This window comes from Rhinolophus ferrumequinum, chromosome 13 (genome assembly GCF_004115265.2).
Source record: "Rhinolophus ferrumequinum isolate MPI-CBG mRhiFer1 chromosome 13, mRhiFer1_v1.p, whole genome shotgun sequence".
Taxonomy (NCBI): domain Eukaryota; kingdom Metazoa; phylum Chordata; class Mammalia; order Chiroptera; family Rhinolophidae; genus Rhinolophus; species Rhinolophus ferrumequinum.
The window spans coordinates 44,267,029-44,334,548 of NC_046296.1; the positions used below are offsets into that span (position 1 = coordinate 44,267,029).

Genomic DNA, 67,520 nt, shown 5'->3' on the forward strand with positions numbered 1-67,520 from the left:
TTTATGGTACAAAACCAATCCCCAACATGTCCCCTGACTGCAATATCCCCGAAGAAAGAGTTAGTTATGTGGAAGAACAGGGTGCCAGGGGTTTCTGTTTCACTACTGAGTGCCAAAAAGTAGGCTCTCCTCCAATCTCTTTGGGTGGTTCAGAGGACTGAATTGGACTGAACCAGGTAGGTGTCAGCTGACTGGGCCTGTGAGGTTCTAAGTGAGCTATGAGCCAGGGCTAGAACTTACATGGCAGAAAATAGCTAGGAGGTCAGAGACACAAAACTCTAAGCCTGACCAAAGCCATAGGTACAGAAGAACCACTGTCACTGGAGGCCTCTATCTTTTTTCGTAAGGTTCTGCATGCTGACTGGGATTGAAACATAGGCTAGTCAGGGAGGTCTGCCTTTCTCTTCCTTTGTCCATAATTTTCCTGTAGAGACCTCTGGTGTCTATTTCTAACCTACCTTGTATGTCTTTTGAATCAGTTGCATCTTCTTCTACTTAACCTGCTTGAGAAAAGAGAAATGAAATATGAGAAGGGTAGATAGACCAGTTCATCTAGTTTGTGACTTAAAACGTTATAAATGGCCACGAAAACACCCCCAATTATTCCATAAACTATGACCAAGTGCTGGAGGGTTGTAAGAGACGGATTAGTGGATGTAGTAATTAAAATTTGTCCATCTGCCCTGGAAGTAAGATGGGCTTTTCACCTCACCACTTTCCTGTGATTGTACAGGTTAACAGCATTTCTCTCTCTCTCTCTCTCTCTCTCTCTCTCTCTCTCTCTCTCTCTCTCTCCCTCTCTCCCTCCCTCCCTCCCTCTCTCTCTCTCCCTCCCTCCCTCCCTCCCTCCCTCCCTCTCTCATTTTTCTCTCTCAATCACATATAAACACACACACAAACTTAATATGTGATAAAGATGGAATTAATTGCTTAGTAGTGGATATTGGGGAAAGTGGTTCACAATGAAGGAAAAAAAGACTGGATCACCCTCTGCCATCATATATAAATGTGGATACCAGATGAATTAAAGACTTAATATGAAAGGAAAAAGCATATAGATAATGGGGAGTGGGGAGAGAGGAATAGAATGTCTTTGTGACTAAGAGGTAACAGACTATAAGGAAAGATTATCATTCAACCCTTTATAACATAGACAAAACTAACAGACGAGTGACAGAATGGAGTGCGATAACTGTAATTTCTAATACCAATAAAAGATTAATAGCTAGACTCTGAAAGGAACTACTGCTAATCAATTGGAACAAAGAGAGTAACTTTCAAAAAAAATGGGAAAGGATATGAACAGGCAATTTAGAGAAGAAAAAAGATGACAAACATAAAAAAATTTTAAATGCATTAGTATTTACGGAAATGCAAATGAACACAATTGTGAAATATATTAAATTAATTGGAAAAAGAAGAAAGTTAGACCATGCCAAACATTGGCAGAGGTGTGGCTACATGTGGAGCCCCATGTACTGCTGGTGGAATAGAAAGCAGCGGCCATTCTAAACAGCAACCTTGCAGTACTTACTTAAATTCCTACATGCATAATGCATGGCCCAGCAACTTTGCTCCTGGTTATATGTACCCAAAAAAGTTCTCACACTAGCCTATAAGAGGACACCTAAAAGGCTATTCACTGAGCCTTATCTGATGGTGGGAAGTGTTGGGGGTATCTAAGAGAATGGATGGGCAAAAGGTGGTGGATGCATGCCATGGATGCATCCTATGATGAAACCAGGCCCAAAGGACTCTGTGTACATCCAGAAACATACATCGATTTGGAAAGTAAGGTATTGAGGCAAAAGCTTTAAAAATTGAGTGAGATATAGAATACAAAATCATTTGTGTACATGAAAAATAAATGTATATTAAACAACAAAACACAACTTGCTAGAACATAGATAAACAACTACACTTTAGTTGGTTGCCTATAGGGTGAGGAGGGGAATGGAGTTGAGAATGGTGATAAAAGAGAGTGAATGAGTCATAAACAAGCAAACAAATGAGAAAAGGGGTCTTGCAAGGACGATGTGCCATCAGCTGAGGGATGAGAGTAACTTAACCTTCTGTACCTGAATCTCACATGTACTCATAATATTCAAGGAAGTCCTCAACCTGTCAGCGTGAGCTTTCAAACATTCTTCAAACCTTACATCATCATGTTCCATCCTCAGTTACATTGCCTTCTTCTAGCTGGTTCTTCTCCACATTTCACTCTCCCCCGCTCCTTCTCCAGCATTCTCTCTCTAACCTCTATTTCATCTCCCTCATCCTCTTTCTTTTCTCCCTTTCTATTCTTCATTATTTTGTCTTCTTCCTTAATCTCTTTCTTTCCCTTCATTTCCAAAGTTTCCTTGTTTTCTCCCACAATAACTTTTAAAATGTATATAACACAACTACTACCATAATAATAATAACAATAGCTAGCATTTATTGACTGTTTACTATATGCCAAGCACCATTCCAAGCTCTTTATATACATAAATTGATCCCCACACCAACTCAAGTGTAAACTATCCTTAGGCTTATCAGACAAGGAGAAAAGTAAAGCATAGAGAGGTTAAATAACTTGCCCAAGGTCACATAACTACTAAGGAGCAAATAATGAATTCAAACTTCAGGCAATCTGGCACCAGAATTCATGCTATTAATCACTATGCTACACTGCCTTCTCTAATCTGCAGATAGACTCTCAGAAGTATATTTTATAGACCTATGTGAGAATCCTAATAAGAATGTTATAGACCTATGTGAGAATCCTAATTGTAGCCTTGTATAAACTAGTAAAAAAACAAAACAAAACCTGGTCTTAATCTAACTGTCCACTAATAGTTTTCCATATGCCCAGATGTTCAATGTCCATAAAGAAGGAGCTAGATCTTGCATAAGTGCATAAACCTAAAGACATAAGTGAAATACATAAGAAATAAAATATTGTGTATAACATGATTTATTTTGTGTAATTTCTTTTTTAAAAGAGATGAGTGTTTGTGTATATGCATACATGCGTGCAAAAGTGTGAGTATGTACATCTGAAAAACTATTTTTGGAGAAATTATACCTAGGAATTTATTTATAGCAGTTTTAGTTGGAAAAAGGATCTAGGGTAGAAAGAAAGAAAAATTTTACTTTTCATTTCATTCCTTTTTGGATTGAGTAAATCTTCTAACCACACATGTATTACTTTGTTTATTAAAAAAGATTTACCAGAATTGTGAGATCGTGAGTCATTTTTACTTTGTTCTTTACATTTATGTACCAAAAAAAAAAGAAGCCTAATAAACATTATTTGAACAAATACATATACTTCTACTTTAAATCCACTGATGGCATGACTCACTGATGCTTTCATAATTGAAATTTTCACTTAATGTTTGACATTGTTAATGAAGCACATGTTGACAGAGAATACAATTTCACCAAGAAAAAACGTCAAACAGCTTGTAGTCTTGGCTTAATGAAGTAGCAGGATAAAGATGGCATACCTCCAATATAAAAGACAGCATGTGGCCTTTCAAATGGATTTACATTAGAGCCGAAAAACACCCTATCCTAATGATAATATGAAAGGGAGGGTAGAAGGGAAAGGCTCTAGATTAAGAATTCTTTGCAAACCCATTTAATGGTATTGAACATTTTACTTACCACTCCTCAAGAAAATTAAATGTAAAGTATGAATATTAGTTACTAAATGACCTGGATGATATCCAAAGTCCACATAGTTTAAATGGTCAACACAGTAACCGTCAATGTTTCCCAAGTAGGAGTGTTATGAACATTACACTCAGGCACAACATTATTAAACATGAATTCGGGTATTGGAGTAGCAAGGACATCTAAATTTGTTCACTACCCAAACAGAGACCCAGAGAAATGCACTATTGCCTTACTATTATTGCATATTTTTCATGGCACCAATAAAACATTGTTTTCCTCTAAGAAATTTGGAAGGTTTTCCTGTTGGTAACTAAGCTTTTTTTATAGTCTTGAACAACTTTTAAATTAACATAATATACTCTTTTTTAATTTCACCCACACTAGGTTTGGAGGTGCCTGAGGAGGCAAAACTGTGAACTATGGCTGGCTGCCTCTAATGCCAGGATTGGGAGCTGCTCAGCAAGAGGTATGGGGTATGGTGAGGCTTGTTTGGGGTTTGTGAACTTTTGAGAGATTTTAGCAAAGTCCAAAATATGAGCTAAGACAAGCTATTTGTCTGGGGAAAAACCACTAGAAGTGGTTTGGGTGGGCCCACAATTGGGGTGGGGTGGGGTTCAGGGAATCATCAGGGTAGGGCGAATGGTGTCCGCTAGGTTGATAGAGACTCAGATATGGCACTAAGTCTGCATGCTGGGAGGCGGTAGCGCTAAACAAAGGAACAATGCTTTCTGCCTGAGCTTCTGTTTGGAAGAAAGCTGTCCCTCCATCCCTCACCCTAAACTCAGATCCTCCCCATATGTCCCTGGTGTCTTTCTAGCTGTTGCCCCAGTACTGGAGCCCAGAGCGAGTGAGTCTATTAACGAGTAAGTCCATGTGCAGGCCCCTTAAGAGGAGTATCTGGGACTCCCGTGCCCTTTGTCTCACTGAGCCACAAACTCCACTGGTTTTCACAGCCAGAAGTTGTGGAGACTTCTCTTCCCGGCACTGGAACCCTAGGCTGGGAGGCCAGGTGCGGGGCTAGAACCCCTTGTTCCTCAGGGGGGGAACTCCACAGCCGAGATATCCCTCCCAATTTTTAACTACACCCAGGTGTGGGACCAGCCCATTCTGTGACTCCACCTCTCCTACCAGTCTCAAGGTGGCTTCTTCCGTATGTCCTTAGTTGTAGAACTTCTGTTCATCTAGACTTCAGGAGATTCTCAATGAGAGTTGTTCTGTAGTTTAGTTGTAATTTTGTGGTCATGAGAGGAGGCAAGCACCATGTTTACCTACGCTACCATCTTGGCTGAAAAACCATCTGATGCACACTTTTTTCAATGAAGTTTGAAAAAGACTGATTTGAAGCAAGTAAGAATTGCCTGTATTAACTTCAACCATTCAGAAGTTGTACTAGAAGAAAAAAACTGCTTTCAATAGCAACAAAAAAGATAAATATAGTATGCAATATATATTAAGGAAAAGCCTACTCCTAAAAGAACTAAAAGTTAATTGAAAATATAAAAAATCAACATTAGTAATGATGGTAATTCATCCCCCAAGTTAACCTATAAATCTGAGACAAACTCCAACAACAACAAAAACCAACCACATCTTTGGAAGCTGTTTAGGAAGATCTATCAAATATTAAAAGCACATGTAAATCTTACTTCTAGTAATTTATCCTACAAATCAACTTGCCCCATGATCCATGTTCAAGGTCATTCACTGTAGCATTGTTTATAAAAGCAAAAGATTGCAAATAACCTAAGTGATCATCAATAGACCAGTTAAATAAATTATTGCATATTTATCCAGTGAAATACTATGTAGTTGATTAAAAACAAAATATTACAAAGTTCTCAAACAATGATATGTTATCTTATCGGTTATAATATTAATTTTAAACGGAGCTCACTTTCACTTATCGATAGAATTCTATTATACATCACTCTTGTGCACACCGAAAAAGGACAACGTAAGTAAAATCATTTGGTTAAGGGATTCCTAAATCTTCTTCACATCCAGAGTCCAACTTCTCAGAATCATTTTTAGACTGAGAGTTAGGCATAGGAGGGTGTCTAGCTTATTTTAGGATTATGTAAGGAGACGTTAAGAGCTGACACTCAGACTGAATCCTAAAGGCTCTTAACTTTGAAGCAAATAAATTCAGTGGCAAATGTGTTCAAAACCTAGTCAGAGGATCCATATTTTGCCATGGAATATCATCCTCTGTGCTCCACTTTTATCTCCAAGATCATCAAAAATATTGCCACTCATTAGTTTTGATGCTGGAACCTTGTTAATTTTTACTAGAAGAGAAATTGGAAGGCTTAAACTGGGACTCATATTTCTCCCAAAGTGGTCTTTCAATGGTCTGTTGCCTGAAACATCAAGGAGTTGCAGCTCCATCCCATGAAAGCACAAACAGTAATGATCGCACCATGACTGTTGCTATTGACTATGGTTGTAAGATGCCATGGAATGTAAGCCTCACCTTAATTTCAGGTGCTAAAATGTGAAAAAAAAAAAAGTGTCATTATTGACATACATCATTTAGAGAGCAAGGTACAGTACAATGTGTAAAGCAAGCCACCGTTTGTGGGAAAATGGGGATAAGGAATAATATATATGATTGTGACGCATAAAATATCTCTAGAAGAATATACACAAACACACAACTGTTGTCTGAAGGATGGGTGGCTGGAGATGGGGTAGGAAGGATAACTTCATTGTATAGACATTGTGTCTCTTGAATTTTAAACAATGGGAATATTTAATTCAAAAAATACATTTAAAAATTTATAGATTTGCTTTTATTGTTTTAACAATAAATTGGAAGTAAGGTACCATTTTATTCTTATCACAAACAACAGTTTTCAATGCTAGATAAAATGTGTTCGCATAAGAAGTAGCTACATTTATGGCTTTATGTATGCAGTTATTTCAGAGCAAAGAGACCCCAAAGGATCCATTACCATAAGTAAAATCTAAATGAAAGTACAAATCAGTTGATAAATCACTCCTGGGTTGCCATTTATGTCCTTGCTAGCTGACTCCAAAAGACATTTAAAAGCTTTGAACCACAGAGAAATTTAAAAATGCCATTTCTAATCCATCCATTTGAGTTGTGTATACAAACACAAAAGGGATGGCAGTCATTCACTCAATAAACTACTGAGTGGCTATTGTTAGGGGACTACAAAGACAACAGTCCTGACTTCAAAGACCTCACATTCTAGTAAGGGGAAAAGATTCCATACACCAATGATAGGACTCAATGGGGAATGTACACGTGGTACAATGGAAACAAAGAAGGGTGTCTACCTTATTGTAGGATTATATAGGGAAACTTACTCCAAGAATTGACACTCTGACTGAATCCTAAAGGCTCTTAATTCTGAAGCTAACAAACTGTAGAAAATCTGTTCAAAATCTGATCGGAGGATCAATTTATCTCTACTCTTGAGCCCATCACCATCCGATAATTGATGAACTTAATAATTCTATCAGTTATCTCTCATCTCCTCAACTTTGCCTTTCATATCAGCTTTTTCTTCTCAGCATAGAAATTCATCTTTACATCATCTTTTGCTTCAATGACCCCTTTCAACTATTGCCCAACTTCTTTCCTTTATAATCACTTGATAAATCATGCCACATTTACTGTCTCTGCTCCTTTAGCTCCCATTCATCCTTCTGGCCACCTCACTAATAATTACACTTGTCGGGGTAGCCAATAATCTCCTGCCTGCCAAATTCAATTAATATCTTACCGTATCTTACTTGACCTCTTTTTCTCATTCCTTGGCTTCTCAAATCTTTTAGTTTGTAATCCAGCCTCCCATCATCCGAATGTCCAGTAATCTCAAGCCTTGAATAAAGATTAAGGAGGTCCCAGCATGGTAACACTCCCACCTAGCAGAACCAAATGAAAGTCCTCTCTGAGAGAAGACGCCATAATCCTAGGCATCAAAACACTGTCCAGATTTCTTTTAAATACAATGTCCAGCACAGACTTAAAGATAACCAAGCACACAAGAAAACAAACACCCTAAACAAAAAAACAATATAAACAATAAGTAACAGAAATGATCCCAAAATAGGATGTATTGAAACCATTAGACACAGATGACTAAAAAGAGCAAAACAACAACAAAACTGTATTTATGATGTTTAAAGAAAAAAAGCCAATATTAGAATTTTAAGCAGAAAATTGGAAAGTATAAAAAACAACAAAGAAGACAAGCAAAAGTCTAGAATTGAAAAATATAATGCCTAAAGTTAAGAATGAAACAGATGATTTGAACAATATATTAGACACAGATTGAAAAAATTCGTCAACTGAAAAACAAATCAATATAAACTATCAAGAAGATAGCACAGAAAATTTAGAAAATAAGAAAAAATATTTAGAAAATACATCAAGATGGTATTTAATGCTGTAAATTTTGCATCATGGAGAAGCAGAACAAAATGCATTCTTCCACTGGGCAATGGGGTCCCAAGAGAAAAGGAGAATGGAAAGGTCTGGGCCCTGCATGCTCACTTCCTATTCCCAATTTTACCAGGCAAATAATTCCTTTTTCCCCTAAAAGGAGTGTGTGAAGAGGCAGAGAGCTATCAAGAATATCACAATGACTGATAAAGCTAGGGAAAATTCAGGCCACCCTCATAGAAATATTTATTATTCTAATCTAGGACACTGTGACATATTTGTTTGCGGGGTATGGGAAGGAGAGATTAGGGAAGGAGAAAGTGAATGTACATATAAGGCAAGTCTTAAGAAAGCTATAAAACCTACAATCAGGCTAGAAAGGAATAAAAAAGATGCCTGAGATATTTCCAGAAGCAAAGTTATTAAGACAAAAATAGAGTAGTAGAGGAGCAGATACAAACGATTGGGGAAAATAGGGAAGAAGAATTGGTTACTACAAAATTCAGATGAAATATAATTTCTTTTAGTATGTCTCTGTTTATCTTTAAAAACATCCCCTTTAAAAATATCAGTTGCACAAAAGCACTTTTTAAAGGCCTGCATTTTTGAGCTAAAATTGGAGAGCAGTTTCAATCAAAGGATCATATAGAGTTAGAAAAGATATCGTCTCAATCCTTCCATCTTTAAAAATACCCCTAAGCTAGCCATCTCAGACAGATAAAAGTATATCCTATATTTAAAGACCTCCAGAGTAGGATTTTACAGGTCATCCCAGTAACTAATTTCAGCACTTAGCACGAACTGTGTGTTTACCAATGAAATTAACTTATCATTTAGAACCTTAATTTGAATTTCATTAAAGAAAACTAAATTAATTTGACCTACAGCTTAAATCTAATTTTTTTCCCCTCCAGGAAGATAAATATTATATGAGCTCCATAAGACTGGTCATAAGATACCCTGTTGAACTCTCAAGCAAACCTCCCCACAAAAAGTGGGAAGTTGCATGAGAATGAAAAGCTCAGAAAAAGGATAGCTCTTCATCACCATGCTTGATGGATCTGGTATAGGTGCAGGTGCAGGATTTATGGTGCTGAGGTGAATTCTTGGACTTTGTGGAAATCAATGAAAGTAAAACTCAATTTAAACTTTTTATTAAAATAACATAAATTTTAAGATGTGACTTTCCTGTCATAGTAAATCATCAAGACTGGTAAGGATTACTAGAGGCAGAACCACAGAACATCATTCAAGTGCATGAATTATACCCTTGAAGGTAGAGTATTGCCCCTTTTGAGGTCATCAGGAAAAGAAAAGTTGAGTCAAGTCTATATACTACAGGCACACTATTCTATTCATTTCAGCGGTCTGCAGAAATAGTGATTGGTATGACCAGGTCAGTTACACAGTAATATGCGTGATTGTTAAAATTACTGAAATTTGGAAAGGAGCCATGATATACATTGCCCTTTCAAACACAGTGATACAGCTTGAGAACTGGCAATATTATTAAAAAGAAAAAAAAAAAAGTACACTGTGGCATGACCTTGAATTAGCCCAGACTGTTAGCTCCCTCTCTTGAACCCAACCCTAAAGAAGCAAAACCAAAACAAAGCAAACACAAGCAAAACAAAACAAAAACCAACCAAGAGGGAATCACGAGCATTTAAAAAGCTAATATAAAACTTGTAAAAGACCCCTGAGGATCCAGGAGGTGGTTATAACCTTGAGAGGAGAGGAAATGGCAGTTTCACCAAGAGGTTTACAAACTGGGACCTGAGTTTCAGACTACACTCTCTGGATACTCATTAAAAGTCAAGGTAACAAACAAACAAAAACAAAAACAAAAAAAAGGTCAAGGTAACAAATACCCTCAGGGGAATTTTTTTTCAATTTATTTTTTAATTGGGGAATATTGGGGAACAGTTTGTTTTTCCAGGACCCATCAGCTCCAAGTCAAGTCTTTGTTTTCAATCTAGTTGTGGAGGGTGCAGCTCACTGGCCCATGTGGGAATCAAACTGGCAACCTTGGTGTTACGAGCACTGCTCTCTAATCAATTGAGCCAACCAGCCGCCCCCCTCAGGGGAATTTAAACTCAGAAGGAAAAAAGGCATTTGAAGAGTTTAAGTGCTATAAAACAAAAGATAACATATAGCAAACAAAGCTGAATTAATGGGAAAAAATACATTAAGAATTTAAAGTAAGCATAAGACCAAGTATTGGTTACATGATGCAGAAACAAGAATTTTAAAGAAGAACCAATGAAGAACCATGAAAGGTAGTATAGATACAGTGAAAACTAATTTAATGAGCTGGAAAACTAAGTCAAAGAACCACCTCAGAAGGAGTCAGAGATTGATTAACAGGTGGAATATATATGCGATATTATAAATATATGATAAAGATATGAAAATAGAGTGTTACCATCTGCATAAGTAGTATAATGGGAGAGTAAACAAAAAGAAATTTTTTGAAGAATTAATAACTGACAGTTTCTGAAAGACCTCAGATTAAAAAGGCACATATGGTACTACGAGCCAAAAAGAAGAGTGAGAAGGAAAAGAAAACCCCAAAATCTAGATATCAATGGGGGAAACTAAAGGATTTCAAAGTCTAAGAGAAAATTCTAAAAGCTTCCAGAAAGCAAGAGCAATTCAACTACAAAGAATAAAATTCAGATTATTAGCCTTCTCAACAGCTACACTCTTAAAGACCATGGGGAAATATTTTTAAAGTGTTTAAAGGAAAGAACAATTGAACTTAAAATTTTATGTCCAGTAAAGCTATTGCTTAAATATGAGAAGGCGATAAGAATATCCTTTGTATGCAAAGCCTCAGAACATTTACCACACAAAGACCTGCTATGAAAACTATTTAGAAAAAAAAGTAGCCTAACAGGAAGAAAAAAAAAATAAAGCCAGCTATAAGGGAAGTTAGAGTGAGTGAATAATTCAGTAAAGTTTATTTTGTCTAAAAAAGCAAAGGTGAAAAAATAAGTATTCATAATATTGCAAAAGTAACATGGGATGATACTAAAGGGCTTTTCTTCAGGGAAAAGGGAAGTAAAACTAGATTCAGAGAGAAGTGAGACTCCATTTTACAGATGAGGAAACTAGGCACAGAGAGGTTAAGAAACTTATACAAAGACACACAACCAGTAAGAAGCAATTCCAAGATTCAAAGTCAAGCAGTCTGACTCAGAGTCCACTCTTCATGGGGAAGATACAGATATTGATAAAATCAAGAACTGTGAAAGGGAAAATAAACATTAGAGTATGTCTTAATAAGTTGTAGGTGATCACCAGGTAAATAAAAATAAAAAATGTATAACTGTCTAACTGGCATAAGAATATTTTATTTTTTCATTGTAAGGAAGGAGAAGAGAAATAAATAATCAAATGAAAGTGTGATAAAGAGATAATATGAATTAGGTGGTCTCAATAACTCTAATGTGACAATAACTAAAATAAACATAAATGATTAATCAACAAAAAGAAATAGGGTATCAGATTGGCTTAAAAATAAGATGCAAAAATAAGTATGTTTCCACAGAAACATACTTAAATACAGAAAAGTAGACAATGAAGGGAAGGAAAAAGATATAATAGGCAAGTATAAACTAAAAGAAAGCCAGAGAAACAATCATAATGTCAGATGCAAGTGAATTCAAGGCCAAAAATATAAATATTATATAAAATTAAAAGAATATAAATAAAAAAGGTATAATGAATATATCCCTAAATGTACCTAACAACATCTCAGATAATAATAATAATAGTTCACCTATATTGAGTGCTTATCATATTCTAAGCATTGTTCTAAGAGTGTTACAGATGTTAACTCATGTAATCCTCAACTACCCAAACAGGTAAATATTATTATCCCCATTTTACAGGGGAGGGAACTGAGACACAGAGGATTAAGAGATTTACACAAGAACACATTCAGACTGTCTGACTCAGAATTCACATGCTAAACCTCTATTTTCTGCTACTATGCTAAATTATAAAGTAACTACTGACAGGTTTTTAAGGATACAAATCAGGAATAAACCATCAATTTATTTGGAAAATTTAACACACCCTACAGAAACTAATAGATCAGGTAGATAACAAATAAAGAAAGTAATAAAATATGGGTCAGAAAATTATGGCTTTCAGGCTGGCTGCCCATTTTTGTAAATAAAATTTTATAGGAACACAGCTAGACTCATTCATTTATATATTGTCTATGGCTGCTTTTGTATTATAACAGCAGAGTTGAGTAGTCATGACAGAGACTGTAGGGCATGCTAAGCCTAAAGTATTTACTATCTGTCCTTTAAGGAAAGTTTCCCAACAACGGCTATAGAAGATTTAAACAACAAAATTAACCAGCTCAACCATTGACATATAGATCATTTTTACACCCAGAGAAGAGAGTCTACACATCTTCCAAACAGTGCATTGAATTCATTACTGTAAAGCTCGAATTCCAGCCTCTTTGCACAATAACACAGCTGTCCAAAATATAACCCTAATTACAATATTAGAGAACAAAACCAACATTAAGGACCAGGTAAATAAGAAGAAAATCAATGCCTTAAAAATGGCATTTGAATGTGACAGTCAAATGCACAGATCTTTAGTGCTAATTTAAATTAATGTAGATTAGTAAAATGTCTCAATGCAACTATGATTATTAATCAACACATTTTAAATAAAGCATTTACTGCACAGTTACTTGAAGCATTTATTGCATGTCCTTTGAAGGAGAAAGAGTGAAGTATAGGCAGATAAGAGCCTGGGCATTGAGGGCAAGCAGCAAGAATTCCATTCTCAGCTCTGCCCCTTGGCAATGTGTGTCTTTGGGGAAGTCACTTAGCCATTCTGTGCCTCAATTTTCTGATCAGTAAGATGAGGTTAAAAATAGTACCCAGCTGATTACAGTTATTGGGAGTAATAAGTGAGATGATGTAATGGAAAAAGTTTCGCATAGTTCCTAGCACAGAAAGTTTTCAATACATGCTACTGGATAGTATCTATTAGTAAATGGGATACCCATTCAACTGATAATTGGAAAATCACCATAACTCCAGAAACAGAGTGCTATGAGATTACTTTTTTAAAAGTTTTAAAAAATCTTTTTCCTGTTTCAACAGCTGAGCCAGCCATATTTTGAGAGGCCAGGTGCTGCTCTCCACTATTCTCTCATTCACTAAGAAAACAAGTATCCAAGTTTAAAAGCAAGAACATTGTGGGGAGGAGGACAGGGAAAGAGCAGGATATCTGTACTAAGGGGAGAATACACTCAAAATGTAAGGAAATCCAAATGTAGGAGGTTATCTTTTATTTAGTTCTGTGAACGTCTCCTAATACAGACTGTCAAGAACAATGGTCGGGGCAGAGACGTTTTTATGATCAGCACCATAGAAAGCCAGCTGTTAGCATCAAGGTCCTCTCTGATAGGAAGTCAATTTTAAGAATAGAGGTGCAAAGCATAGCTTCTCTTAACTCTGACCCTAACCATGATGTCGTTGTTCAAAGACTCTATCTCATTCTGATCAGGACTAAAGAGATATAGAAACAGGGTTATCCGACTTCAAGAGAAGCAAAGCTTCACCAACATTTAGGGAACCCATTCCTTTTAAACAGGCATCGGAAATAAAGGCAGAGCAACAAAAACTGGCAAAGGTCATAACTCAAAGATCTGGACTGAGAGCAGAAGAACTTTAGACCCAGAATTTGTCATTAGTGATGCTTGGGGGCAAGTTTAACTTGACATCTCTGGATAAACATGTTAATTTGAATAGTTACTCAAAGAATACCTATAATCTCTGTAACAAAGGATACCTAGAGAGAAAGATTAGAGTATGGTGATCATTTTAGGTGACACTTCTTACAAGATTGTGAATCTCTTTTGACTGAAATCTCTAATTGGGAAATATTATCATTTATATAAATAGTACCATTTGACTCATGGCTGACATTGTGTAGCATGGGCTTCAATTGATCTGAGACCCTTTACATAAAAGGTGGGAATCTCCTAAAATAATTGGAAACTCTCTTTTTTACCTTGTGCCTGTAAGTCCTCATAGAGCAGTTGGCCCTACTAGCTCATTAAGCCTCAGTAATAATTATCACAATTGGTCATTTTTATTCAGACTATTACTAAGAAATATTCCCAAAATAACTCGAAAAAATTAATACCTTGAGTTGTTTCATTGTTCTTGTCAAATGTTGAACTGGTTGAATTAAAATTTGTATTTAGGGGTGGCTGGATGGCTCAGTTGGGCAGAGCGCGAGCTCTCAACAACAAGGTTGCAGATTCAATCCCCTCATGGGATGGTGGGCTGCGCCCCCTGCAACTAAAGATTGAAAACAGCAACTGGACTTGGAGCTGAGCTGTGCCCTCCACAACTAGATTGAAGGACAACGACTTGGAGCTGATGGGCCCTGAAGAAACACACTGTTCCCGAATATTCCCCAATAAAAAAACAAACAAACAAACAAAAAACTTGTATTTAAATAAATTATACCATCAACTCCAAAGGAAAAATAATTATAACAAGTTCATTAACCCTCCATCTACTGATCCACATTCTCCTAGGGTATAAAGGAAAAAGATTTTCCTTGGTTTCTAAATCTTTTTATTGAATTAAGCCTAACCATGCCCAAAATACATAGCTGTGTTGATTTTCAAAATCACAGAAGCAACACCAAGCAATTTGGAATTTGTTACAGATTTCCTTCTGACATGTATTCACTGAAATATTTGTTGAACAGTTTAAAAGCAAAAAAAAAGAAAAAGTAAAAAGGAAAGGAAAGAATGATGCCATGTCAAAAAAAATCTCATTTCTGTAGGCAGTGTTAGTGTTAATGCAATCAAATGGAATAAACTGGGGAAAAGCTTATTACAAACTGTTGCCAGCGATGATGACTATTTTTTAAATTTGTTCCTCAGGTTATATTTTATCACACTTCTGTTTACACTTAATCCAGGATATAAGATTGGATGATTTGCCTCTGTCAGATGTGGAAGCCTGGGTAAAATAAAGAGTTTTCATTTGGTGCCATAAAACTTCAGACCACAAGGCCATCACAATGACTCAGGGAGGAAAGCAGAACACGGAGCAGTCCAAACAGAACATTCTTTCTCTGTCTCATTTCAAAAACCTAACTGGGCTGAAACCATGCAGCCATAAAACATCAACCAGCCTAGACTACATCTCCTGAAGGCTCTGACCTCCAGAAACTTCTGTTTGTTCTGCTTTTTTTTTTTTTTTTTTACAAGCAAAGTCTTATAATTATCAGTTCCCCTCCAGAAAACATAAGGATTCCCATACATTGCTGCCATTTGGCTAAAGGTGAAGCTGTGTCCCTTTTCACGGATATTTTTCTAAAAAGAGCCTTCTCCTTGGTTTTCAATGTTTGTTCTATTCCCTCACCAGAAAGTACATTTAAAAAAAGACTTTTCTTTAAAAAAATAAAATAGAATAGAATAAAATAAGGAACAGTTAGTGAGGAATTTTCCCCACTGGGCTCCCTACAAGAAACTTTATGTTTAGTCGATAATAATTAAATGTCAATAATATTCAAGCCCTGATCCTGGTATTACCAACTGGTAATACCAACTGGTATTTCTTTTAATAACCAGTTTTCTACCATTGTAGAAAGTAATTTTTAAAAAGTAATTTTTAAATTTCTACCATTGTACCATTGTAAAAAGTAATTTTTAAAAATCTTTCCAAATGCCTTACATAAAAAAGTAATAATTTATGTACATAATTTTAATAAATCTCAAGCAATTAATTGAAGTAAAATCTGAGAAAGACTCTTTGGAGAGACTAATTCCTCTGTCTCTTTCCCACCTCTAGCATTAATGCTCGGTGGGTTTCCTTGGGAATCAACTGCTGCTAAATCGACCAGAGTGAGTAGAGAGCCAAAAGTCACAAGAGCGGCACCTGCTACAGGTCAGAAAGGAAGACCCACAACTGATTGCATCCCTTCCCGATTCCCAAATAGACCAACATGTTGCCATCACAAAGTGCTACTATGTCAAACGTTACTAAAATAAACCAAAGCCCAAAGGGACCAGGGGATTCTCACAAGCTTATTAACCTGGAGAAGCCCTTTAGTCCTTTTTAAGAAATCGAGCTCCACAAGCATGGACCTCTTCAGGCTAGTTCACTGCCATATCCCCAGCACCTAGGACAGACATAATCCTGATTTTTGAAAATTGTTGTTTTTAATTCTGTAAATTCAAACTGCAGAAAATGACAACTTTTGGGTTCCAAAGATTATACGCCATAAGATGTCTAACGAGACTATAAGATAGACATAAGGACATACAATCTCAACAAAATTAAGGTCCAACCCGTTTCCCTTTATCGGTGGCTAACCTTCATTGGCCTTTTGTAGAGATATATTGGCTACAGTAACTATTCAGAAAAAGGATCTAGTATTGAAGGTTATATTTCATTATAAAGATGCTTTTATCTAAGTATTTAAAGATATATCAAGTGTCAGAAGTAAAATTCGTGAGGCCTGCCCTTCTCCACCTGACTTAAAACTGAGCTGTGCTCTATCTTCCACTCCTGACCTGCCTGAGCTTCTTCTGTTTTTTTTTTAAAGTGATTTTCACCTTCTAACACACCATGTATGTTTTATTATGATGATGGTTCCTTTGCTTGCCTCCCTCACCCCCAACTAGAATATAAGTGCCACAGGGGTATATCTAAAGACAGAGAATTTGTTTTGTTCACTGACGTTTCTTTCCTATATGATTTGCTAAAATCATGCCTGATACAGAGTTGATGCTCAGTATTTGTTCAATGAATTAATGTTATTTTTTAAAAAAAATTAGATATGTCATTCTACCATGCTTACATTAATGACTGGAAATATAAAAACAGAAACACAAAACTGAGTAAGAATTATCATATACTCAACCTTGGTCTGTTTTTGATAGTTGAATGGGGGAGTGTTTTATGGGAACTATCATGGGCTTTTAGGAGAGCAGTTACACATTTAGAAAACCAGTTTTAGAGTTTTAGCCAGGTTTTCTGAAAACCATTTCATCTTGGGGATTTATCTGCATCCAGTTTGAACTTTGGTCTAGGATACCCTTTGTTTCAGTTCAGAGTGCTTTTGTAAGCGGGTAATAACAGAAGACCCACTTAGGGGTCTAAACCATAAAGACACTTATTGTTTACTTAATAAGAAAAAGTAGGTAGTCCCAAGGTTCAACGAGGTTACTAAGGGTCCAGGATCTTTCCAACTTTCTGCTTCTCCATTCTTAACTTGTTGGGTTTTGGTTCTTCATGCTATTGCCTCATGGTTATAAGATGGCTACCATAGCATAAGGCATTACATCTGCATTCCAGACAGAAAAAAACGAGGACGATGCCACATCAGAGTCGTCTGGCATCTATCCCTTTTATAAGAAAAGCAGAAAGTTTCCCAGAAAACCCAGTGTCATTTCATTGGCCAGAACTAAGTCACATGAACATCCCCAGGGATTAAAAAGCCTGGAAAAGCAAATGTCTGGCAAAGAAGAACAGGGTTGCTTAACAACCTAGTGGGAGATTTTTTTAAATCCCAATGCCAAGGCGCCACATCAGACCAATTAAATCAGAATCATGGAAGAGGAACAGGAATCTGTATGTGCAGGAAAGGATGAGAACCACAGACTGGACCATTCAAGAGTCTCTGCTAGGACGAGACATATTGTCATTGTGAATAAAATCTGGGTTTTGTTAAAAAGGGAAGAGGTAAAGGGGGTAGGAGAAAAGCAAATGACAGTGCCAGTCACATGGTTCAACATACTATTATTACCACCACTCTACTTGAAAAGGCTCATTCTGTTGTTATTCTTGCATTTATTCAACAGACATTTATTGAGTACCTCCTAAGCGCTAGACCCTGCAGACAAAAGATGAATAAGGTTCATAACCTAGAGAATAGTGAGGGAGACAAATATGTAAGAAAAAAAAACCACAAAGAAAATCCATCAAAATCTAATATGCCAGGGACTGGAGGGAAATAAATGTTCAGTTTTGCAAGATGAAAAAGTTCTAGAGATCTGTGTCACGATAATGTGAATACAGTCAGCACTACTGAACCCATACACTTTATGATTAAAATGGTAAACTTCATGTGTATATATATATATATATATATATATATATATATATATTTACCACAATTAAAAACCCAAAAACAAAAAAAAAAAAACAATGTGGTAAATCCTAATAAAGGAAGAAGACTAAGGAACTTATGGGAAAACAAAGGCTTTTTTTTTTTCATTAATCAGAATCTTTGGAAGTCAATAACAGCCCGATTATCCTTTTCAGTAACCATCTGTTTCTGCTCTTCATTTCACTCTTTATGACCTGATCCTGGGACACCTACCTTGCTTAGAATGTGGTCAAGAAATGGCAAACAGTAGTGGCTGCACTCTCACACACCCAGAAGAGGCCTTAATGGGAGAAGAATCAGCAAGCTACACATCTAGGACATCAGACCATGGGACTTCAAAGTCTCACAAGGTGTTAAAGGGTTTCAGCCCATGCCTTTTCTCAGTCCTATTTATAAACAGGTCAGTATCCCACTTATAACCCCAGTCACCTATTTGAAGATATTTAAGGCTCTTCTTAACTTTCCTTCATTTCAACGAGCTAAACAATTTCGACTCCATTTAACTTTTCTTATCCACTCAGCCACCCTATGTCTCTTGATTGGAGCATTTAATCCATTTACATTTAAAGTGATTATTGATAGGTACATAGTTATTGCTATTTTTTAAATTTGTAGTTAGATTGTTTTCATCTTTCTTCTGTTTACAGAAGTCCTTTTAATATTTCCTGCAATGCTGGCTTGGTGGTAATAAATTCCTTTAGCTTATTCTTTTCTGGGAAGCTCTTTACCTCTCCTTTAATTTTAAATGATAGGCTTGCTGGATAAAGCAATCTAGGTTGTAGGCCTTTGTTTTCCATCACTTTGAGTACCTCCTGCCACTCCCTCCTGGCCTGCAATGTTTCTGTAGAAAAGTCATTTGATAGTCTTATGGGAGTTCCCTTGTATGTAACCCTCTGTCTTTCTCTTGCTGCTTTTAGGATTCTCTCTTTGTCTTTAACCTTTGCCATTTTAACTATAATGTGTCTTGGTGCCGACCTGTTTCGGTTTATCCTGGTTGGACCTCTTTGCACTTCCTGTGCTTGTATGTTGGTTTCCTTCATCAGGTTGGGGAAGTTTTCGGACATTATTACTTCAAATATGTTCTCAATCCCTTGCTTGCTCTCTTCACCTTCTGGTATTCCTATGATGCGCATGTTGTTGCGCTTGATGTTATCCCAGAGGTCTCTTAAACCATCTTCATTGTTTTTTATTCTTTTTTCTTTTTGTTGTTCTGTTTGGGTGATCTCTGCTACCTTGTCTTCTAAGTTGCTCATTCGATCCTCTGCTTCATCTAACCTGCTGGTAATTCCTTCAAGTGAGTTCTTTATTTCAGTAATTGTATTCTTTAGTTCTAACTGGTTGTTCATCCATTTAACTTTTCATGTAAGATTTTCCTTAGTTCCTTTTTATCTTTTTCTCTGAACTTGTCTACTTTCATACCCACGTCAAAAATGAAATTGTTGTAATAAATGTCAGAAAAATACTACATTAAATAAACGTTAATAAACAAATAATTTGTGGTCAGTTTGCAGCCCACTTTTAGTACTAAATTGGGATTAAACTTCTGCCTAGCCAGTCTTCCCCAATATTTCCTTGCATTTGCTCCCATCAGACTGATTTTATTATTGAGATTTTTTTTCCCAAGTTTTTGAACATCGTTTTGACAGCATCTGGGGAGAAATCCAAGTATAATTTCAAAAAGAGAAAGAAATTTCCAAATCAAGTTATCACCTAACACAGTTTTCAACAAAGTTATGTACATGAATGTTTTTAATTCTATGTATACCCAGTCTGACATAGCAAATACGTACAAAAACTGAGTTATACATTTAAAACATATGGGTGTCAAAATCATCTGGACTTGTTTGGATTAACAATGATTTCCAATATTTGTTACAGCGCTCTGTGTCTTCCAGCTCCCTTCACCAGATGCTCAGTATCAAAGTTGCCTTCGAGGAATCCAACTCTCCAAAACTGTAGCTGCTCTTCTCAGCCCAGACAAAGCACCTCAAGGTTCGTAACAGTGTTTCCCCAGCCCAACACACACACTCTTTCACAACTTTAGGAACTCATTATCTAAAGAAATCAAGCTCACCACCACAGTTAAGAAGAATGCTGACAACTTAAGGAGGGTGTGTGCCCAGCCTAAAAGGTTTGGGAAATCTACACTACAATCCACATCCAATGTAGACAACCAGTACAACATCCAGCATGAACTACGTACCATGTCCAGATAACAGATTAAAGCAATTCTGATTGATATGATTAATCCATATGCTAACACAAAACTTGTACTATTTTAATTTAATTAAAAAAAAACACTAGAAGAAAATGATCATCCAAAAATATGAAATTGAGAAGGTTGGGTCCAATACCTGATTATTATCCCCATTAGTTAACCTGCCCTGGTTGCTCCAAGATGGCAATGTCTACACCTGTCAACAATAAGTAACACACATTTAAATATTAGACATTTGGTTTATATGAAATCTATTGTTCCAAGTGAGGGATCAATTCAGCTGAGTCCAGCTGTCAACTGGATTACCTTTACCTGAAATTGGCATGCATTTCTGCCTTTTGTCAGTGATGACCCAGCACCCCTCTCTGTATGTTCCCAGGTAACAGACCCCCACACCGAGGTTTCTCGTACAGCTCTACTCTGAGTTGCTGCTGCCACTGAATTCACTCAAATCAAAGATGTCCACAATCTATCTTGAGGGTGCCACGTCTTTTCCACATCACAACACCCTGATTCTCTGAATTCTAAAATACCTGAGGCAAAAAGCTCAAAGTTTTGTCTATTTCTTTTACTGAAAGTTTGGATCATTGGAGACGGTTTAACATGACAGCACCAGAAACAAACTTAAATTGATGATTGAACATCCTTCTTAGACGGTCTTCAGCTACCACACCATGGGCAAGATCTCATTGGTTGCTTATCCCCATGGCTTTAGCTTCCCACAATCCTGTTCCACACATTCCCTTTCCTTATCTGATCTTTGCCCCTCATGAATATTCTCTACATCCCGTTGACAACTTATGCAGAACGGTTTAATTATCTCTATATGTATTTCATTGGTCGGCGACTTGAAGCCTCACTGAACTCCATTAAGGAATTTTCTTAAAACGAAGAGTATTTTGTACCCATGATGAATTCTGAGGCCAGCTTTTAAAATTATATTTTCCCATCCTGACTACATTTCGATTTTGACATTTATGAAGCAGAAGATCTGTATCATCTAAGTTGACCAGAGTGACAGGGCAATAAAGCAACATATGGTGATTAAAAATACAAGCATTATTATCGGTCTGTGATCTAGAAGCTCATCCAGTACCAAATAATTTCCGGCATCATGTCCTTTTCTGAAGGTATTTTATGAAAGAACCAAATGATTGCCTAAGCTGGTGTGGCAGGTTGCATGCTTTTCTTTTCTCTATATACCGTTCTTCTTTTTAGCCCAGTAATTCATGCCATTATTAAAACTCATAGCAGTAAATGTAAAGAGTATATTCTTCACTGTTAAATTTCAAACTTTTAAAAAGAAAATTTTTGGAAGATGAGCCTGATTACGTCAAAAAGAGCTTTTCAAGGGTGCGAAAATCTGTTTTTCAAAACAGCACAAAATGTCCACGGGCAGCAAAGAATTATCACCCTTCAACAAAAAGAAAAACAGAGATGAATACATAATAAAGTAAGTTTGCTTATTCCGTAGTCCACTCTCAACTCTTCATGAACAAGAATGGGAGAAAAGTTGACTGAATTAAGCAAACCTTCTCATAAAATCTTTAGGTTCTATTCTGCCAAATATCATTCGCAAGGAAATACGGTATTCCATGTTTCTGGGAAAATAAAGTCTGTCCCTCGGTTGGTTTTGTTTATTTGCAGAACACATCTGCTTGAGTTTTAAGGCGACTTTTTTTTCAATTAACACTGAAAAAAACAGGCAAAATAAATAATCATCTACTAGAAAGCAGTAAGACCTTATAGGAATATGAAAGGGGAAAATATCATAATATGGGTATCCTAGCTAGTTTTAGACATTTGGGGGACTTTCTTTGGACTAAGAAATAGAAAGATAGGTAATAGAAAACCTCTAAAGGAAAACAATTCACAGTAAATATATACATAAAATGGAGCAAGAAAAAAAGAAATATTAAAACAACAGTCTGAGTGAGATGAACATAACTGCACCGAGAAAATGGCTTTATTTTATTTAGGCAATATAGTTTATTCAAGTAAATTGAAGAAAATTGTAGATTCAGTCATTCGTTCAGTCAGCAAATGTATCGAAGAAATAATTTCCATACTCCCTTCCAACTGGGCCATTATAAGGGTCTATCAGGTATAAATATGGTTTTATGGGCTCAAAATATAGTTAAACAAATAAAATCACATCAAATACACTAGTGTTTCAAAATATGCATTAAATACATGGCACACTTTTCCGAAAAAGCACTGGATATACTAGACTCTATTTGTACATCAAAATAATAATTTCATGCACTGCATAACTAAGCAAAATAATATATATAGAAGAATTGTCTCTCTGCATCAAAGCATGGAGATTGCATCTTTTGAATTTTGATGTTACATTAAAACTACAGTGATATAAGCACTAATAAAAAAAAGAACATTTTAAAAGCAGTATTTACATACGCAATGCAATAATTTTCTGCTAAATTTTCTCTCTTTTGATTGTATATGCAAAGAGGCACCATTCAAGTGATCACTGTGTGCATGGTAAGTGGTTTAGTCAGTATGTGACCACATAGCTTTTCACCAAATTGCTTTTACGCTTGCAGCCATAAAAACATGTTGATTCTTTCTTTCACAATCTGCACTGACTTGATTGGAATGTATGTGCTCAACATTCCTCTGCGTCTGTACCTGTGGCCACAATTCAACAGCATTCTTAAAAAAATTATAAAATCCTATTCTTTACAAGTTACCATGCTGGGTTGTATGAGCAAGAGTTCATCAAACCTCCATGGTGCTTACAAACTATATATGTACCTTGGGGAGGTGGGCCTCAGAAGGCAGATAAGGCCCCAACTTGACAAAGATGTTCAAGAGAGCATGCTGCTAGCCAGCCCTGGGCTGGGGAAGTCATTTCTTCATCCGCCTTGCACTGCACTGCCATAACCTAGCTCCTACTCACCCTCTCTACCATTATTTCTATCTGCTTCTCAACTCATAATTTATGCTCTAATAACACCTAGCTGCTATTATGGCTTTCCTGTCCCAAAGCCCTCAACACACACACACACACACACACACACACACACACACACACACACTCCCATTAACATCTGCTGCTCTTTCTACCTGAAACACTACACCACTATTACAAAGCCTCCCACCCCCCTATCTCCAGTGAGTCATTTAACTTTTACACATCCTTTAATACTTGGCACAGAGTAATTTTCTCCAGGAAGCTCTTCCTGCTGCCAGTTTGTGCTGCCACAGCATCTTGGTTACATTCTTGCTAAATCGATCTCACAATCCTTTAAGCCCCTGAAGTGCAGACCCTTGTTTACTACTTGTCTTTGTATCTTGAAGACTTAGTGTGGTGTTTGGCAGAGAGTAGGTGTCCAGTATTTGTTGAATTAGATGGGATACATTATGTCTATGTGTTTACCTTCCTGGGTACAGAATGTAGTAAGTACTAAGAAAGTGTCATGAGTCTCCCCAGACAGACTTGAGAGTCAGGAACCCCAAAATATAAAGAAGCTGGAATGAGCGATGGCAACTGCCAAAAGAAAGAGCATGTAAGTCTGTAGGCAAAAAGGAAAGATTTCACCAAAATAGGAAGGTCTGAGAAGTCTTAGGACTGAACTTTGAAAAGCTCATATTACATGACTCCATATAAATTTTCATGATCCTGTCCCAATAGACCACGAGCTGGGGAGGGGGTGGGGAGGAGGAAAGCACATGGGAGCATTTGCCTGAGACAGTCATTCATTTAACAGTTTCTATACATCTATTCACATCACTACAGAGCCAACTTAATGCTGTTTTGTTTTTGTTTTGTTTTGGAGGCAGCAAAGTTATACCTAGAGACTGATTTTGTCTTTGCCAGCAACTTACTTAGCACAGGTTCACTGTGGGAATTATAATAATTTCGCAAGTCAATAAAGAAGTATGAATAAACCAATAAAGAAGTAACATACTCCAAACAAATGACAAATTAATCACACTATTGATCCAGGCAAGGGGAGACGAAGGAATTAATTTCAAATTTAATATGAGGTGTACCTTTTTATACCAGGAGGCACTCAGGAGAGACAGTGACCAACCCAGAGCTGATTTCCAGCAGCCAGTACAAAAAGAAAGTCCCCTGTTGCTAGAGCAGGTTGCTAGGAAACAAATACACCAAGGCAGACGTTAGCAGTCTAGAAGTCACCTCACCTAGACAGAGCAAATGCTCTAAAGGTCTTTGAAGAGTTTTTAGGTTTGCAATGTGTCTCCTTGCTCAAACTGAAACTCAAATAGTCCTCACAAACTCTCAGTGTAGCTGACCTTGAACAATAGGAATTTGAACTGTGTGGGCCTACTTACCTGCAGATTTTTTGTCCATAAACACAGTCAGCCCTTCATTCCACCCTTAGTATCCACCAGTTTCGCATCTGTGGAATCAACTAACCTAGGATGGAAACAGTATTTTCTCATTCCCAGGTGCAGTTTCCCAACTGCAGTTCCCAGCCTCAGACAGAAAATACTGTTTGAATCCTTGGATGCAAAGGGCCAACTGTAGTTTAGTTTGGGGAAGTCAAAAGTTATACACAGATTTTCAGCTGCTCAGGGGACGGCACTCCTAACCCCAATGTTGTTCAAGGGTCAACTCTATTTATAGTCTAAATGTCTCCTTGCCATAATGGCTGCTCCACGTTCTTAACCAGAAGCCTCCAGGGGGGCCCCTCAGCAGCTGGGCGGCTGACCGCTAATCAGTGACAACAGATGATGACATCCTGACACAACTTACTTCATTCTTGTATCAAAAACAATTTTACTTCTAAAAACAACTTTGTCTTTGTAACAAGTGAATTAACACATCACTTACCTAAAGGAGTGGGTTTGAAACCATATTAAACCATTACACAACAAATGCTGTGCACCGTATAATATGGATTCTAATCTTCCCAAGTGATATTTTCATGCCAATTTAAAATTCAGAGTTAAAGAAAAAAATCCCTTCAAATACTGGTAAGAGAGCCAATCAAATCAGGGGACCCAAACACTGCCTTGTTAACCTAAGTAGTGCAAGAACTGCAATCTGTTTCATGAACATCAAGGCATTTTGTTGGAGAAAATGGAGAATTTTGTTGGAGAGAGGGAATTTCTGCTCTTGGTCCTGGGGACTCCCAGCTTTGGCCCGATGCTTGGCGAAGACAGTGCTGGGCTCCTTCTGTGTGGATAGCAGTGGGGAGGCATAAAGGAGAGAAGAGGAAATTGGCAGATATGGATGGAGAAGGTTCATTATATTGGGAATTAAGAAGTCTAGGTTCCTGCCTCAACTCAACTGTGCCACTGACTCGCTGTCCCTTGGCTTCTGTAGGCATCCATTTCCTCAATCTGAAAAATAAGGCAGGTAGATTAGAAGAGCAATTATATCCCTTCCACCTGTGATTCTAAATCATTCCAGATGCCTAACCGAGGAGACTCACGGGGCCACCCCAGCCGACCTGACCCTCCCGCGCACGCCCGGCCCGCCAGCCTTCGGCTCCGCACGGCCGGCCCACTCCTGCACGCCGCCTCCGAGGGCGCGGACACGCGCCGCGCGCGCCCGAGGCCACGTGACCCCGAGCCGCCATGGCGGCGGGGCCGAGAGACCCCGTGTGGCGGCCTGCAGCGGGCGCCCGGTTCTTCTGCACGGTGGGCCGGGGCTTAGAGCCCTTCCTGATGCGGGAGGTGCGGGCGCGGCTGGAGGCCACGGAGGTGAGTGAGCCTCTGCCGTCCCGGAGGGGAGGAGGGCGGCCCTGCCCCTGCAGCCCTCCCGCCAGGGTCGGTCTGAGACCCGGGAAAGCTGTGAGACCGCCGCAGGCCGACCGTGGCGACGGTCCCCGCCCTCGGACTTTTACTGGCAGGTCCTTTCATTACTTCTGGAGAGAACCGCCGGTCGTTTTTCCCTACACATCTATCACCGCACATCAGTGACGGCTGAATTTTTTTTAAAGGGGGGTTGAGGCATGTTATTTCCTAGGTTCTTTAAAAGCGTACCATAGTACCTGTAATTGGAGTTAGACCTGTCAGAGTTAGCATCTTTTCTCCATACTTTAAATGCAAGTACTGTATTCCTGAGGTTCGGTTACTTGACTCTTGCCAGTTTCCTGACAATGGTGGTACTTTATAGGATTGTTGGGAAGATTAAATGATAAAGAGTTTGTAAAGTACTCGCTTAAACAGGCAGTAAATACTATCTAGAGAAATACTCTTGGAGGCTTCATAGACCAACTTCCAGGGGAACTTAACAGTTGCTGGTATTTATCTGTTGTTAATTTCAATGTGACGTGAACAGTTTAAGTTCTAGAACATGCTGAGCTGGTTTCCTGAAAGCAGAGGGAAAAGATGTAATAGGATAAGCCTTCAGTAACTTGATGGGATAAATGTGATCGTGTGAACGATGTGCTATTGGAAAAGGAAAACTTCCTAAATGAAATTGACCACTCCAGCTGCTCCTTGCGTTGTAAGAAGCCAACAAAAGGAGTTTCTGCAATGAGGGGGTGGGAGGAAAGGAGGATGGAGGAGGTCATGAGAATGGCATCAGAATTATTAGGCTAACTTGCCATTTGTGGCTTTGGTCACAGAATTTGATGTAGCTAATAAAAAAAATCAGTGTCATAACTGCCGACATTGATTAAGCATTTAATATGTGTCAGGCACATGTTCTTAGGTCCTTACTCTGTATTCACTTTTTCAGTTTTCACAATCTATGACACTTTCATATCATAAGATAAGCTCCACATTTAACAGAAAAGGAAAATGAAGCATAGGTAAGTCCAAGAAAGTATTCAAGTCACAGAATCAGAAAATGGCAAAGGTGGGATTTGAAACCAAGCTGTCTGTGAAATCAAGCATGAGTATATAATAAAGTTCAACCCAGGCAGACTGGCTCCCTGGTCCAGTTCCTTGACCACTGTGTGGCCATGACATAATGCTGCATTGATTTTTTTTTTAATGTTAAATTAGAAAAATAGAAGGCTTGATCCAATCTGAGTGTGTTGGATTATTAGAGAAAAGAAAGACCCTCTCTGCTTGTTTTCTTCCATCTTCTCTAAAGACAGAATTAAATGAGAAGTTAATTTAATCACAACAAGAAAATTCAATTAATTGTAAGGGAAAACTTCTTGGCAATGAGAAGAATTAAATGCCAAGAGATTTGGAAATTCTCCTATTTTGATATTTATGTTTGAAGGGTAGGTATGCCTGAAAATGGAATCTGAGCAAATAACCTCTGAAATTTCACCCCAGTATCTCTAATATAAACTCTCTAAGGCAATCCTGAAATAATAGTAATAGCATCTAACATTTATGAAGCACTTAAAACGTGTCAGACACATATGTATATGTTATGATTTAATGCTCAAAAAAAATCCTGTGTAAGCCATTTTTACCACCATTTTACAAAGAAATAAAGAGAAAAGTGATGCGAAGTGGTGAAGCTGGGACGTGCATCTGAAGCCCGTGTGCTTTACCACTGTGCCGGAGTTTACCCTGGGAAACTACCCCGAACACCGCATGTTAGGTTCTTTCTATAACAGCGTGGTAAGAAGTGTATGTGGGCTTTAGAGTTAAAAGGCATGCTCAGATCTTTTATCTTCCTTTAACAGATTTGTAAATTTGGGGCAAATTACTGAGCCACACTTTCCTTGGATATAAAATGGAGATGATAATACCGACTTTAAATGACTACTGCATTCTTTGAAACGATACGTTGTACAGTGTCTGGCAAATAGTTAGGTGCTCAATAAATGTTCCCATCCAATGAGTTGCACAGGAATACTTAAAATCATTCTTGCAATGACAAGAGACACTGTTAAAAACTTTGGTTTGCTTCCAGAAAATTAATAGTGTAAAATCTGACTTTACAAAACAAATTAATATAGAAGTGATTGTTTAATTTTACAAAGTAATCACTCTGTTCTGATCAGTGTTTTTCCAATTTTAGTAAACATAAGAATCACCTAGGAAACTTGCTGAAAATGCATATTCCTAGTTGCCAGTCCCAGAAGGTAAGCCCAAGGTGTTTGCATTTTAACTTGCAAACTTTCTCCCCAGCCAGGTGACTGATACAGGTGCTTCCTCCAACACATAGCTTGCAATAGAAAATGTCCCATCTATTCTGTTTAGCTTTTTATTATGGAGAATTTCAGACATACACAAAAGTAGAATAGTAGGATGAATCTCACTCATCAACCAGCTGCAACAACAATCAACGCCTGGTGAATTCTGCTCCATTCACACTCCCCTACTCCAGTATTTTGAAGCAAATCCCAGACATTTCATCTGTAACTATTTGCCTGTATAACTATAATATAAGGACTCTTTTTATAGCATAATATATATAAGAAATAATACATAGAATGGCTCTTTTTAAAAATATAAACCACAATATCATTATCACATCTAAAAACAATTCCTTGTCATCAAATATCTAATAGTCATTATTCAGATTTCATCTTGTCTCGTAAATGTCACTTTTGTTTTTCAGTTTGTGTGTTGAAATCAAGATTCACATAAGGTCCACACGTTGTGATTGGCTGATATTTAAGTCTCTTTTAATCTATGCATTCCCCCTCCACCTCTTTCTTTTTTTCTCATCGCAATCTGTTTGTTATAGAAGCTGGGTTGTTTGTCCCACAGTCTAGAACAGGAATCAGCGAACTTTTTCTGTCAAGGGTCAGATAACATTTTAGGCTTTGTGGATCACTTTGTGATTTCTGTTACATATTCTCTGTTGTTGTCAAAGTGGCTATTTAAATTTAAATTTAAAAATTCACTTTCTCAAGCACGTTAGTCATATTTCAAGTGCTCGGAAGCCACATGTGCTCATGCTGACTGTATTGGGGAAGCCACATGTGCTCATGCTGACTGTATTGGACAGCAAACGTCACAGAAAGCTGTTGGACAGCACTGCTAGAATTTCCCCCAGTTTAGATACTGCCAATTGCATCTCCATGGGATAGTAACGTGCTCCTCTATCCTCTGTGTTTCCTGTGTGTTGGAATCCTGTAAGTCATATCTAGAGCTTGCTCAGATTCAGGTTTGATTTTTTTTTTTTCCTCCTGGTGGTAGGGCAAACTTCTTTCTAGGTTCCTAGGTATTTTTAAATATACACATTATATAAATATATGTATTTTATACGTAATACATTTATATGTTATGTCTATTTTTATAGAGACGTTGTATATATATTTCTTACTTAGACTACTTTTAAGAAATATAGTGGGGAAAAGTAAGCTTTACCTTGTGACCATGTTTAATGTTTAAATACTTTTATTATAAGGATAATAATAGGAACAGTCAGTTTTAAAATAAATTCAGTACAGTAGAGGAGTTCCTGATGCCCGCTAGCCACAAAGACCCTGTCACGTGATTCATTGGTCTTGATAAACCCACATAGCAAAGGATATTTAACCCAAGTCTTGAATAAGCCAACCAATGTTTAGCTTCTAACGGGGTCGTGATAATAGAAGGTAGTGGGGTAGAACTAAGCAGATAGTCTAGTTATTTCATTTAATGGGACGATTGCATAAGATTGCTTTTTCGAAGATTCTCTGAATTCCTTTTAGATTGAATGCCTTTTTAACAATTAATAATACATAGTTTTTAATTCTTATCTAAAATGAACCAAAAAAAGCTCACACACCACTGTTTTTCCTTGAATAAAGGCTGTTATTTCACCTTTGTGTTAGGCGTAAAACCAGCTGGTTTTAGACACTTGGTTATGATTCAATTCAAAATGGAAAAACAGATTGTAAATATGAATAAATTTTCAAGTAACAAATATTAGGATGAAATATTCTAAAATGCCACACTATCCCTAAGAATTGTAATTGAACACCATCAGTTACAAGCAATAAACCAAGAAAAAAAAGGTAATACTGTATTCAGCCATTTTTGAAATCATAAGCACCAAAATTCATTCTCCCTACTGCTTTAAGGTATAATAGCTTATCTTCACAAAGGGCAAACCATACAAATGCTTTCATATATATGATTGATTTTCACAGTGACTATTCTATAATTTAGTATACTACTTCTGATTATATGCTTATTACTTGTAAAAGAAATGTAGGCCTTATGTTAATTTTTAAATAAAGAGAATAAGTTGATTTTGGTTTTGAGAATGTATTTAGTACTTTTATGGATCAACACATTCTTATGATTTGACACTCTAAATAAAGTAAACCTTCCCCCTGAGTGCCCCACCCCTCAAAGGGTATTTTTAGAAAAAACTAATTGTGTAAATGTTTCCCTTGATACTCAATGAGTAAGAAAAGATAAGATCTTTCTACAATTAAAGAACTGTAAGTTAATGTCTAGATCACTGACTTTAGGTTAAAAATCAGTGGTCTAGATGTTTGCATCAGTTTATTTATAGAACTTGAATCTTACAACCATACATTTTCAGTTAAATATTTATTTCAATTCCCCCAGAGTCTTGGAAAGGTATTTGTTATCAGGTCAGTTAACATTTTTTTGTGTGTGTGATAGCCTTAATATCATCTATATTTCTACGTCAAATAATATAAAATCTGATTTTTTTAAAATGTACTTTTTAAAACTTTGTTTTCAACTTCTAAGCATTCTGAGGTTTACATTTAGTTTTGACATTAGTGAGACAATGTCACCTTTGTAATGAGAAAGAAGCAAATTTTAGAAATCAGAATTTCTTGTTTTATCTACTTCATTATCCCCTTTAAATATTGATTCCTAAATAGTCATCGTATTTCCTACTTCATCAATCTGATCAGCTGCATTGCTGGTATCTAAGCTATTTGGGCTTTAGTTTTACTTATTTCTCTAGCTTTACTGAGCTATAACTGACATATAACATTGTGTAAGGTTAAGGTATACAATGTGTTGATTTGATACATTTATATATTGCAAAATAATTACCACCGTAGCATTAGTTACCACCTCCATCCTGTTACATAATAACAATTTATATATTGTGGTGAGAACATTTAAGACCTACTCTCTTAGGAACTTTCAAGTATATAATACAATATTATTAGCTATAATCACCCTGCTGTCCCGTTACAGCCCCAGAGCTTGTTAATCTTATAGACAGAAGTATTTGGGTTTTAATTGGCGTCAACCTAAGCCTGGCTCGGCAGAGATTCTTCCTCAAGCTAGAATAGTAACTCCAGAAATTACCATCCCAAAAGCTTAATTAGACCCTGTCAGATTTAAAAAAACAAAAAAACAAAAAAAGCTTGGGAGTTCAAGTTGCCATTCAATAGAGCTGCCTAAACACATGGGCTACCCCAAATTCCCTAGTGCCTCAGCTCTAGGAGATGACCTAGAATCGTGTTAATCAGCCCATGGCCACTGCTGAGAGAATTCCAGGACAATCCACATCTACCTTGAATTTAAGGGGGTTGGGCTAACCCAAGAAGATTTAGGATTCCGTTGGTATTGAGCACTATTTGCCATACATACCTCATTAGACTCCCTATGTGTTGGTGCTCTTTTTTTTTTTTTTTGAACTTTAGTAATTTTTTATTTTTCAATTACAGCTGACATACAATATTGTATTAGTTTCAGGTGTACAACCTAGTGATAGACATTTATATAACTTACGAAGCTCTTTTCATTTTTCTTTCTTCCCTGATTTTTACCAAATATTCATCCTATCTCCAAAGCCTGTTTTTGCTTGATGCATATTTCTTCCATCCATTGTTTTCAGTTCCCACAGCCAAGTGTCTCATTATTTCCACCTCAGTAATCTTACTTCTCCCTCCAGCTTCATGTTCCACACTCAGTCTTTTATGCCTCTTCCAAAATAATTTTTTTCTGCCAACTAATTCAGTGCTGTCAGTTTTCATCAGAAGTCTATAATGGTTGACCATTACCATCTGTGGTCCTCCATTTCACGACCATTTATCACGCTGGCCTGAGCTACACCATCCATCCACCTGACACTCTCAATCAGCACAACACAGCAAATGTTGCCATGCTCACTTACAGTTTACTTCAGCCAGGTTGTCACTCCCACCTCTGCATCTTGCCTTTTGTTCTTTTGTTAGAATTCCTCTTCCCAAATCTTCTCCGAGACTTTTACTAACTAGGGCTTCCAAATGCAGTGCTACTTATTGTACCTACAGCTGATCAATGAGTTTATTATATTAAAACTTTTTAGTTTTCTTCAGGTTAAATTCAAGTTATTCTCTCGTAAATTTTACATTTTAATTTGTATGTCACAGTATGTCTGTTACATTACATTGTTACTTATCTTTTGGATATATGCTCCTGGTAGTCCAAAAGGTAGGTTTTTTATAAATAGCCATTGATTTGTTAACTTTGGGCTACATACCTAACATAGCCTATCCATTATATCCTTTCTTTGCCCACTTGCAAATAGTATGTGAGATTTGGCAATATAATTACTGAGTATTTTGTGTTATGTTTTTCTAGTAGTGTGTGTACACACATTTACATATATATGCAACTTTACAAAAAGTAACATAACATAAAAAGATGATGGTCTTGGTCACTGACTGTGATTTTATACAAATTTTTTAACCTAAGCCTCAGTTTCCTAATCTGTAAAATGGGGGTGATAAAATCTACCTTAGAGAGTTGTTTTAAGGATTAGAGGGGGAAATGTATTCAGAGTGCCTCGTACAGTGTCTGACAAGTAGTAGGTACTTCAGAAATGGTCATTTTAATTTATTGTTAATCTAGATGCTATGTTTTAATTCATTAAGGGGAGAAAAGGGAAATGGTTCTTACTCTACACTGTACTACATTGATATCTATTTTTTTCTGTCTCTAGGTTGAATATATTTTAGGAAAAGTTTTTTTTACCACCTGTTCTGACTTGAATATGCTGAAAAAGTTAAAATCTGCAGAAAGATTGTTTTTGCTGATTAAAAAGCAGTTTCCATTTAATGTTCCTTCTGTAAGTAAAGGTATGGTGTATACCTATTGCTTTTACCCACATAATATGTTGTACTCCAAAGTGTTATGCTTGATAACACATATATAGCTATTTTACATTTTTAAGTGAAATATGTAGCTATTTTCACATTCATACCTATGGGATCATAAATTATGTATTTTTCTGTATTTTCTAAATATTACCTAATTGTATTATCACCTAATGGTGTCTCTTATTTTTGCAATTTGCTGCCTATATTCTGTGATTTTAATGTCTTAAGTCACAGTTCTTCCTTGAGAATTATGATCAGATACCTTTTCTAGAGATATGTATGGTCAATTGCATTTATTTAGATTTAGGAGCATGTAATAAGCCAAAATGCATTGTTTTAACAATTGGTCAGAACTATCACTTTATAATTTTTAATTGATGAGTGATACAATTGGAAAAATACTACATATTAAAATTTTCTGTTTGGGAGACCTTAAATGTTTGAATACATTTACAGTCATTTATAAAGCATTAGAGATAAAAGGGACTTAAGAGATTCTCTGTCCACTCCCAGATTTTATAAATATGCTGCTAAAATAATTTAAAGATTTTGATAAATGCATCAAAAAAGGGTCAGATACTGCTGGATTAAACATTGCCTTAAATTTCATTTTGATTGCTGATTGTGTACAAGAGATCATGTAATCGTACAGTCTATAATAAACTGTGTCAAGAAAGATATAAATTGGCAAGAAATCAAGACAGGGAAGAAAGATTATTTTAAAGCACATCGTAAGGTATTATACTGTGGAGTCAATATAATTTCATTCCAGTATTCCACATACTCACATCATGAGAGAAATACGGTAATTACTCTTAGATCATCTTGACCCCTGTTCATTTATAAAGCATGCTGGCCGTCCCTAAGTTATGAATGGGCTGTGTATCTGAAGTGTTACTTTATGGAAACTCATTTTATGATGTGTGCTAATATTTATGGTCTAAAATAGTCTCAAGATTCAGTTTCTCTGTTTTTGAGCTCTATGTTTTGCAATTGATTCTATTTTTTTAAACTTAGTTTGTATAGGCAAGATCAACATTATTTCAAAGATCGATACACATTCTATATGCATATATTGAAGAGATACTTATATTGGACAAATTATCTTGCTAAAGTGTATAATAATTCTATGGGAATTTTAAGACAGTTTTGATGTTAAGTATGGAATATAAGAATGACCTTATTCTGCATAATATTCTTATGTTAAATGATATAAATTCCAGATGAAAGTGAAGTCATTCTTCATGTAGTGATTAAAAAAAAAAACTTATGTTAAAGAAATAAAGATAATGGAATTTGGAAGTGATGAATATAATAGCTTCAATATAGGATAAACTGAAATTTTATTTATTTAGGAAAAATATTTAGTGAAGTGCAAAGACTTATAAATGATGATCCTGAGAGTTGGTTGAATGTCATTTCAATCTGGAAAAATCTTCTTGAACTTGATGCAAAAAAGGAAAATCTTTCTCAAAGAGATGCTAACCCACAAAAAATAAAACTGGGAAAAAATGACACCATCATTGCTGAGAAATTAAAAACAGAACAAATGCAAGAGACAGAAGAGACTAGGGAATGCCAGCTGGAGAAACAAATAGAAGAAACATTGGAGCAAGGAGATTCTCTCACTAAAAGAGAAAAATTTCAAGAAGAATTTCAGAATGATGTAGCAAAAGCCGTTGATACTCATAATGAGAACAACTTGACTTTCAGAGTTTCTTGTCGCTGCAGTGGAGCTATTGCAAAGACCTTTACTGCACAGGTACACCCACCTTCAAAGTGGGTTCCCATTTTCTAAAAGAATTAATGACTTTTTAGATTTAAAGTGAGCTGAAAACCTTTCATGGAATAGATAACTAGGCTCAGGCAGATAACCAGGCCTCATATCAGGTAATTAAATCTCTCTAAAAACGTATTTTTCATTTTAACTTGACCTCAGATGTTTAAGAGGAATAGTATGCCATTCCATGTAATGACCTCCTTTTACTTTCTGCCCCCCAAATTTCCTTAAACTCATAGATACCCTTTACACTTGGAAACCCTAATATCATGATCGTAAGATTTTTGGGTTTCTCTTCAGTTCAGTTCTGCGTTTATTGAGTGATTATTCTGCCCCTAAATCCTGTATGTGGGATTGTCACCAGAACCCAGACTGTAAATACATAAATGCACTCGAGGTCTCAACTATCTAGAGAGGAGTGAACATTACAGATTCCTTCAAAAAACCTTGTCAGTTCACCCTTACAAAATTCAGTGATATAAAGGGCATACCATGTTTCCCCGAAAATAAGACCAGGTCTTATATTAATTTTTGCTCCAAAAGACGCATTAGGGCTTATGTTCAGGTGGTGTCATCCTGAAAAATCATGCTGGGGCTTATTTTCCGGTTAGGTCTTATTTTCGGGGAAACACAGTAGGTCTGGGTTCTTTGGCCAACTGTAAAATCAAACAGACCCTAAAATTTGAATCTAATGCTACTGATCTGGTCATTTTTAAACATAGAGGCTTGCGGTAGGTAAAAAGTTAATCTTTCAGCTTGCATCTGTTTCTAAAACCCAGATGGCCTTATTTATTAGGTCCTAATCTGGTTATTTCATATATCTAAAATTACAAGAACAGAGGTTACACATGAGTAGATGTTAACGCCATAGAATGTATGGGGGTGGGGGGCGGGGAAGAGGTAAAATACAGCCCTTATCGCCTTGGATAGAAAATGCTTTAGTGTAATATTTTAATATTGTAATTTTAAATTACCGTCAGATAGTCTGACTTGATTTTCCTACCAGCTCTGTTAGTTTTCGCTTATATTTGAACTTAAAATTTTCATTTTTAGTATTCTTATCTTTTCTATAACTTGCTGCTTTTCCAGGAGATAGGAAGAATAGTTGGAATTGCTCTTATGAAACAGTTTGGATGGAAAGCAGATTTGAGGAATCCAAATTTAGAGGTAATGAATGTTCATTTTATTTTTATATGCTTATAACCTAATTCTTTAAAGACAATGTCAATGATTCTTACTGTACTTTTCAATTTGACTTTAGAGTTTCAAAAAGCATGTCTACATTCTATTCTATCCAGCAGTCTATTTTCTCTCTAACAGCACGACAGCACAGATAATTTTGCTAATAGTTTTCACTGTGAAAATGTCTTCTCCAAATAAGGTGTTTTGGAATGGAATTGTTTTGTCACAGCTGAACTAAAAAACATTTATTGTAAGGTTGCAGAGATGCTCTCTACAATCACTGTAATATATAACAAGTCTCTGTGATAAGAAATTCTAGTAATTGTTAAAAGAAGACAGAAAGGCCTGCATAAAATTCAGTAGTATGTTAGTAGGGGCTTTGTTAGGGTTATGGGTTTATGCTTTTCTCTTGTTCTTCTCTTTTTTTAAATTTAATGAGGTTACACTATTTTTAATTGGAACAAAGTAAAACATATGGGGAAATAAATACTAGCTATTAAAAAATATTCTTCACTATTTTTTGAGAACTACTTATAAACTTGGCAAGTAGTTTATTTTTAATTTTCATAATTCAATAATTCATAAATTTATTGTTACATAGCTTTAAATGAAGTAATACCTGGCTAAATCAGACTGTTTTGTCTTTTATTTTAAGTGTTTTATATGATGTTTTTCACTTTTAAAAAGTAATGCCTGGTATGTATCTTTTATTGCTGTCATGCAAAATTTGGACCCTAAGAATATCTTGACATAAGAGCATCTTCCTTTCATCTCCCCCTTTTCAGTTCTCTTCTGCTCTCCTGGTTTCCACCTCTTCATCTCCCTCTGATTCTCACTGTCTCAGAATAATGGTTGTCTCATAGTTGAGCTCATAAATGAATATAGTTAATTTAATTCTTTTTAATACAATTAACGATAGCTATTATTAGTAGAAATAATCAACACAAAACAATATTGACAACACTAAAATCACATGTAGTAAAATTTGTGACCAAAATTGACAGAAGAATAAAATCTCAACAAATTTTGTTCTGCAAAATTAATTGAAAAATTTTTATAGGGGAGAAACGGTTCTTAATAACAGTTGATACATAAAAATCTCAGTATATCATATCTTTAGTATGAGTTTTAAATAGAAGAGAATTAATCCCAATAAATAATTTTGCTAAAATGAATAATATAAAAAATTGGAAGCTTTAGCTGTGGTGATCAAGGAATTAAATTGACTTAAGGAGTCCATTCCAGATCATTCTTTTCTTGATGAAAATTTATCAATATTGGAGTGATCCTGATTAAACGGCATATATTACACTTGATCTTAGCCAAAAGGCCGAGAAGCGATTAAAAACGGCATATATTAAAAATAACTTGTGGTGAAAGTATTGGTGTTTAAAAGCTCCTGAGGTCAAACCGCAAGATTAGAATATTCCATGAACCTCATCAGACTACAAAAGTAAGATTCTAACTTTTAAAATTTATGTAGATTACTGATTATAACTTGAGACCTTTAAATTATCTTTATGGCCTAACAAAAGAAAGGTAATAGAAAGGAAGAAGCTCACCTATAGGTAGTAAAGAGAGAAAAACGTCACCATGTATTTGGCCTAAAGAAAGCTTTCTGTTACTCAGAAGTATGTGTAACCTATGATAGTCCTGTGGGCCTCAAGTGTTATTTGAGGTTAGAATTAGGGTAGATTTAGGAAGTCTTCTGTAACCCAAAATACTGAGAAGTCTGATCCAGTTATGATAATCCAGAGAATCTCTGGGAAGAAAGTTGGTCTTGAGTTCTTCATATCATGATTCTCCACATAACTTGTATTCCAAACTAACCTCAGAATTTTTCTACGAAATGTACTTAAAATGTGCTTCATCTCTGCTCAATTAAAAATACTATGGAACATTCTTCCAGATATGACAAATAAGGCCTTGGAATTTCTTATTAAAATACAGGTTTGAAACAGAAGTTTTCAAATCGTCAGTAATTTGATAATGCATTTCCTGTTCCATTCTGACTTCTCTATTTGTTCTTTCAGATCTTTATACATCTAAGTGACATTTACTCTGTGGTGGGAATTCCTGTTTTCAGGTAGATACTGTATTTTGCGCTTCTGGTTTGTCCCATAGGAGAGTTTGTAAAACTGAGAACTTCATGCTTTTCATTTATAGTATGAAACATTAATATAACAAAGCATTTGAATTCTTTACTTGAGCCAGTAAAGTATTTTCATGGAGCTTAATGGATATAATTTGATCTGACCAGTTAGAGCTCTGAAAGATTTTACCACAATAATCCACTGGTTACATGATTCATACTGAAAATTATGTCTATTTCTATTATTAAATCATTGTCATAGGCCCATATTTAAGCTAAAATTGTTAGTCTGTTGGCATCTTGGAGTTTTAATTAAAATAGAAAATACAGCACAGTTCCTAAAATTCACCTTGAACGTGACCTGTGTGCAGCAGTGCTGTACTATACACATATAGCATAGTGGATAAAAACTATAGACCTCAAGTCTACCGTCTCCACAGATTTTAACTGCAAATTATGATATTCCTCCACTATAAAATCAGGAAAATAATAATACCTACTTCATTGCTTTGTGGCTGGTATTAAATGAGATAACCTACATGAAAATACTTGGTAGTATTTCTAGTAAGTGTCGAATAAATTTCAACTGTTTTATTTTTTAAATAGAGCAGCAACTAGGGAGGGAAGAAAGGAGCATTTATTAGAATAAGATTAATTTATTCAATTAATTTCAGTTGAACGTAATGAATACTACTGTATGCTAAGCATTATGCTACATAGTCAACATTCAAACACGGGAAAGAGGGTTATTAAGTTCAAGGAATTCAGTCTAGTGGTGGAACAGAATTAGAAAAGAGAACCTAACTTGGAGGACGGAAAGCAAAAGAACAAAGAGAAGAATCACTTAAATGGGAGATGTCTGCTTCAGTGTAGACAGTGCAATGCCATGCTTCATTTCATCTTTTGAAAAGGATGCAAATAAGCAAAAGGCAAACTTACAAAGGGGACTTTTTATAGAAAACCTATTTCAAAGTTACCACCCATTGAGCCCTACTTCCCACACTACATCTCTGTCAGAAAATAGCATGTTCCCCTTGCTAACTCCAAATCAGCAAGAAAAAGTCTCTTCCCATGGGAAGACAGGGAAGCATTAAACACTTCAGAAAGATTTCCCTCATGTGTGATTACAGTTTTATAAATCAAACACATAAGGGTTTAAATTTCTGTGATCTAAAATTTTACCTTTCTGAAATACCACACTGGCTGGAAAAACACGGTGCTGATGAGAGAAGGTATTCTTGTAAGGTTTCATACTCTCCAATTTAGGGAATACTTTCGTGTGGGTTGTATGAACGTGTTAAAATGATTTCACAGCTAGAGACAAAGTTTGTCATTTTTATTTCTATCAGGTTCCTCTTTAACTTACAGTAGCATGGGGTATTTCATCAGGTTCTATTTTCTGTAGGGTTCCTTTAGCCAGCAGAGCTTACATCAGGACAACGGGACTGAGATCAACCATAGCCTGGGCAATGGCCTCTGTCGCTGAAATTAAGGTGAGGAAAATGTTTTCATTCTTATTAATTTAATAGGAAGGTCCGTTCCAAAATTAACTTACACAGTTTCTTACTGATGGACATCTTGGTTGCTTTCTTTTCCTTTCCTTTCTTTTCTCTTTTTTATCTTTTTGTTGTTGTTGCTGTTGTTGCCATTACATATAGGAAGTACTACAGCAATACGTTTTTATATATTGGTGAACTTCTGAGGGTATTTTGACTATGAAAAAGCTGGATCAAAAGATAGCTACATTTTATTATTTCTAATTGTTTCTCACAATCATGTGTCCTGTAAAACCTCTGCTTCTTAAAAATTTTTCCTATGACCAAGATCTTAATCAATTTTTGTAAATGTTCCATGGACATAAGAAAATAATTTTGGGGTGGCCACATGACTCAGTTGGTTAGAGTGCAGTTAGAGTGTGAGTTCTTAACAACAAAGTTGCCAGTTCAAGTCCTGCATGGGATGGTGGGCTGCGCCCCCTGCAACTAAAGATTGAAAACGGCAAGTAGACTTGGAGCTGAGCTGTGCCCTCCACAACTAGATTGAAGGACAACAACTGATAGGTCCTGGAAAAACACACCATTCCCCAATTAAAAAATAATAATAATAATTTTATTTTCTAGTCATTGTCCTCTATATCTTAGCTTACTATTTTATATCTGCTCAATTTTGAAAGAGGTAGTTTGAAATCTCATTCAGATTTTTTTAAGTTGTTGCATTTTTACTAGTTATCGCCTTATTCAGCTGCTCTGTAGTTTTAGTATGTGCACATTTATGGTGCTGTCGCTTCCTCGTGAATTATGCCTTTTTATTGTTGCATAAAGTTCTCTTTATCTTGATTAGTGAGTTTAAACTTAAATTTCACTATTTCTTACTACTGTTTTCACTCCTTTATTTTTCTTTGCATTCGCCTAATTTTTCTTTGACCCTGCCATATTTTCAGTCTGTTTTTTACAAATACATAGCTGTTTTTATCCCACTCTGATGGTCTCTGTCTTTCGATTAGAGAACTCAGTATTGTGACAGACACACCTGATTGTATTTCTCCTTTTTTACTCTGTTTATAACATCTTCAGTTCACCCTTTTTATTTTTGCTAGTTTAATCAAGTTACTTGGTAATCATTTTATTGTTCTCCCAGAGGCTGGAGATTTTACTTTGTTGTGCTAGTCAATGAATGGTTCCCTTTCCCAGCTCTTTTAATTAAACACATGGGACTCTACTATTACTTTATAACAAGACATCTACTCCTTCCTCTGCCGAGACACTTTAATCTTCCCCATCTCCCCCTCTTCCCTAACATAAGATGAGACCTCTAGAGTACTTTTTTCTCTTCTCCAGCCCCTTTACTCCTCCCTACAATGAGACCTTTGAAACGTTTTACCTCCTTTTCACTCTGTACTCCCAACTACTAGACTGAACTAAATTATTCATCATGTATCAGGTTCCCCTTAAAGTATATCCCTTCTGTTTCTAAAATTCTTATTTAGCACTTAAATTATACAGCCTGTCCTTAATTCTTCAGATAAAGTTGTGTATAACAAACACATATTTTTATATAAACACGCAAAGATATATTGCAAAGTGTGTCACTCCTCACCATTGTTCTTCACTTTATCTTTTCCCACTTGAGGTCTCTGCTCTGGTTTATTTATTGCTTAGTTAAAATCTTAGGTATTTTCCTCAAATATGGTATTTAAATAATACTTTGTCTGAATTTCTATATGTCCTCAGATCTCTTCCTTTCATCCTAGGCATACCCATCTTGGCTTGAGTTGCAAACCTTTTCTCTCAGATGTCTACAGACGCTGTCCCATTGTCTTGGCTTCCAGTGGAGCACATGAGTTGTCCATGACAGTGTGGTTTTTCTTTTCCTTTATAGCTACCTTGTTCTTTCTGCTTAGCAGCTTGTAAGACTTTGTTCTTTAATCCTATAAAGTTCAGGAACATTACAAGGATGTACTTATGTAAATGTCTTTTCTATTCAGCCCGTAACTCAGTGAGTCTGACTGCCTGGGTTCTAATTCTGGCTCCACCACTTACTGGCTGGGAAACTAAGGGCAAGATACTTAACATCTCTGTGCCTCAGTTTATTTGCAAGATGAAAAGTATAATCTCATAGGGTCATGTGAGGATTAAGTGAATTAGAATTTTCACGTCATTAGAACAGTGCTTGCCATATTAGAACGTGTGTAAATATTAGCTGCTGCTATAGAAATAATTATAGTTATAATTATTTGAAATACGTAATTATAAAAAATATTATTTCTCTAGCTCAGGCACTTTTTTTTTTAATTACTTAATAATTATTACGTCAACTGCTTTGTGTTAGTAACTTTAACCTTAAACCACTATCTTTTTTCTGCTTCTGAAATGCTTGTTATAAACATGTTCAGCTTCCTGGAGCTGTCCTCCAAATCACTTATCCTTTCTCATATGGATTCCATAACTTTATATTTTGGCTCTGCATTTTGAGTTATTCTTGAACATTTATCTTGCAAGTTATAACGAGTCATAGAGTTATACTCTATTTATTGAAATTTTTAGCTTAATACTCATGGTTTTTAGCTTTGGAAAGTTGTGTGTATGTGTGTGTGCATGTGCTACATTTGAATATCTCTAGAAGCTCTTCTTTTATTCAAATATTTATCTGTCTTTTCCAGTAGTTCTATTTCATTGAATGTGTGTTCTGATTGTTTTGCCAGTTCATTCCCTGACTACTGACACACACCCCTCCCCTTAGCTCTGCCATTGTTTTTCTTTGTTGGCTCACTGAGGCTCAAGTGTGGTCGTTAAAGTATTTTAAATGGCTGGAATCCTATAAATGGCAAGATGAATAGATCTCTGATGCCACTGGGCTTGGCAGTGTAAGGACACTGTTAGCCATGCTGGGACACTTGCTGAAAACTTTTCTATTCGCTTGTCTCCCTCCAAGTCCATAGATCTCTGAAGACCAAGTTCTTCCCTGGTTCCAATGATTGTCCCCTCTGGGCTCCAGTGCTGTTCTCCCAGCCCACGGCAAGGAGGCCCCATACCAGTTCCTTCTTCTGGGCCCCAGCCGCCCAGGGCTTCTCTTAGTGCCCATTGCCTCTGGGTCTGAGCATCACTTGGTTCAGGGGAAGTAAATAGCTCAGAGCCGAGAGAAGAGGAAAGAGCTTCTTTCAGATTACCATGTTCCCAGAACCGATGATTTTCTTTTTCATTTGATTTAACTTTTTAGTCCAAATTTCTTTTAGTATAAGGAATGAGGTAGGATTACAGTTTTGTTTTTTTCCAAACTGCCAGTGGTTTCACCACAGTTCATATTGAAGTACAAATTTATATAACCACCTACAAATTGGCAATGCTGCCTTTGTCTTGATATACACATACATGCTTCAGCAAAGTAGAAAGTAAATTATTGAAAATATCCAAAGCTAATGCTCGATAAAATTTTTTCCTTACTGTCAGTTTGCCTGCGTGTTTCTCTAAATGTGACCACCAACAAAGAAGGTATGTAAAGTGTGAAAGAAGTAGCAGAGCAGAGGGCTTTTGTGGGGAGTGCAGTGATGCCCCGTGATGGAGGTGATCCCAGCATCCAACCTTCATCTAGTCCCCTCTTTGGAGCTTCTGACCCAGAGCAGTGCTCAGATGGCTCAACCTTGGGTAGGCCAGTGCCACTAAAAATGAAATTAAAACCTGGGGATGTTGGATATTTTTCATGCTTATTATAAACCGGTCTCCTTCCTACATATTATAACAAGGAAAATCGACTTCTATAAATCTTAGTTATGACAGACATACAGAGGTACTTCTCTACTTCAGCCTGGGGACACAAATGTCATGGCTAGAAAGGGTCCTACAGTTAAATAAAGATATTTAAAGATGTTTAAGGTCAGATTACCTCATTGAATGTGGACCCATGCGGGAGGAAGAACACAGTGTTTGGCACATTTTAAGATTTTAATATAAATTAGTTCTCATACCACAATTTATTTTAAATAAAATTGCCATTTAAATCATTATTCCTTTTACTTACTTCCCCTTCGTAGGGGATTCAGATGAAACTCTGCCTAAAATTTAGTACCAGGGGAAAGGCAGTCTCCGTCTCGCTCTCTCGCTCTGTGTGTCTCCTATAGGACATTTTGTTTCCTTCCATCGGGTGCCCTCTGGCTCTGACTGAAACCTGGCTGTCCGCTGCGCACTCTGCTTTCCCTGTAGACACAACAAGGGCTCACTGGGCCTGGAGGTGGGGTCGGTGTCCTGCTTGCGCCTCATTGTTTCTTTTGCCCAAATCTCCTCAGTGCCTTTGAAGCACATGCCATCAGGTTATCCCAGTCATGTACAAATGTCTTCCCGTCATTCCTATAAGAGTACTAGCCATTTTTCCTATCATCGTTCTTTATGATCTCAATATCCACTCTGTAATATGATCCCTTAGTGTCTTGGCGTCCTTACCTCTAATGATCTGCCTTAGTCACACCCTAGACCTTATCCACACCCAGAAGGATATACCTCTCAACAATATCAATTTCAAGAATCTTGCTCTTCACCATCTTCTCTTTCCCGTTTACATCCTTGAGCACCCTGACACAATTCTGTAGCCCCGTGAGAGATCTAATCATTTCACCCTGCCACTGTCCATTACTCACCACCTGTCCTCATCCCTTCCTCACAGCTTGGATTTGATGTTCTACCATTACAGTTATTTCCTTGCCCACATTTTTTAACTCTCTTGCTTCTTATTTGACTTAAGTATTGGAATCAGAAGAGAACTTCAGCATGTTCTCCTCACAAAAATCTACCAACATCTTAGAATCTGTGCCCACATACTTTGCTTTATCATCATTACCATAAGTGACTATCCTTGTTTCTCTCCATAACTAGAGTACTGGATTCCAGTCCCTCTTGCCAGTCTTGATCAGGACGTTTCTCTAATCAGCATGTACACTTGCTGCAATATCTTGCAACTTAAAAAAATAACCTCCTAAACCCACATGCTCCTTCAGCTACCACCCCCTTTCTCTGTTTCCCTTTGCAGAAAAACTCTTAAAACCAGTTGTCCATATTTGCCACCTCTATTTTTCTTCCCATTCCCTCTTGCGCCCACTTCCTTCAGGCTTTTATCACCAACACCCCACTGAAGCTGCTCATCTTACTTGACCTGTTAGCACTTTGACACTCAGCACTCTCCTTGTTGGAACTTTTTTTTCACTTTGTTTCAGTAACACCAAGTTGGTTCTCCTCCTACATCAGCATGTGCTGCTCTCAGTGCATTGCTGACTCTTCATCTACCAAACATGTATACTCAAGTGATCACCGAGGTCCAACTCATAGACTTTCTTCTTTTTTCATTTCTCTTATTTCCTGGATGACTCATCTAGTTCTGAGGTCTTAAATGCCACTTGTACACTGATTAACACAGCTCCCAAATTTATATCTGCAACCTGGGCCTCTCCTCTGAACTCCAGACTCATATGTATGTCTAATGACTCACTTGGCATCTGTACTTGGTCCAAGAGAGATTTCAAAATTAGCATTCCAGAACTGTATTCTTGTCTCCTTTGAAGCTTCTCCCAACTTTTCTCTCAGTAACAGGCAGCTCTATGTTTCCAGGTGCTCAGGTCACAAACTTTAGTCATTTCAGACTGTTGTCATTCTTTAACATTCCATCTCCAACACATCCTGTTGGCTCCACCTTTAAAACATATCCAGAATCCAACTCCTTCTCGCTATTTGCACGAGTACCACTCTTAAGTCAAGTCACCATCATCTCTGCCTGGATCCCCTAACTAGCCTCCCTGCTAACACTCTTACCCTTCTGTTCTAGTCTCAACAGGGCAACTAGAGTGATTCCTTTAAAATGTAATGTCATGTTTCTCCTCTGCAAAACCCTCCAATAGCTTCCCGTCCTTCAGAATAGAACTAGAATCCTTACAGTACCTACTAGATCTGACATGATGTGGCCCCCAGAGTGGGAGTGACTTGTTTTTTTCCTTCAAATTTTCTGTTCTCTTCCCAGGTGCTGGTAGAATTCCACTTTCCTGGCCCCGTGAAATTGTGTGTCATGTGACTTTTGTGCTTTAGCCAGTCCAGTGTTGGTGGACATAATGCATGTCATTTCCAGATGGCACCTTTAAGAGCCAGTGTGTAATTTGTCATGCCGCAGTGATGGCAGTGCTTCCAGAGGGTGAGCACTTCATCACTTTGGCTTCCAGAGTAAGGAGCAGAAGCCCCAGGTGCCTTGCTGTGCACATGTAGCACAAGATTACGTGGTGCTGTTACGTGGTGTTCTAACCCTCTGAGGCTTGGAGACTGTTACTACGTGCAGCATAACCCTGCCCATCTTGCTGGAACCGCCTAGCTATCTCTCTGATGGAAGCGCCACATTCTTCCTCTCGCTCACTGTGCTTTGGCCCCACCGGTCTCCTTCCTAATCTTTAAACATGCCAAGCACACGCGTGCCTTAGGGCATAACTACCTGAAATTCCTAATAAAGTGTAAAAAGGAATCTTTACTCTTGAAATACCGATTCCTCAAGTTTTAGGTTTCTATTATAATACTTGTTATGATAGGCTTAATAATACCGAATCAATATTTCTGTCTTTAGGCTGGTATGTTTGTTTTAGATCCAATGTGTGGATTCGGAACAATACTTTTGGAAGCTGCTAAAGAATGGCCAGTAAGTTCTAAACTTTGGTAAACTAAGCAATATATTTACTTTAATTGGTATATGTATATTCACTTACCAATTATTTACAAGCAGATTGTCTTTGGAGATTATTATTTTTAATTGTATGAGTCTTTATTTACTGTTGTTAAAATGGATTATGAAGGGTTAATTAAATTGCTATGTTATTTAATTAAAATACTGTGATAAATTTAGGAAAATATGAGTAATTCCAATAATTAGGCATAACAGATTATGCTAATCCCCAAATTCTTTAGGCATTTGCAATTGTAAAATATTATTAATAGATTTTTAAAACTTTAACAAAAACTTTTAATTTTTTTGCTATTGCATATCATTTTAAGGAAATACTATAAATTTGTTTTAACCTGAATTAACAAATCTCTTAATTTTATTTTCATTATTTGAAAAAATGCAAGTTTTCTTAACTACATAAGATATTTGATAGTTTTATTTATACTTAAAATATGAATTTCTTTCCTCATAGGATGTATATTATGTGGCTGCTGATGTCAGCACCTCACAGTTACTCGGTGCATCTGACAATCTGAAAGCTGCAGGCCTTAAGGATAAGATTGAGTTACTTAAAGTCTCTGTAATAGGTAAGATATTTAAAAGCAAACATTTGGGGGAATTAACATATGTAAATAGATTAGAATCACAAAATAAAACAAGACTCACTTTCCATATATAAAGGTTGAATTGTTTATATCCTGTATTGTATCTATGGGGCTAATACTCAGTTTACTACTTCCAACTGTGTTTGCCCGAAAATACACTGTTTCCCCTAAAATAAGACTTAGCAGGACAACCAGCTCTAATGCGTCTTTTGAAGCAAAAATTAATATAAGACCGGGTCTTATTTTACTTATTTTACTTATATTTTACTCTTATAGTAAAATTATACTCTTATAGTAAAATAAGACCCGGTATATAATATAAGACTGGGTATAATATAATACCGGGTCTTTTATTAATTTTTTGCTCCAAAAGACACATTAGAGCTGATTGTCTGGCTAGGTCTTATTTTGGGGGAAAGAGGGTAATTGTTATATTTTTATTTTTCAAAAATTCATAATTGGGAACATTTATATAGTGTTCTAAGCATTTAAATAAAAGTATGTCTTTTTAAGATGTATTTGTTGCATCTGAACCATTTCTCATATCATAACCAGGGGTCATTTAATACAGCTATAAAATAAAGAGAAAATAATAATTATTATTATGAAACAACTCTTTGGATTTCTTTCAGATAAACTATGAAATGTTCTGAATTATCTTACCTTCTCTTTGCCTCACAATGGACAGTATTCCTATATGTAGGAGTGAGGTAACCAACCGTCCCAGTTTGCTAAACCAGTACTTTCCACGCTAAAACTGGGAAAATCTGGGGCACACCAGGACAATTGGTCACCCTGTGAAGCACAGGGAACCACTACTCCCTGTTTACTGATGAGGACTAAGCGGTAACAAATTTGATTAGGAACCAAGTCTGTTGAGTCCAGTCAAAATAATATTTCCATAAAACCCATGGTATTTAGACTATTTTACCATGCATCCCTTATTTCTTTCCCTTTCCCTTACTACACCTTTCTCCCTTAAAAATGAGCACATTTCATTCCAAGCTAAAAAAAATTATATTCTCACTGTATGAATAGGTAAGTAGATAGGTCCCAGAATTAAACCTATAATCTAGAGGAACAAAATATTGTTTTACAAAAGTTGTTTGTGGTGGAAAAGTAGTCGAGATGAATACCAACCAGAAGGAAACATTAGGATAACTTCTTTGTAAAAGCATAATAAAGCGGCCCGAAAGAAGTCATATTGTTGATTGAGATCATGTAGTTGTTTGCTGCCCACGACTATTTTTTCAGCCTTTCTGTCAAGGTTTTTAATGGGACTCTGTGCATAAGACAGAAATTTCTAGAGGAAACTGAGGCGTGAATAGACTGAAATCAAGTTTTCGTGAACTCTGGTTTCTTTATAAAAGTTATTTTGGGAGGACTTTCAAGACAACAATGGCTTTATCAGTTGTTCCAAAGCAGTTGCTTTGCAAACCCTTTACAATGTCCAGAACACCTTGGAGGCACGAGGAAGGAAGTACTTGCCACCTCTGCCACACTACCAACTCCACTTTTATCTGTTTTCATTTTAGGGGCATTTCCCATAAGATTTCACTTTGAAAACAAGCAAAAAATGCTCAGTTGTTTCAAAAAAAAAAATGGTTGCTTTAAAAATAAATAAATCTCTGGCACCAGGTAGCCAAATAAATCCGTTTTTGAAAGAATCCCTCTAACTACGATGTTAAGAATAGACTGCAATAGGGCAAGGATGGAAACGAAGAGACTGATGACAAGACTATTACAATAATCCAGGTAAGAAATGATGGTGGTTTGGACCAAAGTGGTATCCATGACGGTGTGAACAAGAGGTCAAACATGTATCTTTTAGAAAGGAAAGCTGACAGTATTTGTTGTTGGATTGAATGTGGGGTGTGAGAGAAAGAATGACTCTGCTCGTAAGCTTTGTGCCTTGAGCAGCTAGAGAATGGAGTTGCATTTACTGAGCTGGGAAAAACTACAGGAAGCACAAGTTAAGAGTTTTGGACCAGTTAAGTTTCATGATTGTTAGACACTACATGGAAAAGCTGTCGAGTTAGGAGCTCAATATACAAATCTGGAGTTTAGAGGAGAGATTGGGCATCACCAGTATAGATAGCACTTAAAGCCATGAGACCACCTAGGGAATGAGTGTAAATAGAGAAGAGAAAGAGCCCTGGGGATGAGATGCTTTGAGTTCTGGAAGGTGAGGCTCTAGTAAAGGAACAGCCAGTGATGTAAGAGAATAAGAGAGAAAACCCAAGGAAAAGAGAATGATCAGCTGTGTCAAATGCTGTCAATTGCTGAAGTAAAATGAGGCCTGGTGATTGCAGATGTCAAGGCCCATTTCCTTGGAGCAGCAGGAGCAAAGGCCTGCGTGCATGTGTCCCAGAGAGAACGGGAGGAGATAACTTCTCCAGGCCAGTTTACATCATTCTCTTGAGTAGTTTGACTGGTAAGAGGAGCAAAGAAATGGGCCAGCAACTCAGAAAGTGGGGAGATTCAGGATCAAGCAGGGATTTTTTTTGAGGATAGAAATTAGAATTTCCTTTTTTTTCAAAGTACAAGTTTGCATATTAAAGAGAATGATCAAATAAAAAGGAGAAACTTGACAGTGTAGGAGAGAATTGTTCCTCTGATACACTCACGGCCCCCAAGAAGGGATGGGACCCAGAGCACAGGGGGTGGGCAGGCAGGCAGTTCTAGGACCAGGGAAAGCAGAGCACTTGACACTTGTACTAGGTCATTCCAGACCAGCTGTAGCCAACTGTTAGTGCACGTTTCCCTAAACCTTCATTGACACTCAATATTATCATTTTATTACAATTCTTAAAACTCTACAAATTTGACAGGTTTTTAAAATTTGTCTTTCTTTAATTACTAGTGAGATAAAACATTTTTCACCTTATGTCATTTGTAGATTTTTCTTTTGTGATTTACTTGTTTTCAGAATAACTTTCTGGAGAAAAGAATAGAACATCTATTTTAAATTGTTTCATCATCATAACCTTTTACTATTAAATTTCAGTGTAGAGGGGACTCTCTATCTTGTGTACATAGGGGCCAATATCAACTATTTAATAATCAGCCCTTCATTGTATATCTCTATGTTAGAGGTGGACATTCTCGCTGGATACAAGTGTTTGTTCTCTTCACTCGTTTGGTTTTACCTTCAGATGCTTTCATCATAAATATAATTTAGAATGTTGAGACCCATGAGTCCCTTGTTCAACATGACAGGTGTGACAGTGTCACACCTTTTGCTACTATGATGAGAAAGAGCAGGGATGGACTTTGGAGTCAAACAGACCGAGTATAAATTCTTCACTGTATGGCCTTCAGCAAAATACTGGACCTCTCTGTATTTTCTCATCTATAATATGAAGGTGATACCTTCTTCCTAGGGCTGTAGTGAGGATTTATCACATAAGCACATAGAGCATGACACAGCGTGAATTAAAGACCTCTGTATGCATGTATGTCTCTAGGAAGCTAGGAATACTCCTGTCGTGATTTATGTCTCTGCGGAATCACCGCCTTCATTCTCTTGGTATACTTTAATGACTTTATTGTTTCTACTTTTTTTAGTAATATTCACTTTATTTTATAACCGTCTACTGGTATAAAAGGAGATGACCCTTTCACGTGCAGAAATTGCATGTGTTTATTCCTAAATTTTAATCATCATGAAACATTTGGTACCAAATAATACTGTTACAGGCTATCTTAGGCAATGATTAGTCATTGGTTAGGCTTTTTTTTTTTTGGGGGGAACTACAGATATTTTTCTTGGTGTAAAGTGGAGAGGTATAATATATACAGATTTGAGCAAAGAAACACATGTATGATTAATTAAAATGACAAAATTATCGACAGATAAAAAGAGGCGGGGTGTTTTCACGCCTTACAATTAGACATTCTATAGCCTGTCATACATTTCTTCAGTGAAAGAGTTATAACAAGATTATTGGTAGCAATTATGCTTTGTTCTCAGGTGTCATTCATTTCTACCTGTGTAGGAGTAAGGCATGCTTTTTTCAGTATACTCATAATCTCCCCATAATGTTCTGGTTATGTTTTCTTTCATATTAGTGTAAATTTTCCTCTAATACCCATCCTGCCCCTGTCTGCCTGGCCTCTGCTGTTCTGGCCATGTGTCCTGTGGCCCACGCCCTATTCTGCAAGATTCATGAAGCTGCCAGGCTGCCTATTTGGGGAGTCAGAAGGAAATGTTGGAAATGATGAGTTAGGTATATGTGAAATATGTGTAGGAAAATAGGGGATAAGAGGCTTACCATAGAGAGTTGAGTGTTTTTTGCTATAATGGCTTTACCATTTATTGTATAATATAAATACGTTTTTATTACTTGCTAACACTTCTATTCTGTAATAAACTCAGCAGCAATAACTTTTTAAAAGTGCATATTGAATGAAAAAGTAAGTACAGTAAGTCCTCACTTAATGTCATCGACAGGTTCTTGGAACTTCAGTGAAACAGTGTATAATGAAACCAGTTTTACCATAGGCCAACTAATACACACAAGAGTTAAGTTCCTCCGGCATCTCATCAATGTTAAAACAATATTGAATGAAATGAATCTATTCGAGGACCTGCTGTATTCAGTTTCCATTTCTCAAGAAAGCTGATAATGAACATATCTTGTGTAAAATGTTGACATTTACCATCCACATGAGGGCATGGTGATATCACTGACCAAACGAAACAAATATAGAAGCATCTAGCATTTACTTCAAAACTTGGGAGTTATTCTAAGGAAACTAAGCCCAAAGCCAACTATTTATGACATGTATGAAGAAAATGCATTTAAATATTTCACTCTGTGAAGCATGACTTTTTATTTAAATCAAATGATTACTCTTCTAAATTAATGTTGCTCATTTTTAATTCCAAGTTTTTTTATGTACATAAGAATGAATGGGAAGTAAAATAAGTAGAAAGGAAAAATATACTCAGAAAGTGTGGATGTTAAGATTGGGTGTATGATAACCTTGTAGAATAACCCGTAATTCCCACCTTATGATAACCTAATTTCTGAGAAGAGAATGGATGAGAAAGAAATGTAGGTTTCATAATCACACACTAGGTTTAATTTTATTTAGTAATAGTATTTGTCTTGTTGATTATTGTTTAGCCTCTTCTCTAGTATTAGGACTTAAGTAGATGTTCTTAATGTTTTGGGTCCCTTTTAAAAATTCAAGGAAAGCTATGGTTCATCTCCCTTAAAAACAAATAAATCTACACATGCAAAATTTTACATAACCACATATAACTATAAAAAGGGAAATGAAAGTTACAGAATATAACTTTGTAAAAGGTTTTTCTAGACAACTTAATGTATTTCTTCTTGGCTCTGGCAATTTTCTAGTCATGTAATATGTTTAGAGAATTGAATTTTCTGGTTAACTTAAAATTCTGCATAACTTATGTCATATTTTATCATACCTGAAAAACCAATTTGCAAAGAACAGAGTATAATAACTATTCCATTTGTCTTCAGTGATTCTGAAAGCCTTTTGGGTACTTGTGACTTCTTAGAAGCAATATTAGCTACCCTAAATTTTATTTAATATGTAAAAATAATCCTACGTATTTCAGTTTCCTCATTTAGGTTGTAAATATTTGAACTTACTAAGTAGTATTCTCTGATTTCTGTATTTCAGAATTGCCTTTGCCTTCAGAAAGTGTCGATGTTATTATTTCTGACATTCCATTTGGGAAAAAGTTTAAGTTAGGAAAGGACATCAGAAGCATTTTACAAGAATTGGAAAGGTAAGGTGTTGAATTTATTTCCATAATTTTGAGCTATTGGGCATTTAACCAAAATATATCCATAGCTCTTCAGTTAAGATTTGATTGTATTTTGTAATTTCCCAGAGTTTTTGTGTCTTCATTTTCTAAGGTTTTAAACTAGTTTATAATTTAAATAGTTATTCCATATCATCTTACACTATGTTGTATTCAGAAAAACATATTAGTTTTTCATTATTGCCTGGAATTTGAATATCTGAAATAGCGACCTACACTTCAGTCTCTGAGCGAGGTAATTTACATATTTACTTCCACTCCTCACAAAAACCCTACCTCCTTTGTGTTAATGTCCACAACTTTACAGATGGGAAACTGGTACCCAGAAAGATTAACTTTCTCAAGATCACACAACTACTAAACAACAGAACGGAATTCACATAAAGAACATCCAGTAACATGGACTGGACAACACCTGCATTGTTGATTATGAAATGAAAATGCTGAAGTGTTATTCATGTTATGGTTTATTATACTCCCTAAGGTCAATGTCAGGTAGTATAATTCAGTGAAACTACTTCTTTGAGAGGTTTAAAGAGTGGAGCCTGAATGTATATTTTTCTGGTCATTTAAGTTGATAAAGCAGAGAGCCTAGAATGCATAGAGGAATGAAAGGACATGAATAAGAAATCAAATCATATTAAATTCCCTCAGCTGAGCATTTGATAGAGCAGGACTATAAATGTTCAAGAGCCTGTATATAAGTGAGTCACCAGTTGAAACAATGAGCCCTGTGTTTTGGATGGAGAAAAATTCAGTGTCACAAGGAGACACTGACGTTCTATAAGGAGAATTAAAGTTTAACATGAAGTCTAAATTCACTAAAAGCCATCTCGTCTCCTTCTTGCCATCTGGGTGCTCCTCACTTCTTTTTGGATTATCTTATTTCTAAGCAGCGTCCCGTTATGCAATTAGCTATCTCTTGATACGTTGCCTGAGATCTCTTTCTGGGCAGCACCCATCATTCAGACATTTCCAGTGCTCCTGTTCTCCCTTTTGCCTGATAGCACATTCCCTTTGGGCAGATATTGCAACCCTGACTTCCTATTAAAATCATTTCAGGAGCTTCTGAAAAACGCTGATGCCCATTCTCCCCCTCTCCCCACCAAGGCTCTGATTTCATTGGTCCTGCAGTAGAACCTGGGCGTCAGTATTCCTTAACCGCTCCCAAGGTGTGTGTGTCATGCAGCCGGGGTTAACAAGCACGCCTTTGCACCCAACTAGGTAATTCACCAGCTATAGTATTAAGCCAACTCACTGATACGAGTGAGCAGTGGCTTACATTCCACATGGAACTTTCCAGAAATAATGACTTAACCTAATTGACAATTTAATGATGCCTATTTTAGACATTACAAGTTAGTGAAGGGCATTATTTTGAGTAGACAGTCCTTTCAACACTAGTAAAATTGCACCAGCCTGACTTTCTCTAGGCTGGTTTTGGTTTCTTAGTCTAGGTATTGAAATAAGACAGTAACAGATATTACTGGCCTCACACTGTGGCAGTAAATTTAAATATTACCTAAGAGTCATGAAGTGATTCAAGGTTTCCCACATAGTCTCAATAGGATCAGTTGAAAGTGCATATATTTATACATAAGGAACTTCTGTGATCAAGACATTTTTGCCACTTGCCTACAGCCTTTATAGTTTGACTTTTGACTTTATGGTTTCAGGTTTTATACAGGCAATGCAGCATGATAGAGTGGTGAAGAGTACAGGCTTTGAAACCGATACTGGTTCTAATTTTGGTTCTATTACTAGTAGTTCTTCAGTCTTAGGCATACCGCTTAGCCACTTTGTGCCTCATCGTAAATAATAGTACCTGCTTCACAGAACTGTTCTGAGGATTTAGTGGATTTAAAATTCCTTAGAACAGTGGTGAACACCTAGAAAGTGCTCAGTAACTGTTAGCTCTTAGGTGGTTTTTTGGTGTAAACCACTTCAAATCCTTTGGGAAGTAGGTGGGGACATACACAGGTATATCAAGTATGCGTGTACATAAACTTTTCTCCCGGAGATTTACGAATAGTTTAAAGCTCCAGTTAAAAAAAAAAAAAAAAAAAAAAAGAAAGAAAGAAAGGAAGGGGAGATTATGTTAGTAAAAATAAGAAAAAAAAATACAAGAAGTCAGCAAACCTGTTTGTAACAGGCAAGAACTAGTTGGTCCTGTATGTAACACAGAGCTGGACTCTTCAAGAAAGACCATGCATCAGAATTAAAGATCATCAGACAAATGATTGCTCTGACGGCAGAGCTCCGCACTCTTCACTCAGTTATTTCCTCCTTTAATTTATTTCAGCAGTAACCGTTTCAGGAATACAGATCACTGTGAGGAATCCAGAGAAGTATAATATTGGAGCTTTCCTCTCAATATAACCAGGGAAAACATATGAGCAAAATTAGAAATTCAACTCGCTCACCTTGAAGGAAGAAGTCGCTGTGTGCCCAAGAGGCCTTGAGGTGGATTTATGGAAGAAGCAAGGTTTCAGTGAAATTTAGAAATTTGGAAAGAATAAAAAAGGAGACCCTACCATGTTTTATACATACAGATGTTCAAGAAGTATTTCTTGAGTAAAAACTTCAAAAAATACTGCCAAAAATATGTATACAAGTGGACACTTTGGTCAACTTATTGCTCAAGCAGTAGTTCACCATAATCAGAAGTGTCTGGATACTGATGGTAACAACTCTGAGCACCTTTGTAATTACAGAAGTCAAACGTGACTGTATTCATCTTTTGTTATCGGTACATATTGAGTATTACAATTTTAATACAGTTTTTCTTTCTTAAAATGTGTATACATTTTTTGGCACACTCCGTATGTTCAAGGAACATGAAACACCAGACTGCTGGGAACAGAGATTGGTGGTAGAAGGTTAAGGCCTAATGAGTTAGTTCCAAAGTCAAATAATCTGGGACTATTTGCATCATCGGCCCCTAGTCTTAGAAGTTCACATGCAAAAGAAAAATCTTTTTTATGCTGTTTGATACAGAGTTTCTCCCCAACTTATTGACTACAGAATCTTTATGTTTTACAAGAAATAATATCTCATACTGCACTAGTGTTCAAACTTACTAGTGTTCAAACTTACTATATGAGTAAGTTACTTAAACCACAGTGCCTCGGTTTTCAATCTGGCAAAAATGGTAATGCTAACAGGTCATACTTGAAAGGATACTTCTGAGGATTACATGATACATAACACAAAGTACTATGTGCCTGGCACATGATAAGTGCTTGATAAATATTAGCTATCCGCATCATTACTGTCACTATTATTCTACTACTATTTCTGTTGTTACATTGTCTTAAGATAAGTCCCTGCAAGTGAGAAGACCATTTGCTAGGTCAAAAGTTACACACATTTCATAGTTTAAATACATTTTTGCTAAACTGCTGTCCCAAAAACATTGTACCAATTTCCATCTCAGCACTACTCATTTTCTCAAAATCTCACCATCTTCAGTATGGCAGTGTTTTTATTTTTGTTAATATGGTAGGTAAAAAATTGTATGTCGTTTATTATTTTAATTATATTTTATTCTAAGTGTTTAGAGATATTTGTCTGTTTTCTTATTTCTGTCCCATCTTATATAGCCACATCCCCTCAGGGATAGTACTCCACGCTCTTCTCATTCCTATCTTCAGACTATTCATCTCCTCTTTCTTTCCAGATTCACTCATCCCTCCCCGGGCACTTTTGGAGCTGGAGGTCTTACTACTCCACACTCTATACTAAGCCGTGGGGATATAGTTGTGAATGAGATAATGTCCCTCCCCATGTGGGACGTGCATTCAGCAGGCAAAGACAGATCTTTAATAAATAAACAGGATAATTTCAGATCCTGATTGATCATATGAAGGAAATAAGATAGGATATTTGGCTAGGGAGTGTCTGAGAGAGAAGCAGTGGCTACCTTAGTTGGGAAGGCCTCTCCAAGGAGATGATATTTGCCTTCTGGGGCCTAAAAGATGAGAGAGCACACAGGAATGAGCGTTACGTGCAGAGTGAACAGCGAGGCCAGGTGTTCTAAACAAGAAGCAGCTGGCCGACTTTAAGCAACTGAAGGAAGGGGAGTGTGCCAGACCATAGTGTGCACAGGGGGCCGGCAGGCAGTGAAGTGGGAAAGGCAGGTAAGGGTCAGATTGTGGCGAGTATAGAGTTTATTTGAAGTAGAGAGGAAAAGAGAGTTAGCAGGGTTTACATTTGTATTCTGTGTGGAAACTGGGAAGGGAGAGTGGGAGCAGTGACAAGAATGGAAAACGACCTGTCAGGAGATTGTTGCAATAGTGTAGGCAGGATTTGAGATGGAAAATGAAGTAGATGTGATGTCATCTGGAGACAGGACTTGTCTAGCTTGGCTGATTGTCCTCATGAGGAAAAGCTCCGTAAGCTCCTGACATCTTTGCTGGGCAAGAGGGCAGTTCCTTTTAACTCTTGGTTCTCTAGCTGTCACCCTGTTTCCCTTACCTATACAGCTGAACTTTCTTGAACAAACAGTCTACACTAGACGTCTCTGCTTGCTCACCTTCCAGTGCCCCTTGATTCCAGCAGCCCGGCATTTGCTGCTGCCCTCAACTAAAACTGCTGTCCTCAGCTTCCCTAACCACTTCGTATCCTCCTCGGCACTTGTGAGTCCTGTAGCCTTTGGCACGATTGTCATGGACATCACTACGGTCTAGATTTTTCTCCTAGGATTGTTTCCTGGGCTCCTCCTCCTCTATCTTGCCTTAACTGTTCAGCCTCTATTTCTTGGCCCTTTTTCTCTTTCACTGCACTCTCACCCCAGATGATCTGACCCACCATTACAGCTTTAATCTCCCACTTACAATTGAGCACTCCAAAACCTCTGCCTGAGCCCTAGTCTTTCTCATTACCTCCAGGCTGGGGAATCTCTACTGGACACCCACTCAGAACCCTTCCTCTCTCCTCCTCCCCGACCCTCGGATTCACCCTCAGGCCCAGCTCCTTCTCTTTACTCCCTCCCCGCTGCTTTCTCTGCCTCCAGCACCCCCCCACCTTGCTCTAGCCCCTCCTTATCACTTGGCCTGGCTCACTCCTGCGTGTCCTGTAACTACTGTGTAGGTTTGGGACCCACCTGATGTGTTCCTGTGTCACATCATACCTTCCTTGATGGCGTTTCCCACACTTTAGCTCTCTCCCCACTGTTCAGTAATCTCCTTAGCAACTCAGAGGTCTGTATGGCACTCATTGCTCTTTCCACATAAGTGCGATACAGACTTTGGTCCAATGATTGAGTAAATGTGTTCTCAACAAGCTGACATTTCAAGGCCTTCCCTTCTTTTTCTAATCTTCACTTTTGCCATTCTTTTGTTCCTGTTCTCACTCTTGACTGCTGACTTTCTTCTGCCATCAGCCGACTGCTTTCATATATGCTGATTCTTTAGGATTCTTTCATTGTCTTTTCCCTTGTACAATCATTTATTAGAATGTGATTACAAATTCCTTGGAGGCTTGCCTTTAAGTAGAGTAAAAATAGATAATAAAGCAGATTTGTACTAGCAATTTCATAATTACTATAATGAATGTGCATTACGGAAGATACTACCTAATTATTAAAATCCTTGTATTTAAGTAGATAAAATAAAACTTCAAATTGAAAACACACCAAATATTTTAAATAAAGTGGGATTGTGTGTTGTCTAAATAGAAGGGAATACTCATACAGTTACCATTTTTTGTCAGAGTGCTTCGTGTTGGAGGAACTGTCGTGTTGTTTGCTTAGCGAAGCCCACCACAGACGCCTTAAAGATGGTGAAGGGCGCAGCATCCCTTTGAATTCCAAAGGCGGCCACACAGATGAACTTGGAGTTGCAAAGTGCTTGATTCCCGAAGAAAAAAACGGGCATAGCAAAGACAGTGTCACCTTCGTTGGAATCCAGTAACCAGGAATGCTAGACAAAATGCCACCGTTTGGCTCCTTGGTGCCAATGGAATGCTACAAAGTGAGCCTTGGGAAAACAGATGCATTCATATACAAATATAAGAAGTCACACTCTTCTGGACTATAACAGGCTAGATACCGTAAACCTACTATGTCAGCTCTACCGCAACAGAAGTGTTTGTCTCTAGGATCTAGACAGCCCCACAGAATTCCAAGCAGACAGATTCCCCTGAACACAGAAGGCATGGATGCTTGACATAGGTTTTTAGTAAGAGTTTGCTTTATACTCCAACGGATTAATGTTTCTGACAATGAACTGTTAATAATTTAAACTAAAGTATGTTTAACCTTTGCATTCTGTCAGAATATGAAAAGTTCTGCTCTGCCCTGCAGTGTTTCTGAGCAGAAGCTTCAACATCAAACAAAAGTTTTCAGAGGTTAACAAAGTATATCACAATCATCACAAGGTTGGTAATATTTTTTTAAGGTTGGTAATATTTTAACTGTCAGATTTTTTTAATGTAGAAACTTTTATGTTATGTCTTTTGATATTAAACTTGATTTTTCTGAACCTGTAATTTTCTTCTCCATTGGAATGATAATTTTATTTACAATACATTTACATGTTATACATCCCATATTATGTAAAGCATCAATGGGAATAAAAATGATATGAATTGAGCCAATATCCTCCAACATTGTAGAAAATAAACTTTGCTTTTTTCTAAAAGCATTAGTAAATTGTTGTCGCATCCTTATCTTAAGTTAAATGCATTCCTTGTGTTCACTGTTTGAGAAGGTAGTACAGGAAATTAATGAAAAATATGATTTTCTTTTCAGTAGCCTAATACAGTGCTTAGCTTCTTGGCTGCTTTGGTAGCATTTGAACAACGTTCCCATATTTGGCGAATTTCCTCACCTGTGAATCCCACCTCCAAAGTAGAAGCAGAAACCGTGTTTTCCAGCTGTGGTGAGGCATGTAACCTAGGCACAGTATCAAAGTCCACTGGTCAGAGTGGGGCTCATGGGGTACAGGTGATAGGGGAAATTTTGACCTGAGAGCACCTTACAGTAAGCTCAGTGGGACTTGAGCCTATCACACATTCATACGACAAATACTTACTGCATACCTACTCTCTGCAAAGGCACCGCTCCAGGCCCGTGGATCACATCAGTAAACCAAAGATCCCTGCCCTTAGAGGACCTTAAACATTCTAGGAGGAGAAACAGTAGACATAATAAGTAATTTATTTGATAGGTTAAAAGGTGCTAACTGATGGGGTGGGGGAGGAAAGCAGAGTAAAGTGACCGGGGAATACAGGACGATGGGGGCAGAAGTGTTTTACATTTTTAAATAGGTCAGGTCTCACTGAGAATATGAGATTTTGAGCAATGTTTAAAGAACATGGAAGAGTGTTCCAGGCAGATGGAACAGCCAGGTGCAAAGGCCCTGAGGCAAGAGAGTATCTGATGTGTTTGAGGAACAGCAAAGAGGCAGACGTGGCTGGAACTAGAGTGAGTGAGCAGGAGAGTGAGAGGATCAAGACGAAGTGAGGGGCCGGAGGTGATGGCAGGTTAGATTGTATGAGGACCTAAAGGCAGTTAGGAGGACTTTGGCTTTGACTCAAAGCCACTGGAGAGTTTTGAACAGGTAGCAATCGAACATACATTTTACAGGATCACTGTGACCACTGTATTGTGAATCGACTGTAGGGGCCAAGGTGGGAAGTAGACCAGTTGGGAGGTTTCTGCAATAATCCTAGCAAGAGAAATGGTGGCACCAACAGAGGTGATACGAGGCACCTGGATTATGGACATATTTACAAGTAGAACTAGCAAGATCCGCTGATGTGGTGTGACGTGTGTGTGATGTGACAGATGGAGAGGACACAGGAATGACTGCAAGATTTTGGCCAAGGACTTGGAACAATACAGTTTCTACCAACTAAGAGGGGAAAGGCCACTGGAGGGGCAGGTTGGTGGGAGATGGCAGAAGTTCAGTTTTAGACTTGCTAATTATGAGATGTGCATGACACCAAGAGGAGAAGTTGAATACGTAATTGAAGGTTGAGTGTGCTGTTAAAAAAAAAAAAAAGTCTGCTCGGGAGATATAAATTTAGGAATTTTCAGCATCTAGATGCATAAAAATGGATGGGGTCACCAAAGAACTGAGCGTAGGCGAGAAAGGAAGAGGAGCCAGGCTGAGCCCTTTTTTTCTTCAAGAGGAAGAGGCCTGGAGAAGAGGAGGAGTCTGCAAGGGAGATTGAGAAGGAACAAGTGAGGCAGAAGGAAAAACAGTGGTTGCCTGGAAGGCAAGTGAACAAAGGGCATAGAAGAGACGTGATCAAGTTTTAAATGCTGCTAAGCACAGCCCAGCAAGTTGAGGACTGAATCGATGTTGAATTTAGTAATGAGGTCATTAGTAAGTTTGACAATGGGAGTTTTGGTGGCGCGGAGACCGAGCAAAACAAGACTGGATTGGATTTAAGAGAAATAGGAAAAGAGCTGGAGACAGTGAATATAGACAACTCTTTCAACTAGTTTCCTAAAAATGAACAAAGAATGGAGATACCATGTTTCCCCGAAAATAAGGCCGGGTCTTATGCTCCAAAAGACGCATTAGGGCTTATGTTCAGGGGGATGTCATCCTGAAACATCATGCGAGGGCTTATTTTTCGGTTAGGTCTCATTTTCAGGGAAACACAGTAGTAGGTTGATAGGGGATGTGGAATCAAGAGAATTTTTTTTTTTTTTAAGATGGGACAAGTAGCAGCATTATTTTCTTTTTTAATGTTGAAAATGTTCTAGGAAAGACGAAAAACTGATGAAGTAGGAAAAAGAGGATAAATGCTGGAGCCTTGAATAGGGGGATGGATGCAGTCACACGTGGAGGAATTAGCTTTTGAGAAGAGCATGAATAATTTCTCCATGGTTACGAGTGGGAAGGCAGCATACACGCATTTTCTGCAGTAACATGATAAATGTGCTCCTAAAAATTTTTTCGTTCTCAAATTTATGCACTAAAAAAATAACAATTTATGGAAACAATAAGGTTAGGGCTGCCATTCCAAACCTATCTAACTTTCCAACCTGCCACTAACAAAAGCAACATAGTTTTCAAAACAGTTATATTTCTAATAAGAAACACACCAGTAAATAAAGGATTTCACCATTCCAAGAAAAAGGTAGCAGGAAGGGCAGAGACTGCTGAGTTACACAAAAAGCACTTCCTAGACAAAACCTATGGCCAAACTGGACCAAGAAGAAAGTGCAGTGAATGGTCATCATGTAAAGCACCTTATTCTCCTGCAGCTCATTCAGCTGATTCCCTGGTGTCCTCATACTCAGCTGCCTTACCTGGCAGCACAAAATACAAATGTGCTGGTGGAAAACATCACGTATGAACCCACCCAGTTTCCACACATAGTGACATCATCCCCTACTTGGCGGTAATATTTTGTATTAATATCCCTTCCAGAAACACGCGTTGTAGGAGAACAGACTGTAAGTGGGAGCAGAGGCTAGAAGGTGGGCAGACGTAGCAGAGGTAGACTGTGGAAGTTCTTTTCTGACTGCTTCAATTTTCTCAGTAAAAAATTATGTGGTCACTTCCCCTAGTTTCTGAGTCTAAGTAGCAATAGATCCCCTCAGCAATTGCAGCATCCCCACAGCGGCCTCTGACCCATGGAGTAAGTGTGTCCATGATTGGATGGCCAAGGTCACATCCTCTTAGAATCCCCCTTGCTACCAAAATGGCCAAACAAAAGCAATACCATATCTTTATAGAAACTGCAGCTATTAGTGCCACCAGGAAGAAAAGAAGCACAGATGCTTGATGGAATGCCTGGCATCTGAAAGCAATCTATGTCACCTTTGGGTTTGCTGCTCCAACTCATTTACTTTTAATGGAGGCCTGGGCAAGAGAGGGCTCGCCAGCTGGTCCAGACCCACTGCAGGCAGCTCTGCATGTTTGCCCTTCTGACCCGAATCAAATGGTGCCCAGAGTATGCGTGGCTGCCTGTGGATGTGGTGTGCAGCCTACAGCAAGTCCTAATAGAGGAAGTACAAGCTGCAGCATCTTAGCCTTTGGAGCAAAGCCAAGCTCTCTTATACATGTAATTATTCTCCTTTTGGAAATAACACTTGACCTGCTCCTAGGGCTTGCTACTGAGGGCTTGAGCACAGGACAGGAGGTGACTGTGTGATCTAACCTGCCCATCGTGAACCAGCCATGATTTGACCCACCACACCGAAAGTTCAGAGGGCCCAGCGCAGCAGCACGCCCTCATCGGGTGGAAGCAGTGGTATGTCGGCACTGGGCTCTGCATGGCTGAGGGTCCTTGTGAGCTGCAGGAGCGGTCAGTGCTTTATCCTGGGATGTGCCTCCTGCCTGCTGAGCTGCTACCTGCCCTCGTGACCATGGCCCCCTGGGGAATTCCCAATGAGCCCAAGGAAGAAAAAAGTCAAATCTGGCTTGCAGATGGCTCTGCAAGTTTTGCTGGCACCTGCTGGAATTGAACTGCTGGGGCATTTCAGCCCCACTCGGGGCCAATGAACAATGGGGAAAGCAGCCCTTCCCAGGGAGCAGAACTGGGAGTGGTCCACGTTGTACACTTTGTCTGGAAGGAGAGCTGGCCTGCAAGGCAGATGTTTATCATATCATGGCAGCAGTTGCCAGTTTGAAAGGACAGCTTGCTACATGAAAGGAGGTCTGGGGAAGAGATGTTGAATGGACATCTCCAAACAGGCCCCCAAAATATGGAAGTATATTTTGTCCCAGTAGAATGGTCCAGAGTTCCCACTGTGGAGAAGGTCTAAGTACGCAGGTGAAAGATTGCCGGTCCTGTGCCTTCCCCTTCTCCCAGCCACCCTTGTTCAAAGGCCTCGGGGACAAAGTGGCCATGGTTGGAGGGATAGAGATAATGCATTGGCCCAACAGAGACTTCTCCTCACCCGAGGATGATTAATTTCCAGCAGCAGTGACCAACCCTGGGATTTGCTGTGATGCCACATCTGGAGGGGAATTATAGTGGAGACTCATCCCTCATGGAGAGAGCAATACATAGTTTTGTCCTCACTGTAATAACTACTCTTTCTGGATTTGGATTCTCCAGGCCAGCAGCACCTTTCACTGTCTGTTCACTGTCACTTATTTCCATGCAACAATGCTTCTCACCAGACTTCAGTTCCAGTGGTGTGAGTGAGCCAGTACACCTATGCTCACAGGATTTCTATTCTTACCAAGTACCCCATCAGCTGAAACAAAAGGCCTTGTGGCATGGCAGGACAGCCTATTAACACTCAATTACTGTGCCAGCAGAGAGAGAATTCCTTGAGGGGGTGAGATGCCTCTCTACAGGATGCTGGGTGTGCTATGAACCAGCAACCAATACAAAGAGCACTGTCTAATGCTCTTTCTCCGAAGTGAGAATAAAGGGACCAACAGGTAAAGTGGGAGGGTACCGGTTACCCCATCACCTCTAATTAAACAGGCACCATAATGGAACCCACTTTCTGGAAGAGTGGCAGCAGAATCATCTGGCCTCGGGTCAGAAGGGACACAGGGCAGCATTCAGGGTCCAAATCAGCGGTGCAAGCTGCAGTGTGTGTGCCCAGCAGAGGCTGCAAGGGGTCACTGTGGCTTATGGTTTCTATGGCGTCCTTAGTTGGACAGCCACCCAGACTAACTTTCTGGCCCTCTTGAACCCCTTGATATATTTTCTAATAAACCCCTTTTCTACTTAACTACCTAGAGTAGATTCTATTGATGATAACTGGGAACGCTCGCCCACACACCTAGGTTACTGAAGCACACTCTTGTCGTGCAGGCACTGCCCCTCTCATTCTCGGTGAAGGGTCCCATATTTTGCCTTTTCCCTTTTGCCCTATTTCCCAGGTTTCAATTTTATGGTCTTTGCTGCCCATCCCCAAATTACCTTTAATGTTTGTTCTCTCAAAGACTTTGAACAATATAGTCTCTGTCATTCTGTGCCTAAGTTTTACTTGCATCTTCAGGAGAAAAAAGAAATGTGTGGGAGTGGACATCTTTGTGTATGTAACCAGGAGGCAGCAAATGGCAGGTGGAAAACAGCATTTCTTCATCGACTTGAATGACAGTGGTGGAGATCCTACGAGGCTGTGGCTCCAATTATCTTAGTACCTCACAGAAGGAAATCATGGTTTCAGTTTCTGCTGGAATATCTTTACTATCAAAGGCATAAAGCTTTTGGAGAATTTTCCAAAATTTGAGGATATCTTCCAGTTGGAATTTTTATAGTATTTTTTTTTCCGTTGGCACAAGAACAATTAATATCTCTTGAACTAAATTAAAATGGCTCCTTAGAAGGGAACAAATAAATGCCTGTGGATCTGAGGACAGTGAATCAAAGGGACACTCAAAAGAAAGTCATGCCAGAGACAGACATCCGCCAGGGGAGATGCCTGCTTTCTATTGTCACCTAGAAAGCTAAGTCTCATTGGGGATTCAAAATATATTGATTTTCAAGAGGAACCTCTTACTTAGATACTAGGTAAATATGATTATTCAAGGAGTTATGCAAGAAAGCCTGTGGAGTAAAATTAGGTGAGATGCAAGATCTTCACATATATATCCTGGTAATTAAGAAATCTCCAGTGAGTACTTTTTTTTTTTTTTTAATTTATTGGGGTGACAATTGTTAGTAAAATTACATAGATTTCAGGTGTACAATTCTGTATCACATCATCTATAAATTACATTATGTGTTCAACACCCAGAGTCAGTTCTCCTTCCATCACCATATATTTGATCCCCCTTACCCTCATCTCCCACCCCCACCCCCCTTACCCTCTGGTAACCACTAAACTATTGTCTGTCTTGTTTATGAGGGGTTTTTTTTTTTTTCTTAGACGTTTATCATTTATATCCCTCACACTGTGGACCCCCCACCCCCCATCCACTATCTCTCTGACATCGCACCGAGCCATCCCATTTCCACTATCTCCACTCCCAATGCTGTACTCTGCCTCTTGTAAATGTATACATAGCTATATATACATATATATATAATATTATAGTTGGCATTCATTATTGTTCAGCTTCAGGTGTACAGTGCAGTCCAGTGAGTACTGTTTACGCATGTTATACAAACACTCTTTTTCCAGTGCTTGTAGCTTTTTCAATTCTCTTATTCTTTCACTCATTCATTTACTCCTTTGTTCATTTAGCTATCAAACACTTACTGAGTACTTGTTATTATCCATCTCTGAGGGTGCTTATTGGTAAACTGTTCTTGCCCAAAATGTTCCTGTGACATCTTTCTAGAAAGAGAGGTAAGCAGGGAGTGGGAGGGCGCCAGCCAGAAGTCCAAGTTTATGATAGACAGGATTATTTCTGACCTCTGGAAATGGAGGAATGAAACCACGCTGTAAAAAAGCTTGACAAAGAGAGAAAGATAAACAGAGTTCAGGAAAATATTTCAGAGAAAAAAGCAGGGATTTATTGGGAGTTTAAAGAAATAACTGAAAACTTGGCCTCCGTACACGAAGAGCTTAGCTTTAAATCAGACAAGCTCCTTCAAGAGAATCAGGAGATCTGAAGTGTAATTTTGCCATCTGAATGCCACAATCACTTAATATTGTCAGTTTTCATCAAGTTCCTTCAGCAGTCATTGCCTTCTCAAGGGTGTAATAAATGAGAGCAATTACTCCCTGTCCCCTCCCTGCCTGCCCTCCTCTCTTTTACACATTATTTCTACTGTTTAGTTGTCATCTTTCTAGTTGCCCTTTTGTGACTCCTGCCCTTGAGATGTCTACACTATTTGAGATTGAGTTCACCTTAGAAGAGCGGGCATATTAACCATATATTCTGTCAAAGAGCTCCAAACACCCAGTACCGGACTCTGTATTAACCTGAGAACCAAGGAAAATTAATGGCCTGGGCCAGAGGTTTTGGGTTTTTGTTTTTATCTAAGTCAGCTTATATCAGTCGCCTGCTCAAAACCCTTCAATGACATTCCATTTTACTCAGAACAAAACCCAAAGTCCTGATCTGGCCCTGGCACCCCTCTAATTTCATTTCTAACACTCACCCTTTCACTCTGCCCCCTTGCTGACACTGGAATATGCGAAGTTCAGTCCCATCTCAGGCTTTGATATTTGCTGTCCCTTCTCCCCGGGACCTTTCCCCACATACCTGTAATGTTCAGGCTCTCCGTTCAGATGTCCCCACGTTAGCAAGGCCATCCCTCCTCCTCCCTGTCTAGATGAGACACCCCTCACCCTTCACACCCTATTCTCCTAGTGTCCCTCTTTCTCTTTATAGAACCTATCAGCACCACAAGCCGCATGTTTGCTTATTGTCTGTCTCTCTGACATTACAACGACAGCTCTGGAGGAGAAAGGCTTTGTTGGTTTGCTCACTGGTTACCTCCCCCCAGCACTGAAGTCAGTCTCTGGAACACACTAGGCACTCAGTATAGGTCTAATAAACAACCACATACAAGTTATTTTTCATGGTCACCTGCCAGCCACGTGAGCAAAGCCAGAAAGTCCCAGGATGCTAAATAAACCAAGCTCCCCCTCGCTTTGA

The 67,520-nt window shown here is 37.7% G+C and overlaps 1 protein-coding gene and 1 pseudogene across 1 annotated transcript; one reads left to right on the top strand and one right to left on the bottom strand.

Annotated features, from left to right (window-relative positions):
- The first annotated feature begins 26,034 nt into the window (after nucleotides 1–26,034).
- On the top strand, nucleotides 26,035–59,642 carry THUMPD2 (THUMP domain containing 2). The gene is given in 13 exon segments (XM_033124181.1): nucleotides 26,035–26,171; nucleotides 33,238–33,373; nucleotides 34,750–35,156; nucleotides 36,264–36,341; nucleotides 38,390–38,442; nucleotides 39,854–39,941; nucleotides 46,534–46,605; nucleotides 47,102–47,216; nucleotides 52,896–53,004; nucleotides 58,753–58,783; nucleotides 58,785–58,904; nucleotides 58,906–58,960; nucleotides 58,963–59,642. Coding segments are annotated over 13 exon segments (1,506 nt in total). The 5' UTR covers nucleotides 26,035–26,045; the 3' UTR covers nucleotides 59,079–59,642.
- Nucleotides 37,586–37,698, bottom strand: LOC117033478 (uncharacterized; annotated as a pseudogene).
- Nucleotides 59,643–67,520: the final 7,878 nt, after the last annotated feature.